The sequence below is a fragment of the Rhinatrema bivittatum genome, chromosome 16, assembly GCF_901001135.1.
Source record: "Rhinatrema bivittatum chromosome 16, aRhiBiv1.1, whole genome shotgun sequence".
Lineage (NCBI taxonomy): Eukaryota > Metazoa > Chordata > Amphibia > Gymnophiona > Rhinatrematidae > Rhinatrema > Rhinatrema bivittatum.
Window position 1 is genome coordinate 11,393,761 of NC_042630.1, and position 72,089 is coordinate 11,465,849.

Here is a 72,089-nt window from a genome sequence, read left to right on the forward strand (position 1 = left end):
CTTTACTCCATTCAATATAATCCATAAAGAGACAGACCCCTTGATACGCTGTTAGAATTTGACTTTTCTAGTTCTCCAAGATAGAGATTCCACTTGGATGTTTCTCATAACCTCCCTAGTGCTAATCTACTCAGTCAGGGACATAGGATGCTTCTTACTACCTCCATGCTGATAGCAGGCTCCTCCTCACTTTCTCTCCCCAGAATCTGTCTGAAGCATGCCCAGATCAACCTTGACCTGGACCACCAGTTGTCACTTCATGGGATTTACTGAAGCATATCAGCGAGAGGGATTACTCTACCATAATGAAATAATATATGTCAGCAAATAAGGACCGTTTGGCTAATCCAAATTTCCCAGCTGTCCTTGCCACACTACTCTAAAAATATCTCACTGATGTCTCCTGTCAAGTTAATCCCCTACACTATTCTAGCTGTGGCTTCCAAACTTCCATGCTCACCTATTCTATATCTGGTGATCGATAGACTCATGCAGCATTATTGTGATGATGACCAGTAACATTTATTTTATTTTGTTTGTAAATCTTAGTACTTGCCAAAATAGTAAGATTACAATAACAATGTAATATAAAGCAAATTATAAAAGAGAGAAAATAAAAGGCAATCTTTCAGGTTTCTTTCAGCAACCCAGGCTACAATGGTAAAAGCTGTCCAGTAAATAACCCTATCATTGGCTAAGTTACTTCCCTTAGCTAGAACACAGGGGGAGTCATGCTTCCGGGCAACGCTGTAAATCCTGACTCAGGTAAGATCCAGCATCATGCATTTTTCATTAATTTTGTTGCATGTATCCTTCTGAGCCTGCCTATTCATTCCTTCTCCGAAGACCACACTGGTTTTTGGTGTTCAATTGTGGGGGAGACTAACTGACAGTCGATAGTCCTCAAAAGGACTATCGACTGTCAGTTAGTCTCCCCCAAATGAACAGAAAACCAAAGCATAGACTATGACAGCAGGTAAAGCATTCCAAGTCCATCTACTCTACAAACTGTAAAAATGGCCAAAAATTCAACTGGCTAGCAAGATACACTCTTTGCAGGCTTACGATATGTGTTCTGCCATTTGTTATTGGAACTCTACCCCTCTATCAGGACAATAATCTTGGTGCCAGATTATGTACCTGATAAACCCAAAATGTGAACATCTGTCTCATCATTCTACTATTTGTCCTGTTGCTTTTGGGAGCCGAATCCACAGGCAACCACTTATTCATTAGCCACAGTAGGCAGCATATGTAGGGTCTCCTACATATGCTGATTTGCATTTTATGCAAGAAGGTCGGTATATAAAAATTAAAAATAAATAAATAAATAAATCTTTCAGGGTATCATGGATTAAATCTGAGGAGGCAAGCTTATATTAAAACATATAAACAAATTAATGATAATATTAAATGGGAATCAGTGATAATTTTGGAGGACCCCATGCATCGGCCATGTTGGTGTGCTCCTCTCTTCTCTTGCTTCTGACAGTAGGAAGTGGAGGGGTGAAGGCACTGATGATCTTGCATTTAAGGGCTACCAAAATGATAAGGGGAATGGAACAGCTCCCCTATGGGGAAAGACTAAAGAGGATAGGACTTTTCAGCTTGGAAAAGAGATGTCTGATGGGGGATATGATAGAGGTGTTTAAAATCATGAGAGGTCTAGAACGGATAGATGTGAATCGGTTTTTTACTCTTTTGGATAATAGAAAGACTAGGGGGTACTCCATGAAGTTAGCATGTGGCACATTTAAAACTAATTGGAGAACGTTCTATTTCACTCAACGCACAATTCAACTCTGGAATTTGTTGCCAGAAGATGTGGTTAGTGCAGTTAGTATAGCTGTGTTTAAAAAAGGATTGGATAGATTCTTGGAGGAGAAGTCCATTGTCTGCTATTAATTAAGTTGTCTTAGTTTTTGGATATTTGCCAGGTTCTTATGGACTGGATTGGCCACTGTTGGAAACAGAATGCGGCTTGATGGACCCTTGGTCTGAACCAGTATGGCATGTTCTTAAGGGCATATGAGATATAAATCCGATCCTGCATACAAAGACTGAAAGAGGAAAGTGTGAAGATCTCCTGGGAGCTAGATTCTAAACATGACAAAGCATGAGACATCAAGAAAGTGTTAAGTACACAAGAGATGAATGCTATTGATTCATGGGTGGAAGAGCCTTGGAATAACATTTTAAACCTCAGTCACAAAGAGAGAAGGAACATGGAACACTTAGGTGTAGGATTGACCTAGGGGAAGTTTCGAAAGCCAAAGATGATCTTAAATGGTGAGTTTACCATTTTTCAAGTTCAGTCTCAGGAGCTATTGGTAAGAGCAAAGAGAACTTGTAGTACATTTGTAAGGGAATAATTACACTAAAGTTATAACAAGAAAAGGTTATGAGTCTGACTCAGTGAGGGGATAGTGAAAGAGGACAAATCCTATGCAAGGACTTTTAGTGGTTGTTCCTACTTTTCCACCTGACTTGAGCCAGTGAATTCATGGCTCTATCTCAATGTCTTGCTCTTGATAATCAGTTAGTAAGATTAAATATAGCGGGATAGTTTTATAATGCTTGAGTTGGAGGAGAAAAGCACACAAGTGGAATAGATTTTTCAATTAGACATGGAACCCCAGCCACACAAATAGGGTTACAATCCACTGGCACTTTGGACTTATGTACCTTTAGCCAATTTTCAAAGTTAAAGTACCTGGATAGCACCTGTGGACTTTACCACTATGTGGCTTATGGAAATTGATTCCTATTATGTCTTGCCTAAGGTCTTGCAGAACCAGCCAATTCTACAGAGTAAAGTGGCACACTCAGTCACACAGAAGTTAGTGACAGAGGAGAGTCATGCCCAGGGATATCGCCTTACTCTGACTATTGGATGTAACCTTGTGCACTCCATTGGAACTATAAAGCTGATACATCCCTGCCCATCTTGGCTTCATCTCATTGCATTTCTTCTACCCGTTGGACCAGCAGATCCCTGGAAATGTTTCTGCATGTTATATAAAGGCGTATGATCATGAGTCATGTACTAATGAGTCTCTGAGCTTGTTACACTCATAAATATGATATTACTTCAAAACATTTTGTCAGGTACTCTAAAGAAAAACACTTGCACACTCCAGGGATCAGCACTCCACATTCTTAGTAGGGGTTATAAATGTCCCTATTGAAGCGACATTTTCTACCTTCTATAGCTCATGCTGCAACTCGTCTTTGTTCATGAGGTGCGTGAGAAAATGTTCAAAACTTATAGGACAGAGTAAACCATACTTTTTCTTCTTCCTTAGTAATGATATTATTATTATTATTATTATTATTATTATTAATAATTTAATTTCTAGGTATTTATTATCTGCACACTTCACACAAAATGTTTGTATGAGTAGCAGCAGTTTATTAAAGGTAATGGAGCACTTAATTAATATATTTAGAAAGAGTAGGAAGAATAGTTTTTAAAATTATGCAACCTACTCGCACATAAAATTACATGCATGCACGCTATGGAGTAAATTTTCACGTCTCCAGTACTTGTGGAAATATTGTTTTCTAAATGTCGAGAGTATGCTTATATTTTCCATTTCGCGCACTGGTGGATAAAAGAGCCAAGTTATTGGTATTCCGGGGAGGGGTTCAGAAGTACATGCGGTAGTTGCTATTTTGTAAGAGATATTTTTGTATCATTAATAAACCTATTTGTACGCTTTTACGATTGCTAATTGATTGGTGCAAGTGAAATGGAACTGCAGTTTTTGAGTGGGAGGTCTGGGTGAACTATTAGGGTAAAATGCTAAAGGGTCTAGGTGAACTGGAGAAGGATTGGACAAACTGGCAGGCGTGTGACTGGAGATTACAAGCATGTGAGCAAGTAAGCATTTTCAAACTGGTATATGCATGTATTTTATAAATTACCTGCCTCCAGATATATATTGGGCTTAATATGCATACAAGTTATATTTTTCCATGTACCTAGAATACATAAGAATAACTTTCAAACAACTCTACATGGCCCTATAAAGGTGTGCACATGGCCCTGTGGAGATCTACCATAACATTTTATAACCTGAGCATATCAGGTATACACACTTTATAAAATATGTCTACCCCTTAACATACATGTGTGTGTTTGGTTACATGTGAATACCTACAATGCATGGATAGTGCACACTTTTCTACTTGTTTTATAAGTGTGTATATTTTATGTTTTAATAAATATAACTTGCCCGCATGATTTTCATGTGGAAGTCAGTATATTTTAAAACATAGACACGGAACTGAAATCACCAATTTGCTGATACCTCCACCAGTTCACTCAGTCCAGTTCATCAAGGAACTCCTAGTTCTTCACCATGATCTTCTCTTAGTTCACCCAAATATCCCAGTCAACTAGTACCAGGCAACTGATGAGTCTGAAGTATGAGATAATTATTGTGTGTAAAATTGCACAAATACGTTGCCAAATGTACTCATGTAAATCTCTTATAAAATATAAACTTAGGTGTGTTCTTCTTAGTCCCACCCTGGAACACCCCTATACTTCCCCTATTTTGCTTGTGTAATTGTGTGCATGAAACAAAAAATATGTACACATTTTTGATGTTTATAAAATAGAATGTTCACAAGTACAAGTTTCTTACTTGCGTGTATGCTAATTTTTTGCTCGTAACTCCTTTGGAAATTCATTCCATGCATATATGTTCACAAAATAGGAAGAGAAAGTATGTGATTTCTTGTATTGGAGATATTCACACTGAAACATATGCACGTCAACTTATGTGTGTGAAGGCTGTACCTTGAATAGGTTTGAAAGTTAGGCTCCCTACATGTATACTTTTACACACATGGCAAGATGTATTCCAGGGTGTGCAGTCAAGGTACCTAATTTTTTTTATTTTAAAATGTATGCACATAAATTCTCTCAGCAAAACTACAGGCACCATATATTAAGTGTAATTGTGTGCACGTAGTTCTGCTGGAATAATTTTCACTTAAATTCACTTTGAAAATTAGAGTAATTTGAGCACATGATTGTGATAAAATTACCCCAGAAAATTTATGATAAAGAGTACTATTATTGAGGATGGAAATATTTAGATTTATATGAAAATTGTTTCAGCTAAAATGAATTTTTATAGTCAGAAGACACAGATGATGAGCAAATATAAATTTACCTGAAAATCAAGATACCTCATGAAGAAAGACGAGCTGCAGTATGAGCTATAGAAGGTAGAAATGTTGCTTCAATAGGGACATTTACAGGCTGGGGAGGGAGAATATTCTACTAGTTAACCTATCTGATGCAACTTTGATAGACTTTTATGTTTATTTTCCATAACATTTTATTGTAACATCTCACAATGGACATTGGCATGGTGTCTGAAGAAAATGGTACACATGTTCCCATGTATTTTTCTGAGAAAACCAGAAATACAAATCCACGCATGCACTGGTGGAAAATCTGGATTGGCTCAGTCAGTTTGGTTGACCTGAGGTGAGGAACGAACCAACCGTATCCTGCTCTGCCAGAGAAAATGCTTAAAATCTCAGACACATATTGCTGAGTGTACAGTATAAGGCACATTTTTATCTTCTGAGATCAAAATATTACAACAGTTGCCCTTCCTTGTTTTAGTATAATTTTGAAAGGGTAAATATCTATCATAATCCCTCTCAGTCTCCTCTTTCCCAAACTGAGAAAGCCAAACCTGTTTGTTCTTTCTTCATAAGGAACCATCCCATCCCCGTTACCATTTCTCTTGACCTTTTATGAATAATCTAAAGATGATTATTGTTGTTGTATTTGGGCTTTTAAGGGTACCATCTTTTTTTTTTTTTTTCTTGTTCAGACCTTTATAGTATTGAAAGTTCATGCACATCAGTTGTACAAGTTTTTCTTCCTGTAGGCAAAATATCCTGAGCAAATGGAAAACCAGACCGTAGTGACTGAATTCATCCTGCTTGGATTCTCAGACCTGTCTGTGTCACTGCAGATTCTCCTCTTCTGTCTGTTCCTGGTTATCTACCTCTTCACCCTGATGGGGAACCTCATTATCATAGCAATGGTGACACTGGACCCTGTCCTTCACACTCCCATGTACTTCTTCCTCAAAAATGTGTCGATCATTGAAACCTTCGTCACCACCGTCACTGTTCCCAAGATGCTGGCAAACCTTCTGGCTGAAGAAAAGGGTATATCCTTCTTGGGTTGTGCCACACAATTGTTTTTCTTTCTGTTTTTAGGGATAACAGAATGTTTTCTGTTGGCAGTGATGTCATATGATAGATATGTGGCCATTTGCGATCCCCTACACTATTCCGCCATCATGTACAAGGAGAAGTGCGCCTGGCTGGCAGCCATCTCCTGGACTGGCAGTATGCTGCTGGCACTCAGGCAGACTAGTTTAATGTTCACATTACCATACTGTGGGCCAAACCAAATCAACCATTTCTTTTGTGATATCCCCCCACTGTTGAAGCTGGCCTGCACAGACACCTCCATGAGGGAGCTGGAGATTTCTATATACGGTTTGTGCGAACTGATGACACCCTGCATATTGATCCTCATTTCTTACACCCGTATCCTGTCCACCATCCTGAGGATTGCGTCAGCAAAGGGAAGGCAGAAGGCCTTCTCCACCTGTGCCTCTCACCTGATCTCCGTTACCTTGTTGTATGGCTCGGCCACTGTTGCCTACTTGATCCCCAGGTCCTGGCACTCCCAGGCTCTGCACAGTGACAAGGTGGTGGCCCTCTTCTATGCAGTGATGATCCCTCTCCTCAACCCTATAGTGTACAGCCTGAGGAACAAGGAGTTAAAGGAAGCACTGAGTAAATGGTCAGGCACTGGAAAGTTATTTCCACAAATATTTTGAAGAATAAGAGTAAGATTGAAATTGTCTTTATTGGGATTGACCTTAAAATAATTCTCCACAGTTCTTTTTCTCTCTCCATCACTCTCCTATTTCTCTCTTTCTGTTCATTCTTTACTTTGTCTCCTATATCTCTTGCCTTTCTGCCTTTCTACCTCTCTTTCCCTCTGTTCTCTCAATCTTTATGTCTTTGTAATGGTCTTTAACGCTCTCTCTCCCTTCTGTCTCCGCATCTCTTTCTGACTTTGTCTTTTTAATGTGTGCCACGTGTGTCTGTTCTTTTCCCTCTTTCTCTCCTTCTCGCAAGTCTATTTTGCCATCTTTAGAAATTTGTTTAAAAAATACCATTACACCAAAATTGTATAACTTTGGCGCCTTTCACCAGTGCAGCCAGCACTATACATTTATATGGCCATTTGTCAAAATAGCACCGGCCACGCTTAAGGAAGGCGCCAAAGTGATGTCTCTTCAGCCCCAACCTCCAGGCAGATATTCCATTTTTAAAGTGCCAGGACCTGGGCAGGATTGATGGGGCCTTGCTCCTGACAATTCATGCCAAGATCCAGGAAGAGGCAAATAGGGAGCTGGCATAGAAGTATCCCAGACCCGTCAGTTTTACAAAGTGGAAAAACTTTAGCACTAGGCCTGGGAAGTTTTCGGGCCCAGAAAGGCAAAGCCAGGACCATCAGAGGTCCATTTTTTTTTTTTTTTTACAGGATTGGGGTTTTTGGGCAGGTTTCTTGTTTAATTTTATTTTTCAGTTTGGCAAATGAATCACATTGAAAAAAATATATATATTAAAAAAAACAAACAAATAAAAACAAAATATATAGCAAACAAACTCCAAAACAAGAAAATGAACCAAACCAAAATTTTTGGAGCTGCATGTCTGTAATATTTGTACCATATTTCTCCATTCTCTTCCTTCTTGGAGAGTGTATACATCTTTAGGTCTTCCAGTCTCTCTGTGTATGCAACATAGTGCAGGCCATGCACCATTGTATTGTCCCTTTTTTGAACTGTTGCTACTTTGTTGATGTGCTTTTGTAGTTGTGGTCTCTAGAACTGAATATAATTTTCAAGATAGGGACCTGTAACAAAAAAATATTATGTCCCTCTTCCTACTAATGATACATCCAAATATATGATTCACGTTCCTAACTACTTTGACACATTGACTGACTACCTTGAGGTTATCAGAGATAATGACCCCAAGTCTCTTTCTTGTTTAAGGACTACTAGATCTTCACCTTCAAAAAAGGTTTTTGTCCCTTGGTTACTAAATGGGGAGAAGGAATGTAGTATTGATTATGTGTTACAATTGTCATGATGTGTTTTTTTTTTTTTATGTAATAGGGCCAGTGCAAGAGGATTTGACCCTCTAGGTGAACCTTCAGCCATGCTCCCCTCTCTCTCCCTTCAACTTACCTATTGGTGGTAAAATTCAGCACAGCATTTCCTGCATTTCCTCCTACAGGCGACGGTGGCTCCATCACTGTGCTCCCTGTTTTGGTTGCATTTATTTGGCACTGCTCCTCTCTGGTCCTCATTCTGATTGTTTATTGCCACCCCCAAACCTTTGGCACTCTAAGTCACTGCCTACTGCAGTGATGGCAAACTCCAGTCCTTGAGTGCCACAAACAGGCCAGGTTTTCAGGAAATCTACCATGAATATGCACGAGATCGATTTACGTGCACTGCCTCCATTGTATGCACATTTATCTCATGCATATTCATGGTGGATATCCTGAAAACCTGAGCTGTTTGTGTACTCAAGGACTGGAGTTAAGTCATCACTGGCCTAATGGAAGCACTGGCCCTGTACTGTAACCCACTTTGATGTTAGAAGGAATAGATGTAATAAATAAAAATACATTGCAAATGTTTTTGGATTAAAGCACAGTTGATAATTCTTTCAGTTTTGTTGAAATCATCATTTATATTATCTGTACCTTCCACCAGGTTTACTGTGTTGTAGACTTTCATACCATCTGTAAACAGGTGCATTTTAGCCTTCAGCAATATGATGTATAAATACCATGCAGAGGACTGGATTTGAATAGCTGAGAATCTCAGCCAGCATGGAAAAACTTCAGATTAATTTAGGAGCCCACATAAGCTTTGTAAGCCATGATAGCGTTTGATTTCGGTCCTTTCCTGTACTGATGTGCTGATCTCGTATAATAATCACTAATATTATTAATAATAATGCTTATTATTAATGCTTCTTACCTCTATGCTGCTTTGCCATCAGAATGCAGTTCATATGGTCATACTCTGTGTACAGGAAGAGGTGTCGGTGGAGGAATCTGGGATCTGTGACTCTTATGCTGAGGAACAAACTCCCAGGTATTTCACACACACACATGGTCCTGCTGATATCAAACCTTAACAATACATCCCCAGTAAGGACAGCAAGCCAAGCAGTGTGCTCTGCATTGCACGGGGCCACTCGGTCTGTTCAATCATAAATGGGGACCTTTGGTCTTTTTTTGTGAATAGCAAACAAAAACTGTTAGCAACAGTGTTAAATAATGTTCAGTAAGGCAGGTCACACTGCCTGGCTTTCTGACCTTACTGGGGATGTGGTCTTAAGGTCTGCTAACGGTAGGACCCTGTGTGTGTGTTAAATTACTGCATTTTATTTCCCTGTGTATTGTATTGATTCTTTTGGGATTCAAGGCTCTTTTCTGGCTTTCGCTCTTATGTCTGAGCCACGCCGTGCAGCACATTATCCAAGGCCCCCTTAAACTAGTGGAAGAAATAGAAAGGAACGGAGGAAAAAAAAAAAAAATCCATGCTCGTCCATTAGAGTTGCTAAATGAATTTTTTTAAGGTCACCTGGAAAGTTTGCCAGACTTTTAATTGCTTCGCTTTGACATTCCGAGGAAAGTGCCCGGAGGCCACGGGGGAGAGGCCTAGGACTCTATAAATCCCCTGGCAAGATCAGCACAGCGCCCTGGCAGGGGACTGGCAAGGAGGAGGACACCGGCATTCGTTCCGTGAGAGGCGGTGCCATCCACAGCTTCGGGCGGCGCAGTCATCCATCACTGCCGCACGTCTGAATACCCGCCCCCCCCCCCCCCCCGTGTGCCCTCCACCTTAGGAACAGGGGGCGGCTTCACCTTACGGAGCTTGCGAGCCGGAAAAACTCGATGATCCTTGTGTGTGGACAGGTAGCATGTTATTAACAAAAAAGCTAATATTAAAATCTAATTATTTTAATTCTCTATGTACATACCCTCAATGTCATTCATACCACTTCTTGACCAGCAATGAATAGATAGATGGATAGGTAGACAGATAGACAGACAGACATAGGAATAGATAATATAGTCTATTAAATATTGATTCTCAGCTCTTACGATAGTGTGAAAAGAGTTATAAGGACTTGCTCAGAATGCTGCATATTTTTCTGTGCTAGGACTTGCATTCTAATATCCACTTGCTTTGGGTTTGTTTTTTTTGTTTGTTTGTTTTACCTGTTGGGCTCTTCCTTCTCTGCTGTCCCTCTCCTGAGATGGGGCAGGGTATGTGTGTGTTTGTGGTTGAGGGGAAACCAGCTCTGCTGCTATATCTGCTCTTTGCAAAATTGGATGACCTTGGTTTGCAAATGCTCTCAGACTGACACCTTCAATTACCACTAAAATTCACTTGAAATGTTAAAAGACTATACAACATTTACCTAGTGTTCTGGTATTTTTTATTCATGGACTTTGTCCCAAGTTTCAAAGTGAAAACACATTAAAGGTGTGTAATGGATCAGTCTTTATAATCAGGTCAGTGAAAGGACTTTAATGTTGTATTTACTGTGGCTCTACCTTCTGGGTATTCCAAATATTTTTTGTAGATTTTCTAACTATGTAAACATATTTATACATACAGATACATAGACAAAGTTTTTATTTATTTTTTTCTGTGAACATCTGTGTAGGAATGTGCAGAGAAATAACTTTCATTTTGTTATTTGTTTCACTTTGTTTTTTGGGGGGTTTTTTTTGGTTTGTTTAAGAATTTTGTTTTTGTTTTAGCATGTTCTAAAATGGAAAAAAAACAAAATTAAAATTTGTTGCTTTATTCATTTCATTTCAGTTTGGAAATGAAATGAAACCAAAGTCATTGATGTTTTCATGTTAGTTCAGAATGAAAGCTCATCTGTAATCTCTATTATTTGATATTTTTTATAATAGCCTTACTAAAGAAGCCTTTTTTTTTTGTTTGGATGAGCTGATCACAAACTGGGCAACCGGGTAGCCATCAACTGGGCAACCAGGGTTGATCTAGCCATGAAATGTGAACATTTGCCACGTGACCCCTATGGGCTGCTTTTCGACATCACCCACATTTTTAGATCATCTACATTAAGCTACCCATATATTTACTTATTTATTGGAATTTTAAAATATACACCAAATGGTAAAAAATCTATAAGAAACAAATTAAATTCTGATATTAATTAACCAAATGCAACAGCCGCTAATGATAGGGCAACAAGAAAAACGCATGTATATTAGAATTCAAAATACTGTAACAACAACAATTTTGGAAGGGGTCCAGATCACAAGAAATAAAAGAAAAAAACTGAAAAGGGTGTCAGACCCTAACCTTACTTCAGAGGGAAAAATAATAAAGAAACATGGATAGAAGGATGAGGTCATATTAATAATGAAGTTTGATACCAGATAAGGAAAATCTAAATGGGATTTATTTCTGGGGCTTGTTTGTCACTCAGTAATAATTAGGGATGTACAGTCATTTATCACTGATGTTTTAGATCCTCCAATAAATTGTTTTTGTAAAGATTTTGACCTTCATAATAGGCACTTCCAGTAATAACCTTTGTTTGCCTTATTCATTACTATAAGCTTGTATCTATCTCTCGCAAATCGATTGTGAGTCAGTTGTATATGTACTTTTTTTGGATTTTGTATTGCACTTAAAAGATTGTTCAAAATTTGCCTTGTAGTGTGGTCCAGCAAATAGTCAATGTTTAGAGAGTGTCCAGGTCCCAAGATAGCCCTTCATATCTTCTCTAAGTTAAAGACTTGAGGTTTTGCCAAGTTGAATCTATGAGACAATGAGGATGGTCTCCCCCCTGGCAAATGCACTCGCCACCATTCCTGAAAATCCCAGAGAAAAGCCCCCAGCTCTGGTCCTGTACACCGCATTAGAGGATATGGGAATTTGTCAGCTACTGTGCACCTCGTGTCTCCCTCTCCAGCGCCTGTTGGGGTAGCAGGTATACAGATAGTTCTCCCTGTTACCTCCTATACCCACACACAATCCAAAAAGTTCAGGAACGACTACGTGTTTTATCTACATAATTAGACTTTATTTGTCAGTCTTTGCCGGCTTAGCATTTAGGAAAAGATAAACATCTTATACTAGACAAAAAAACATATAATAAATCCTTAGCATAGAATATACTTTTGATATTTAACTTACTAAATAAGACTATGGAAGAAGATATATAACACATTACCTTGGCTGCAACTTGCTCATACCTTAAAACACTCCTAAGTGGTTAGCCCATAGAGAGTAAGCCAGGAATTTATTAACTACTGTTATCACCCCTTTGAAGATCCCTGGTTTCTGAACTGTGAGGGAAGTGAGAGTCTTTGCTGAATGCAGCCTCTGTCTCTGAAGCAGCTGTGAGTCTTGCTTCTGAAGGAGAGCAGGGGACTTGCCTTGTTCTTTGGGAAGATCCTGGCAAGTGGGATTCTGGATGCAATAGCAGGGCTGGAGAACTCTTCCATACAGCACTTCAGGGCACTGGATCTGGTCAGTCAGTGCAGTTGCAGGGCGGGGCAGGGAGCTGTGTCTCCATCTTCTTGCTGGTGAGTGGAATCTGGGTGTTGATGCATTCTCTACCTAGCTTGATTGAACCTAGGTAGAGCAAGCATTGTAGAAATCAACTCCTCTTGTACGTTTCATTGATTCAAACAACAGAAAATCTTCAGTGATGTCAACTCTGCTGTTTGTACCTCTGACTGTATATGTAAAGCCATCCCCCATAAATCTACCCCATCCTCAAGCCCCAGACCAAGTTAAAGGTACCCCCCTCTTACTGTGGTATAACTAGAGAGTGACATATTGAGATCTATTCAGAGATGCTCTCTCAACATGTGATAAAAATCTTTTCCCAGGTAATGCGCGGAGTGAAAAAATAGTGCAGGTGTGATAAATGTATCACGTGTTGAGGAAATTGCCAATGTGATACGGGATCAGGAAAATTAGACTAAATGCCCCTTCTTTTTATCACAGGCACATTTTGATAAATCCAGGGGTAAGTGACATGAGTCCATTTCTAATTGGGTTCTTCTTCACGTAGACTTCTTGACCCCCCGCTCCCCCAGCTTGACCATCAGGCAGGCACATGACAGAGAGCTGACCAGCCCTTGTGATAGGGCTGACCTGTCTGAAAAAAACCTTTTGTGACTGGAGGGTCCTGTCTCCAGGCAGAACTGAGCCATGATGGCAGGTTTGGATCTGTTTTTACATACACACACCTGGCCTGTAAATTGCCTTTCTGAGCCCCTTTCTGAAGGACTCAGCATGTAGGCACAGACTTGTTTGCGCTGTCTGCTGTGTTTGCTAAGACAAGACTCCTGTTAGCAGCAGCCTGTGTAAACAGTGCCTGCTTGGCAATTAGATAATTCACTTCCAACTTCAACTAGTTAGAAATTCAGCATTTCTGTGACTCTCTGAAATTCAGTTCACCTCTCCATTGAAGTCAGAGAATCCATTTTGCTGCATGTACACTACAGTAGTAAACTTGGGGATTTTATTCCTACAGTCCCTAGCATCAAGGAGACCTCTGTCACTCCAGTACTTCCATTCCCAGCATCCTTCTCTGATGCAGCTGCCATCCATGGCATTTGTCCTGTAGCAGGCTTAACTTTAGTCTCCCATCAGAACTGTTCCAGTGCCAACCAAGCAATAATTCAACTGAGCCGCTGCTGGGTCTCTGTACAAATGGGTCAGTTGTTGGAAAGTTAAACCACTGCTCTAGGCTCAGAGAAGCATCACTAGCTGAGGAGACTGAAAAAATAGCATCAACCACTGGTCCACCCAACAGCTCTGCTCTAGAGCTAGAAGTGATCTTGGATGTCGCCTTGTGTACAAAAAATCCATCAAACCAGACACAGGGGCAAATCTGACTTCAAATGGGTAGATACAAGGCTTCCGGCCTGCTTCATCATTATAGAGCAGGTTAAAAAGGTAATAAACAAAAAGACCAGCAGAAGCAGCGACCTTCTCCTGTCCACCATTTTATCTTTCTTAAAAATTTCTTAATCACAAGTGCCTCCTTAGCTCTAAGCAATTCACATATGACAAAAAATACAGGATCATTTTTCAAACTGCGTTAGGGTCCTAGTGCCATAACACATGCATTATTTTTTGCATCGTGAGATGCGTATGCAAATTTTGAAAATGTAGTCAAAGGGGAGGAGTTTATGAAAATGAGGGTTGTCTAATGTTGTGTGGGATAGTGTAACGCATGTTATAACTACACCTTTTTTCCTGCATGGAATTTGTAATGTTTATTACAAATGCTGTTTGGGGGAGGGGAAGAGAGAGAGAGGGAAAGGGAGAGGGAGAGCCTCTAGGGTGGCGCGCACATATATTTGTCATCTATTTATATCACTGTAGGAGGGTCAACTAGTAGCGTGAAGTGAGGTTTGGGGACAGTTTTACATGCACAGTCAGAGGTACGAGCAGCACAGTACACATCAGTGAAGACTTGATGTGAATTGGAATGAGGAAAGGCATACAAAGATGAGATTTGTACAATGTACTCTCACCCAAAACATGGAAACCCTAACCACACCCCTTTTTTATCATAGGCACTATTCATGTGAAATTTATAGCAAAATGATTAATCTAGGCCAATCTGGGCCATAATTTGTAAGTTGCATAAAACAGATATTTTGACAAACAGACTAATACAGCCTTATATCGGATCAGTGACATTTACTCATGGTGAAGAATCAGGGGTTGTGCAAAAAAACACGAAGCCATCAAAACAGTGCGGCCTGAGGTGTAAGATTTCTCTCATAGGTAAACCTGTTTGAAGAAAAATGTTTTCAACGTTGTTTTGAATGATTTCACGCAATCTGCCACGTGTAGCTCCACAGGGAGCGAATTCCATAATGTAGGAGCAATTATTGAAAAGGCGCTGTTCCTAGTATATGTTTGTTTTATGGAGGGAATGTCCAGCAAGACTTTCTGAGAGGATTTTAGAGTTTGCGTTGGGAAGTACAGATACAGCAAAGCTTGGATCATTCAAACTTTGTACTGAATTCGTTACAAAATTGGGATCGAATGGAGATCTCTGAATACTGGCGTAATGTGCTCTTGAACAGATTTGCCAGAGATAGGGACGGTAACTTTCAAATTCATGTTGACTGTTTTTTTTCCCCACAGATGAAATCCTCTGACAATGGAACAACCAATGGAGCCAACGTGAGTAAGTTCATACTTCTAGGGTTCTCCAGGCTCTCCCAGGAGCTTCAGTTCTTCCTCTTTGCCCTGTTTCTCACTGTCTACCTCTTCACCCTGATGGGCAATATCATGATAATACTCATCACCACTGTGGACTCACTTCTCCATACACCCATGTATTTCTTCCTCAAGAATCTCTCCATTTTGGAAATCTGCTACATCTCTGTCACCATCCCCAAGATGCTGAGGAACTTTGTGTCCAAGGATAAAAGTATTAGTTTCCCAGGTTGCACTGCACAGATGTATTCCTTTTTCACCCTGGGTGTCACCGAGTGCTTATTGTTGGCTGTAATGGCCTATGACCGTTACGTGGCCATTTGCAATCCTTTGCGATATGCCGCGGTGATGAGTAAGAGAATGTGCATCCAGTTAGCAGCAAGTTCCTGGGTTAGCGGTAACCTGATATCGCTAGGGCAGACAGCCTCCATCTTCAGCTTGCCCTACTGTGGCCCTAATGTCATCAACCATTACTTCTGTGACATACCTCCTGTGCTGAAATTGGCCTGCACAGACACCTCTATGAAAGAAGTCTCAGTTACTATTACTGGCTTCTTGGTGCTGCCCTTGCCTTTCACGCTGGTGCTGTACTCCTACCTACGCATCATTACTGCCATTCTGAAAGTTCACTCCACAGCTGGAAGGCAAAAGGTCTTCTCCACCTGTGCCTCTCATTTTGTGTCTGTGATCCTGTTCTTTGGAACTGGCTCTTTCACGTATCTGAAGGTGAAGAGTAGCAACTCTCCAGAGAAGGACCAGGTGCTCTCTTTGATGTACAGTGTTGTTACCCCCATGTTGAACCCTTTGATCTACAGCTTGAGGAACAAGGAAATGAAGGAGGCCCTGAAGAAATTAATAGGAAAAAGATTAGTCTCCCACACCACATGGAGTGGGTAGACTGAGGAGTATTTTCTTTACAGAATGGGTGGTGGATACATGGCACAGCCTCCCAGTGGAGGTGCTGGAGTCAAGGACAATATCTGAATTTAAGAAGCATGGGACAAGCACAGGGGATATCTGAGATATGAATTGTAGAGCTGATCAGTTGTGTAATGGGCAAATGAGATAGGCCATGTGGTCTTTTTCTGATTTCAAGTTTGTTTATATTTTTCTTTATAAAAGCTGATTGATAAATTCTAATCCCACTGGACACTGCTAACTAGAGGCCCCAAAACATTACCTTGCCAATTTTTTCTGCTATACTGCTCCTTCTTTGTGTTTTATTCCCAGGTCTAATCCACTTAGAAAGATCTCCACTATTTAATTTAATTTAATTTAATTTAAGTTTCCAAGAGAATATTAGACAAACATCTATCTGGGATGAGTTCTGTTTAGCTCATATGTTCTTCTTTACTATCTCAACCTACCTAACCAGAAAATATGGTGGATGCATACAACAATGGCCTCCTAATGCAGGTGGTGGTGGCAATAACAGTAATGGAATTAAGATAAGCCTGGGATAAGCACGGAGGATCTTTAGATATGAAGGAAAGCCAGAAATAAACTTGAGTGTAGAAGGGCTCAATGATCTTTGTCTGCCACCGTAGACCATGGTAAAGGATGACCTCTCAAGTTTCCTTCCATCTCTGTAGTTCTATGATGTCATTTCTCAGATTTTATTTTTCTTTACAATTTTGGAATAAAATGTATGCATCTTTTGTAAGATCATACTTTTTTCTTTTAAACCATGCTCTTACCCAGACATCAGTAATCATCTACAGGAAAATACGTATGGTGGGAAAAGAAAGAAGATGAAAAGTAGCAGCAACAGAACCAAAAATATAGACAGATTAAACTTTTTACAGGGGTAGGGGGTCAGCAAAATCTGATTTCATGCTTAGTAAAATGTGTTGAGATGGTAAATCCCTCCCCTGCACCTTTCCAAAGCACCCTGTATATGAATCTTAATTAAATTCTTTATTTTTCCACAATTTGTCTACTTGAACATTTTTTCGTACTTAGCTCTTGCAGATGAGAAATAGATAATAGTCTTGTGATGTTTACTAGTTAATCCTACCATTTTCATATAATATTATTTATTTATTTAAATTATGTATATGCCGTTTTAGCAATTGCATAATTGATCAAAGCGGTTTACATAGTCAAATAAAATAAAAGATAAGACAAAATAGATAAAAATCAAATAATTACACATAAAAATGTGATAATTACTTTCCATCTTTGTTTAAATGTAAGTAAAATAATAAAAATAAAAATCTAGTAATTAAGAAAAATAAAAAGATAAAACAAAAGATAGTAAAAGTTAGAGATAAATACAATTCATTTCAAATCCCTATGCAAGATGTTATGTACGTTCTTAATAAACTAAAAACTAATACTCTGAACTTAACTCAAGTAAAAGAGGGAAAAAAAATAAAATAAAATAAGGAATACAAGAAGGACTAAGAAAATTCTAAAAAAGGCAGCAAAGCAAAATGCCTATTCCAGTCTGGTTTGCAAATACCTATTGGCCTATCGATCCAAATGCCTCTATAAAGAGGTATGTTTTTAATGCTTTTTTAAATTCTTTATGATTTCTTATTAATCTTAAGGCATTTGGAAGTGCATTCCACATGATAGGACCTGCTACTGAAAAAGCCCTCTGTCTTGTAGTATGTAGTCTGGCTAGCCGAACTGAAGGGATTTCTAAAAGATTCATATTAGTGGATCTTAATTGTCTTGTGGGTTTATAAAGCCGTAAAGATGTGCACAGCCAGATATTATCCTGATTATTTAACAAGTTATGTATCAATGATAGTATTTTGAATTTGATTCTAAACTTAATCTGTAACCAAGGTAGTTTACATAAAATTGGAGAAATATGTTCTTTCATGTTCCTGTAAGCATATGGGCCGCTGTATTTTGAATCAATTGTAATGGTTTAATTGTAGCTTCAGGTAATCTTAAATAGAGATCGTTACAATAGTCTAGTCTGGAAAAGATTAGAGATTGAAGTACTGTTTGAAAATCTTTAAAAAATAATAAAGGTCGTAGTCGCTTAAGCAGATGTAATTTGAAAAAAGAGTTTTTAACAGTTTTGGCTATGTGTTGAACAAGGGATAGATTAGTGTCCATAAGTACTCCTAAGTTCCGAGCTACTTTGTTTATTTTTATTTTCTCATTACCTATAATAATGTAGGATGGAGGAGCATTACTGGGGTCTTCAATTATGCTTAGAAACAGTAATTCAGGGTTTTTTTAAATTTAATTTTAATCGACTATGGGCAAGCCATCGGTCAATTGTTCTGATATAAATCTTGATTAAGGCAAGTGTTTCAGTCCAGGTGGATTTATACAGAACAAATAACTGTATGTCATCCACATAGGTTTTAAATTGGATGCTTAGTGCTGAAAGAATTTGGCAAAGTGGAAAAAGGTATATATTAAACAGAATTGGTGACAAGGACGATCCTTGTGGAACACCTGTGGTTTGGATATATGATTGAGAAGAATTTGAACCAATGTTAATTTGATAAGGTCGATCTGAAAGATAGCTACTAAACCAGTTTAGTACTTTGTTTTGTAGACCAATAGATTGTAACCTAGATATTAATATTTTATGATCTAGCGTATCAAACACTGCAGAGATATCTAGAAGCACTAAAATGAAATCCGTATTGGAGTCAAAGCCTCTGAAATAAGAATCAAATGAAGAGAGGTGGAGAGTCTCAGTAAAAAAAACATTAGCAGTGCCACCTCATTACTTGACTAAGTTAATGCATTTGTGAATAGTGTTGGAGACTTATATTTCCTTTGTCGGGTCTGTGAGCAATGAGAGTTGGTTGTTGGTACATTCAAAGCCCATATGGTTTGGGAGATTTTCTGGGGTGAGGGAAGGGGAATTTCTGACATCACATAACAGACTTGAGGAGCATAACTACTGAATCAAAAAGCCATGGCCTGTGGCTCCTGGTTGACAACAATCACTGCGATGGCTGTGCTATATGGGAGCAAGGAGATTTACAAAATGAGATAAAATCCCTGGGTAGTTGAGGATGAAAGCTAATGGTACCATAGCTTCTGTAGAAAAACCAGTTCCTATTGATCCAGAAGCCCAAAGAATCAGCAGAAAAACTGCTGGGCTGATCAATTTAAATTTAAAAGAGTAGGTGGTTGGATTCCTTAATATAGTAAATAATGGCACATAACAGCTCATTTGTGCAATCCAGTCTGCTAAATTGAGATTCTTCCTCTCTGTTCTCTACCACCCTGGGCACATTAACAAATACAATTTCCATATCCAGACCAACATCAGCTCCCTTCCTACCCATGTCTCCCAACCAGCTTCCCTAGTGCTGCTCCCCTACCTCTCCCCGCTGCACCACCACCTCCACCAGCAGGCCACCCCAGGCATTGTCATCTTCTTTGATTTCCATAAGAGCAATACCCAATCCAACACACAAGCACCCAGCCCCTCTTCGAGTCCCAATGCCTCTCCCTGAAATGATCTACTCACTCACCAAAACCTGTGAGGCAACTGTGCTAAGCTTCCAGCCTGCTCATGCTCGTTGATGTTTGGGTTTTAAACTATGGTTGCTCTGTGTAAGTTTCCCCAGTCTCTTCCAAATCTGATGCAGCCATACCACAGCTCTAATCACCACTTATATACAGGCTACTCCAAGTCCAGTGTAGTCATATCACTTATGTTTAGGGCTGCAATCATGTTTGTTCTAAAAGACATGAATAAAGTTAGAAAAGGCTGAAAAAAATAAAGCAGGATCCATGAACTAGATGTGCTTATGTGTCCTTGAAGTTATGGGGCCTTATTCATATAGCATTTTCCCTTATTCTTTGCCTGTGAAAAATAATCCTATATTGAATAAAGTCCATTATATTTGCTAAAATGTATTTGTCTTCTTTAATGTGTACTCTGCAGGCCTTGGAGCCTTTCATTGGCCCAACAGTAGAGCTATACAAAGATGTTGCTGTCTGTATGATTTTCAAACCGCATATGTCTTTCCTTCAGAGATGAGAGCACTATGCAAGCTGGGAGAAAGCCAATCAATGAATACACTATTCTTATGTACACACAACATTCCCCTCTGTTCATATTGCTCTGATCTGATGATTAGCATAATGCATTAAATTAATCCTGTAAGCATGTAGCTCCAACAGCATATTTGTTGAATACAATACATATATTGCAAGAGTCTGAAATCTCACATATTTTCCACTGTTCAAGATGTTTGAAGCAGGCAAGAAAGCCATTTGTGGAGCAGTGGTGACATCTGCTGGGCAAAGCTAGCACTTTGAACATTCATTACTATATCTGCATAATTTTTCCTTTTGGCTTTTATTCAATGAGACAACATGAACTTAAAGTCGATTGTTTGTTCATCTCCACTGTCTCAAAAACAACCCCCAGAGCAATGCTAACTGATGAAGACATTCTGACACTTTTGGGCACTGGTCGATTCCCAGTGAGAATGGTGCCAAATTATTTGCGATGTTATTAGCATATGTCCATGTTTCCTTTTGTTAAATCAAATGAGTAGCACCATAAGAACCTAAGCCCATAGCAAAGGTCCAATGAGCCCAGCACCCTGTGTCTGACAGTGGCCAGTCAGGGTAATTAATAGGGATGTGCAGACCAAAAGTTTAAGTTCATAAGTCGAAAGGGGGGGTCATTTGTGGTCAATATGGACATATGGAGAATTCCATAAGTTGAGTCTATGTCCATATGTGCAAATAAAAATTTAAACCCCTCACCCGCCTTAATCCCCCCCCCCCCAAAAAAAAAACTTACCAAAACTCCCTGGTGGTCCAGCGGGGTCAGGACGCCATTTCTGAACTCCTTTGCAAGGAGCACGTGAGGTCGGCGTCATGTCGGAGTGACGCGGCGTCACGTGATTCCCCTCGGGTCCGCTCCTGGACCCTCGTTGGGCCCAAAAGGCACTTTTGGCCAGCTTGGGGGGGTCAGGAGGCCCCATCAAGCTGGCCAAAAGTTCCTTTTGGGCCCAACGAGGGTCCGGGAACGAACCCGAGGGGAATCACGTGGCGTCGGCGCCACGTCGGAGTGACGCGGCGTCACGTGATTCCCCGCGGATCCGCTCCCGGAACCCTCGTTGGGCCCAAAAGGCACTTTTGGCCAGCTTGGGGGGGTCAGGAGGCCCCCCCAAGCTGGCCAAATGCCCTGGAGTTCTCTTCCCCCTTCTAATGTCATCTTTTGGCCAGCTTGGGGAGTTTTGGTAAGTCTTGGGGGGGGGATTAAGGAGGGTGAGGGGGTTTAAATTTTTATTTAGATCAACAATCGCGATTTCCAACGTATTCAACATAGCTATGTTGAATGAGTTGGAAATCTGATCGTTTACGCCTCATCACTTTTTTAAGTTAAAAAAAAAAAAAAGTTGCGTTTTCCATTTAAGTTCAAAACGAATGCACACCCCTAGTAATTAATAAGAACTCAGCAGATCCAGTTTCTTGTTGCTTGCTCTTAGGGATAAGCAGTGGTTTTCCATAAGTTCACCTGGCTAAACGTTGTTTATGGACTTTTCCTCTGCAATCTTGTCCCACACCCACCCACCCCCTTTTAAACCCAGATGCCTTGACCACATCCCCCAATGAGAAATTCCTCATATTAATTATGCATTGAGTGAAAAGATGCTTTAAATCTGCAACATATTTTTTTTTATGGCATGTCGCCTTGACCCAGTATTATTTGAAAGGGCAATTGATAATTTCTTATTTACATGTTTTACCCGGTCGTGATTTTATAAATCTCTATCATATCCTTTCTCAGTCATCTGTTCTTCAAGCTGAAGATCCCTAATTTGTTTAACCTTTCCTCTCAAGGAAGCCTTTCCTTCCCCTTTATCATTTTTTTTGCCCTTTTAGTTCCACTTTTTCTTTCTTGAGCTGGGGTAACTGGAACTGGACACAATACTCAAGGTGTGGTTGCATCTAAGATCTAAACAGAGGCATTAATCTCTAGAGATGTGCATTGTTGTTGTTTTTTTTTCAGTTCGGGCTTCGTTTTCGGGCCCCCGCAGGAAATTTTGTTTTTCCCACGATTTGTTTTGGTTTTTTTTTTGTAGGCCTCTGATTTTCGTGTTAGCGCTATGGTTAGCGTGCACTAATGGGAGTTAGCGAGCGAGCGAGCTCTTCCCGCAGCCCCTTATGCTACAAGAGGATTAGTGCATCCAAAACACGTGTTCATCCTCATGTGAAGCTAATAGCGCTCATCATTTGCAAATGCATGTTGATGAGGCTATTAATTATTCACCCCAGATCTAAAAAAAAATGCACGTATGACCTGCAAATTTTTACGCTCAGAAATTAACGCCTGCCCAGGCGTTAATTTCTGAACAGTCCCAAAAGTTGTACAGAAAAGCAGATAATACTGCTTTTCTGTACATCCTTTGACTTAATATGGTGAGATGCCTGGGTGCGCATTAGGGAAGTGGGTGCTCAACACTGAGAGCCCATTTTCCATGCTCATTTATTGCATCTGAGCTTCCTCTTTCATTGCCGCTCTGTAGAGACTGAGTGACACAATGACATGTAAGCAATCACACTGAGGAAATCTGAGGGGAGGGGTGTGGGGGATGGGGGCTGTCAAGTACCTGAGGTACACAAAAGTATCACAAAAAGGGAAAGTTTATTTATTTATAGAAGTTATAGAATTTATATTCCACCCATATCAGACTAGTTGTACTGGGCGGATTACATAAGAACATATAGCAATTTTTAAAATACCCAGCAATAATAACAGATATCACGTAGAGAAACAAATGTTTTAACCACTCAAAATGGGGCAATTTTGAAGTGTTTGGTGAGAGGAAACGGGAAATGCTTTGACCACTCCTTGAAATGTGCAGAAAGAAGGGGAAATTCACCCGTAAAATGGACACTGCTTTAAAAGCAGGGAAATGTAAACCGAACTGTTGGGCTTCACCGTTGTGTATTCTCATTACATTTCTTGCAAATGAAGTCTTGTATCTGGCAGTTTTCCAGAAAGCTGGAATGGTCCTGCACGAGTCCTTTAGGGAATACAGGAGCGTCGCGGTAGATTCAGGGGGACGGTGGGGAGGCTCCACCATGTTGTAATGATGTCACCACTGGGGCTCAGTGGCAGTGCTGTGCCCTGCCAAGCAGAGAAACTTGGATTTGATTCCCTCCCTGGATCAGCTCTTCTGCTCCCCAGTTTGGCCAGGGCCGGGAATGCCACGTTCGCAGCGCTTGGGAGGGGTGGGTGGGAGAGAGTCTCCCTCATCATCATCATGCAGAGATGATACAGATTGCCTGGATTTAAGACCTGAGATTGTAAGGCTCCGGAGAGAGCCATGGAGCGTGGTTCCCAGCCACGGACTGTCGTTGTGAGGGCTTAAGCTAAGGGAGTTGGGGGGTAAAAAAAAATCCCCGGGTAGTTGCAAAGAAGGCTTACGGTGCCAGATCCTAGTCCAAGTTCCAAATGGGCTGGAAGTCCAAAGGAGTAGTAGGAAACTTTCAGGTGTGAAATGTGCCCAAAATAATTGGGTGTCAACTCAGACCATCCACTGTAAATCCCAGAAATAGCATCTCATGGACTCAATGACAAACGATGACACCCAGTGACAATTTTCTAAAAAAAAAAAAAAAATACTCGGTCAGGACATGTGGGTTGGGAAAGGGGGGGGGGGGAGGGGGCCATTACCTTCCACTCCAGCTGCAATGGGGAAAAGGAAGAAATTCAGAAAGGTTCCCGGTCAATGTCCTGGCAGAAAATCACCACCAGCGGCACCCATCCTGTGTCTGTCACAGGCTCTACGTTCCATGGCACTGGAATCAGCCATGTCACCGGCAGCATCAGCAGTGCACTGGCCTTTGATTGTGACATCAAGTGTGACGCATGTCAGTACAAGCCAAATGTATCCAAGCGACTTAACAAAATTGTACTACAAAACACCACATATGTCAACCATAACCAGAGAAAAAGGAAGATCTCTTTTAACATTAAACATGACAATTTCCAGCCTGGGGAAAGGCGGGTCCCCTTTTAACACCACATATTAACTACTTCCAATAAAGGATACTGTTTATCAGTCATTGAGTTGAAATGATTTGCAGTTTTACAGCTCCTGGGATTAAATTCTTGTTTTTCTGCCTCTCAAACAACCTGGCAAAAGAGTAATTGCCAAATGATTGTGAAGAATTCCCACCCAACATCGTCTCGGGAGCCTGCCAGGTTGCTTTGGTGACCCAATCCCCAACGGTCTCCAAGAAGACTTTAAGCATGAACCTTTGATAAATCCATTCACGCCCTTAGCCGGCAGAGGAGTCGGGACCCGTTCCAAAGTTGGGATGATGTGCTCCTTGTTGGGTGACGATCCATTCTGTCAGTCTGCTGACGCACATTGAGGACTTTTCCGGTCTCCTCTCATCTAGGCATGGGAGAGCCTCAAACGTCGCTGTAAGCAGAGACAGGGGATAGCCAGCCTTGCCTGATTCTCATTCAGGTTTGGTAAAGCTCATCCTGGCTCTGGATGTTTTGGCCAGGTTTTGCAGCTGTGACCTAGCTAACACCAAAATCCCAATTCCAATTTTTTTTCTCCCCTTGTTTGGTTTTCTTTTTGTGAGTGTCAGCTGATTCAGATTTTTGATACAAGCTGCCTGTTAAAAGTCTCATCTCATTGAGTTTAGGATGAGCAGGAAGATTTCTGGAGATTCCATTCAGCAACGTGATTTCCCCCCTACTTGACCTTTTTGGAACCAACTCTCGAAGCAGTTCAGCATCAAGTGACTGTTTAAAGCCATGGCCATGCATCTCTGAGTTCAGACTGAGTCAGTGCTGCCCTCTGTAGCTAAGATAAAATTTGCCTGCACTCAGTCTCTCCTATCCCTTTGGTTCAGCAGTGATTAGAAAAGAATTGGTTATGCCTATCCTATTGGCTAAATAAAACTATGAAGAACTTAAATTCGGATTTGGATTCCATTACTTGCCTTTCCTAACCTGAACTCAAGGTGAGTTGTAATTCAGATTGAGTAAGTAGTTTTAGCATCTTGATGTCTGAGAGTTGCAGGGTTTTTCTTTCATTTGAAGGAACAGATTCACTGTTTAAGACTTCCTATTAATAGCTTCCGCTCAGGCTACTGGAAACGTAGAATCGATAATGGTGAGAGAAGTAGTTCTTCTAGTGAGTTTAGTGCTGAGAAAAGTTGCTGGATAGAGAAAACAAGAAACCAAAGTCCTCCATTTATCCACAGAACAGATACAGAGTGGGCAGCAGCAGTGCAAGCTTCCTTCCACACGCTTGTATCAATTTGATATCTGCATGATGACAATCAGCACCACAGCACCACCCTCCAATTTGCTTAGATTTTTAAGAGTACATTTTCAAAAGTGTAATTGGGACCTGCATCTAAAAAATAAGGCATTATGTGTAGATTGTCACTAATAACCATCTAAACGTATACACATAAGTCCAACACACACACAAATCTGATGGGAGAGAGCAGAGAAATTCCAGAGGATGTTTCGGAAGTTTGGTTGGAACCTCCAAAAAGCTCCTTATGCCCCCTAGTAACTAACTGAGAAAATCTATCCACACAGGTCAGTTATTGGCAGCCAATACCTCTTTTCTGTGTCACCAATGGGTCCAGACATGATGTTAACCTATACTGACTGCCCTATCCGAAGAATAAAATTAACCTTTAAGTTGAAATGTGCCTGGATTGGCAGAAGGTGGGGTGGGAAAGAGCTGTGGTGGAGGGGGAGGGAGTGCGCTCAGAAGTTTAACATCTAAATTGGAGCAGACCTTGGAATCGATGTTGGGGCACAATTTAGCTGTCTTGTGGTTTGAACTGTGTGGGACTAACAGTTCCAGCAAAACCATGAGACCCCCCACGCAGTTCAAACTGTAAGATGACTGGAGTACATCCGTCAGTTAAACGGGTGTCGTCTGGCCCCTGTGTGACCGAGAAGGAACATCTCCGGGAATCAAACTCAGGTCTTCAGCATGGCAGTTCACGGCATTACAAATGAACCTAACCAAAAAAAAAAAATGCAAATTCAATGGTGACAATATATGTATCAAGAAAAAAAGCCATCAAAACAAAAATGATGTGTAGGACACTCTTATTATGTGTTGATAGGTAGGTAATACCTTCATACAATGAGCTTTTATTAAAACAGAACCACATACCTGCTCTGTTGTTTTTACCTATATCAACATATCATAAGCGTGTCACGACACATCGTTTTTGTTTTGGTGGTTTTCTCCTGATAATTACAAATGAACCACCAAGCCAGTCCTATTTGAGGGAATGTTAACATTTCCTTCAAGATCATTTTAAGGGGTAGCGGCTGACTTAAACTATTCAACTACAGAAGTTAGCATAGGGATCTTGGTCCTGGAGAAAATTTTAATGGAAGAGGCCTGTGAGATCACAAAAGCTCATCCAATACAACTTCCTTTTTGGTTTGGTTCATTTGTAACAATTCCAGTCGCAGAAGTTGGTAAAACAGATGATTTCTGGGGGAACGATGCCCTGATCTGCAGCCAGCTAATTAGATAGTTCAGAATCTAACTGCATTCTGTTGAGTTTCTAATGCTTAGTGATGTCTTTCCCAAATCTGAAATTTCCAGGACTGACTGGGAAGAGAAAGGGGAGAGTTTTCTCAAAATCGTGCTTGTCATGTCCTTCACCTCCCTTAATACATTTATGGGAATTTCCACAAATTTTACAGCGGTTTTCAAACAAGCTCAGGGTTTCAGGGTAATCAAAATATACACATTTATCTGCTCCTTCAGTCAAATGGACCATGGCATATTTCATAAATATTTGTTAAAGCTACTTAAGCACAATACCCATTTATCCATTTATTAGACTCTTCTGCCCTTCCCCAGAATTAGCCCAGGACAGAGGGAATGGGCACAGAGGCCTAGATCTGATTGCAACTTGGCTAGTAAGAGGTTAACTTTACGGCCCACGCATCCCTCGCATCCAGACTTCTGCGTTCCTGCACCACGACAAATCTGTTCACATTTTTTGCTGGATGTGCTGAGGGGAAATTTCAGCAAATTTACAGCCAACAGATCTAGAGGAAAATCTGAAAATTCTGTCAAACTCAAAATAGCTGGAATTCATCCAGCTGAACCTTGAATTCTCCAGACATTTGTACTTTCAAGCGTGCATGGGAGAAACAAATGGTAGCGATAGGAGCCAGGGAAGGAGATGAACAGAACTTGAGTAAGGTCTGCAGTGTCACAGTAGTCAGCAGGCAACAAGGCAGACTGCGTGGACCAAGACATCTTCATCTGTTGACAGCCACCATGTTCCCAGGTATCACAGGGAAATTGGGGCAGCCTTGCATTTTGATGACAATGCTCTAGCAGTCCTAGATCTCATATCAGTGTCTGGGGAATAATGTTGTTGACTATGACTTGGATTATCCAAACCACAGTGACTGCCCCCATTCTCGTCTAAACAGACCATCCTTGATTATCATGATTAATTTTATTCATTACAAATTGTTTTCACTGCAGCCTTTGCTGAGCCTGTGGTGGGATTCTGACAGTAACTGATGACTCAGGAAAACAAGACCTCTGTGACTGAATTCCTGCTGGTGGGATTCTCGGACCTGTCTCCACCACTGCAGCATCTCCTCTTCGTTTTGTTCCAGATTATCTATGCTATCACCCTGCTGGGGAATGTCACCATCATTCTGACAGTTACCCTGGACCACCGCCTCCATACTCCTATGTACTTCTTTCTGTGGAACCTCTCCTTCCTGGAAATATGTTACATATCTGTGACTATCCCCAAGGTTTTGGGAGACTTCCTGTCAAAGGAGAGAAGTATTTCTTACATAGGCTGTGGTACACAGATGTACTTCTTTATTTTTTTTGCAACCTCTGAGTGCTTTCTGCTGGCAGTGATGGCGTACGATCGCCATGCGGCCATCTGCAACCCCCTGCGTTATTCCACCATCATGAGTGGCAGAGTTTGCATCCACATGGTGGCTGGCTCCTGGATCACTGCTCTTCTCCTTTCCATGGGGCAAACCAGATTCATATTTAGCCTGCCCTACTGTGGACCCAATGTAATCAACCACTATTTCTGTGATATTCCTCCGGTTATAAGTCTAGCTTGCCAGGACACCTCTAAGAATGAAATCGCAATCTTTATGTATAGTGTGGCTGTCATTCTCATCCCTTTCCTACTCATCCTGATCTCCTATGCCCGTGTCCTCATGGCCATCCTGAGGATTCGCTCAGTTGAGGGGAGGCGCAAGGCCTTCTCCACCTGTGCCTCCCACCTGGTTTCTGTCTCTTTGTTTTACAGCACTGGGACCATCACCTATCTGAGACCCAAATCTAGCTACTCCCTTAATAATGACCGACTGCTTGCCCTGTTCTACACTATTATGACTCCCATGTTAAATCCATTGATCTATAGCCTCCGGAATAAAGAAGTTAAAGGAGCACTTAGAAGGATTTTAGGGTCTCAGAGAATATAGTTATATTCTCACATACAAAATGTTACATTCTTGAGTCATTTCATAGACACAGTTTTATAAAGAATATGCAAACCTCTTCCAGTCACTTTCTACTTGAGGTTTAGATCTGAGAATCTTGCAACTGATGTATTACATGACACCTTTCACTGGATCAACATGGAAATTTTCTCAAGATGTTGAATATGATATTTTGAGACTCCATTGGTCCCCTTTTTCCGGTGTGACTTTCAGATGTGGTGTTAGATATCAAAAGCTCACACACTGCAACATCTTTGGGTAGATCCTATGTCCCATTCAGGTAAAGGTATCATTGACTGCGAAGAAACAGTTTTCAACAGGAGCAGTAAGATCATTATGATCTTTTCACATTTTCCCAGTGCTTGAAGGGTTACGATTTAAACCAGACTGGCTCAACCATTTTCATGGACACAATGTTAATGATTTACAGTAATGTCATTATACTCTTACATTTTTTCATGGATTACAGGTCCTGCAGTCTGGTTCTTCAGGACCACCAGCTGGTCTGGTTTTCAGAACAATTAAAATGATGCCAATTTCCTTAATATGGAAAATGTGTTCCCCTTGAATGGATGGAGAACATCCCATCTAACCTTGCCTACCTATAAAGAGTTTTCACCCCCTTTCGAATTACAATGGTACCACAGTAAAGAAATTAAATTCTATTCCTCTGTGTGTGTGGTTATTCTCCTGTTACATTCCCCTCTTCTCATATTTTTCAACTCTCCTGATCAAAATCAATAGAGGATACTAATAAAACTCTTGATCATCCTCCATGAGTTTCCTGTCATTCCTCTACCCCTTTTCCCTTGCATTCATGCTGTGTGGCACTCGTTGACTTAGATTAGTAATACTGGGAGTGGTTTAGCAGGATGCATTTTTCATACAGTGAAATTCCTGGTATTCCCTTAAGAATGAAATACAATAGTTCTCCTCAGGGAGAGTTCCCATTTATTTCCTAGGATGAGTACTGAGGATCTAGAGTCAATCTGGGAGGATGTTGAAATGTATTGTACCTGATGAAATGCATTAAATCCTTTGTCCTTTGACCAGTCAATTCACTCAGAACACAGGAGGATTAAGTTTCTAACAACACCTGCCTTTATAAAATCAAACAAAAAAAAAGTGAAATCACAGTCCCTACTCATTTCATTGAACTTAATAATGCAAACAGAATCTCTTGAAATATCTTGATTCCCAATGTGGCTACTTGGGAGCAACAAATGTGACATCTTCAGTTGTGAAATGACATAAAAGGATATCCATCAGCTGGATGAGATCCCTGAGGAAGAGGTTGTTTTGTATTTCTTACAAAACCTCCAAACGTTCTTGAAGTATGAGGCTAAGACCTGGAACAGGGCATTCTAACATGGGCCTTACCAACGTTGAATGCAGCAGTAGAATAAATGATGTCTTCCATGTATGTCTCCTTTTAATACATATCAGTATGTTGTAGGGATGTGAATCGTTTTTCAACGATTAAAATTATCGTCCGATAATGTTTATATCGTCTTAAATCGTTATAGAACACGATACAATAGAAATTCTAACGATTTATCGTTAAAAATCGTTAAATCGTGTTAGTGCGCACTAACTCGAGTTAGTGCGCACTAACTCCCCGTTAGTGCGCACTAACTCGATTTAGTGCGCACTAACTGAAAATGATACAACTAAACACTTTCCAGGTCACTGAAGGTCAGTTAGGAATGAATATGTGTTCCTATTGGCTGGCTGCCCTCTTATCTATTGATGTTACCAAGGTTACCACTGAGGTGATGGTTGGGGGGATGGGAAATGGAACTGGAAACTAACGAACACCAACAGAAAATGAAACAAAGTGTTCACACTTCCCAGGTCAGTAAAGGTCACTTAGGAATGAATATGTATGTATGTATTCCTATTGGCTGGCTGTGCTCTTATCTACTGATGTTACCAATATGGTTGGGGGGATGTGAAATGGAAACAGTTGGAAGCTTGACAAAAAAAGTAATGTAATGATCAGCACTCATGTGACTAGAACTTGTTTGTTTATTATTTTTGTTAGCAGGCACCTGAAATGCTAGTGCATGTTGAATTTGCCAATCACTGTGCATTTTAGAAAGGTGGTCCTGGCTGGAACTGTACACAGTTCAAATATATGTAATTGATTGTTGGTAAGTGTATTTTTTAAGTAGCCACACTGGCACCAGTATGTTTACTTTTCCTCCTACTTAACTCACTAGCTCAGCTTTGTAAGAAGGGCTTCTCTGCTTGTGTGTTGTTTTTGTTTGGTGTGAGGAGAGCAGAAATATCAGATCTTTATTCAATCTACTACAGTCATCTCTTACAGTGCCCTATCCCTATTAATACCAGGAGTGTTGTGATCTTCCTGCACACAGTGCCCTAACCCTGATACCAGTCTGAGACAGCTCCCTCCCTGCATTACTAGTGAGAGGCTGGCTTCGCAGACAGGGGGGAGCTGCCTGACCCTCACTCCTGACTTCCCCCATGTCCCAGCTAGTGAATGGTGTGTGGGTGAGGGGGGGGGGGGGGGAGGATGGTGAAGTCTGAGACAGCTCCCTCCCTGCATTACTAGTGAGAGGCTGGCTTCACAGACAGGGGGGAGCTGCCTGACCCTCACTCCTGACTTCCCCCATGTCCCAGCTAGTGAATGGTGTGTGGGTAAGGGGGGGGGGGGGGAGGATGGTGAAGTCTGAGACAGCTTCCTCCCTGCATTACTAGTGAGAGGCTGGCTTCACAGACAGGGGGGAGCTGCCTGACCCTCACTCCTCCGGGGTATTGTGATCTTCCTGCACACAGTGCCCTATCCCTGATACCAGGGGTGTTGTGATCTTCCTGCATGCAGTGCCCTATCCCTATTAATACCAGGAGTGTTGTGATCTTCCTGCATGCAGTGCCCTATCCCTATTAATACCAGGAGTGTTGTGATCTTCCTGCATGCAGTGCCCTATCCCTGATATCGGGATGTGTGCAAGAAGATCACAACACCCCCGGTATCAGGAATAGGGCACTGTGTGCAGGAAGATCACAACACCCCCAGTATCAGGAATAGGGCACTGTGTGCAGGAAGATCACAACACCCCTGGTATTAGGGATAGGGCACTGTGTGCAGGAAGATCACAACACTCCTGGTATTAATAGGGATAGGGCACTGTGTGCAGGAAGATCACAATACCCCTGGTATCAGGGTTAGGGCACAAGTTCTAGTCACATTGACTGATCACATTACTTGTTTTGTCAAGCTACCAACTGTTTCCATTTCCCATCCCCCATATACTGTCAGTAGGAAACTTGGTAACATGAATAAATAAGAGGGCAGCCAATAGGAATACATATTCATTCCTAAACTGACCTTAACTGACCTGAAAAGTGTCAAATTGTATCATTTTCAGTTAGTGCGCACTAACTCCCAGTTAGTGCGCACTAACTCCCGTTAGTGCGCACTAATCGGAAAAAACGATTTTTAACGATTTTTTAACTAAAAAATCGTGCCTAAGACGATTTTCTTGCCCTGCCACACGATTTCTATCGTTAAGACGATATGGAAAACGATTCACATCCCTAGTATGTTGCTAGTTTTTATACTAGCAGTGCTACAACATTGACTTATGCCTAACTTATTTCCTCCTCACATATTCTGTTAATTACTTCCAGAAGTCAGTGTTAAGGTGTACAGAGATTCTGCATGGTTTTGCTTCCTTCATGTCTATCCATGAAACATAGAAATGAGATGACAAAAAAAAAAAAAAAGACCATTTGGCCTATCTGATCTGCCAAAACATGCAAACTGCTCAGCTCTATAATCCCTACCAGAGATCCCCTATGCTTGTCCCATGCCTTCTTGAATTCAGATACTTTCCTTGTCCTTCCACTTCCATGCATCCACCAACCTCATAGAGAAAAATGTAATTTGATTGATCTTGTCTGCACCCTTTCACTACCATCCCATGACCTCTTGTTCCAGAGCTTCCTTTCTGTTGAAAAGACTCCCAACTCCTGTGCATTGAATACCTTGGAATAATATCATACTCTCTTATCCTGCCCTGGAAGCTTGAAAAGTATCAGCTAATTACAAGGCATAAACTGGCCTATTGGTATTTATTTGCTATCACATTCTCTGCTTCTTGTTTCAAGATTCAGTTCATGTAGTTCTGATTCCTTTCTGCAGTTTAAAAAAAAAAATCTTTACTTGTTGCTTCGGTTTATATATGAAGTTAATATATGTACATTTAAGGGGTACACTCATAACAAAAAGTATGCCCCAAAGCATGCAGATAATTGAACATCAACCTATTTATTTATTTATTGATTGATTTATTGATCGATTATATATACCGTTGTTTGGGGCTACCATCACAACGGTTTACATAGATATATTATAATACAGAATAGGGATGTGAATCGTTTTAGGACGATTAAAATTATCGTCCGATAATTTTAATATCGTCTTAAACCGTTATGGAACACAATACAATACAGATTCTAACGATTTATCGTTATAAATCGTTAGAATCATGAGCCGGCACACTAAAACCCCCTAAAACCCACCCCCGACCCTTTAAATTAAATCCCCCACCCTCCCGAACCCCCCCCCAAATAACTTAAATAACCTGCGGGTCCAGCGGCGGTCCGGAACGGCAGCGGTCCGGAACGGGCTCCTGCTCCTGCATCTTGTCGTCTTCGGCCGGCGCCATTTTCCAAAATGGCGCCGAAAAATGGCGGCGGCCATAGACGAAAAAGATTGGACGGCAGGAGGTCCTTCCGGACCCCCGCTGGACTTTTGGCAAGTCTCGTGGGGGTCAGGAGGCCCCCCACAAGCTGGCCAAAAGTTCCTGGAGGTCCAGCGGGGGTCAGGGAGCGATTTCCCGCCGCGAATCGTTTTCGTACGGAAAATGGCGCCGGCCATACGCGTATGGCCGGCGCCATTTTCCGTACGGAAAATGGCGCCGGCAGGAGATCGACTGCAGGAGGTCGTTCAGCGAGGGTTCCGGCGCCTCGCTGAACGACCTCCTGCAGTCGATCTCCTGCCGGCGCCATTTTCCGTACGGAAAATGGCGCCGGCCATACGCGTATGGCCGGCGCCATTTTCCGTACGAAAACGATTCGCGGCGGGAAATCGCTCCCTGACCCCCGCTGGACCTCCAGGAACTTTTGGCCAGCTTGTGGGGGGCCTCCTGACCCCCACGAGACTTGCCAAAAGTCCAGCGGGGGTCCGGAAGGACCTCCTGCCGTCCAATCTTTTTCGTCTATGGCCGCCGCCATTTTTCGGCGCCATTTTGGAAAATGGCGCCGGCCGAAGACGACAAGATGCAGGAGCAGGAGCCCGTTCCGGACCGCTGCCGTTCCGGACCGCCGCTGGACCCGCAGGTTATTTAAGTTATTTGGGGGGGGGTTCGGGAGGGTGGGGGATTTAATTTAAAGGGTCGGGGGTGGGTTTTAGGGGGTTTTAATGTGCCGGTTTTTCGATTTTTCGATTTTTTAACGATTTTTCACGATTTTTCACGATATTTTACCCCCCCAAACGGCAACAATACGATTCCCTCCCCCTCCCAGCCGAAATCGATCGTTAAGACGATCGAGGACACGATTCACATCCCTAATACAGAATAGAATAAAAGTACAATATAAAGTACAATTATTAGTAGATATAAAATAGTTTTGGAACAAGCAATGGAAATAATATTGCGTAATGAAATTGCCTAATGAAAAACGTGTAATGGATCTCAGAAATCAAATGATCTGTTGAGGGACATGAAACTTGCCATCAAAATAAATTATAGATGTGTTTTTAATTGCTCTGATGATTATCTCAGTGAGATACTCTCACTCCTAAAGGTGCCCAAGTGCATTTAAGTCCTTCCACTTCTTCAATATGTTCCTCTCGGCAGGGCTGAAAAGAACAGGACCTGGCGCATCCTTCAGTGGTCTGATTGGCATTTCTAAACTTCATGTTAAGCTACAAATAGTCACTTCTGGATGAAAATATTATTTGAGGAGGGAGGGATTGTATTCTATGTTAGGGCCTGGGGTCTTATAAACAAATTTGGCTTTTTGCAAGATAGAATATTTTTAAACACTTTAAAGTATTGAACATTATATAAAAATATATATGATAGAGAAGGCAAAGAGTAGCATTCATTAGATTAAATGGAGGCTCTAAGAAGGGGAGAGAGAGACTCTCCCTCCCCTTCCCTCCCCCTCCAATTTTTATGTATACATTCCAAGTCTCTTAGTCCAACTATCGCAGCAACTGTTCCCGGTCAGAGGGCCACAAGCCAGAACCTGCAGCTCTCACTTTCTGTTTCTTTGTTTTATGGCACGGACACCATCACATCCCTCAGGACCAAGTCCAGTCCCTCACAAGAAAGTGACAGAGCCCTGGCCCTGCTGTCTAGTGTCCTGACCCCAAATGCTAAACCCTATCATCTATAGTCTGAGGAGCAAGGAGATCAGGAGAACCCTGAAGAAATTCATGGGGATGGAAAAGAAGCTTTCAAACAATCTGAAATATGAGCTTACATTCAGACAATGGCAACCAATGTTTCAGAATGGCTCAGTCGCAGAGTGGTAATTTCAGTGGACAATTACCCATTCAGTTATATAAAACACTGAGCAAGTGAGTGACCCTTCCTTGCAAAAGTATCTTCTAACTATGTGGATTATTTTGGAGGGTTTAATACTCTGATAGCATACAAATAATATAAATGCAAAGCTGTTCTAGTCTAATTGTATTATTATTTTTATTATTATTTCTTTATTTTAAAAGATTTATATCCTGCTTAATTCTGAGCTCTAAGCAGATTTTCAGTTGTTTAAAAGTCTGCCTGTATTTTCACAACGTGCATTCTTTCAGCGGTCTCCCAAAGAGGCTTCCTGGGGAACATTTCAGGTTCATGAAAAGTCCATGCTTACTTTTGAAATTAGGTGCCCTATTAATAATTTACCCTTTTGTGATTATGGAAGAAAAAAAGATGTCATGTCTGATTTACTATGGGAGAAAAGTGTATTGTGCCCTTACAGACACATTTCCAATAGGGCTCCCTAACTTGAAATGTAGATGAGTTCACCCACAGTACAAATTATCATCCTGAAACCTCCTATTATCCCTCACCCTATGTCCTCCTCTACATGCACAGTAATAATCATCAACCTGACACCTTCTATCACCTTTCAACCCATGTACTCTATCTCCCGAGTTATAACGATCAACCTGTCTTCATAATTCCTCATCCCAGATCCCATATCCTTTACATCCAATGTAATAAACCTCTTCTAGATGCCCAGTTATAACCATCAGTTTACCCCCCGTCAATCCTCACTCCATGTCCTCTATATGCACAGCAATAACCATCAACATGCAACCTTCTAGTAGACCTCAAACCATGCACTCTTTAAGCCACAGTTATAACCATCAATCTACCCCATCAGTTCTCACTCCTTATCCTCTACACCCACAATAATATTCATCAAACAAATTCAGAAAAAATTGAATTTGTTCATCAGTTTTCCTGTAATTATGTCAGAGACATTGTTGCATTCTTTCCTAGTAGCCTCTTTTTGGAGATAAGTGAGACATGTAGGACACAATAGAGTCATAAATGTTCTTTGTGTCTACTACATAAATTATATTCTTGTTTTTCTCTTGAAATCTTTCCATTTTATGTCAGCTGTTTCTGTCTTTACATGTTACTCATTTTCCCTTATCCTCATTTTTCAGAGTTGAATTAGTTTAGCCACTGAGTACCTATTTGCTTGGCGCTTGAACTGCCTGGGATCACAAGCTCCCCTCTGTCCTCTTCTAGATGAGGTGTGGCAAATTAGTAACATAGTTCTAAGTGCCTATGGGGAATGCTCTTCCACATGAATCGTCTTTTCCCTACCTTTTCACTGCGGTCCTCCCCAAGCTTCCTTGTTAACCTATGCAGAAAAATGATCACTTAAATAAAATGCAACAAACTACACTATTGCTGCTTGTGTTCTACTTGCTCTGAGCTAGAGATGGAGGTTCATTCACTCTTGTTACCACCACGGAGTCCTATCCAGTCCTGGTTTTACCCCCACTGCATGGATGGAACTTAAGGTGCGATTTCCCCTGAGAAAGATAGAACTACATCTACATGCATGAAAAGAGGTAAAGCCAAGACTGGGTCAGCCTGCTACACAGATTTGGGTGCAGTGGTGAACTCACTCATAGTTGGCGTACTACTACTTCTTCTACTACAGATCATTACTGCTGTGAACCCCCTAAACTATACCTATTTCAGGGATGTGATAGGACTCACTTTCCATAGGAAGACTAAACCAGTCATGACTTTTTGACATATCCTTTTGTTGCACTGTGGTGCTTGTAGTATTAATTGAAAATGAAAGTCTATGAATTCCACAATAAGTTTAATAAAACCAAGACTGGCAAAAAAAATGTTCCTCCTAAAACTGGGTAATATTCTTTGACCCCATTCCCTGCCAGTTCCTCAGCTCCATCTCCACTGCAGTCATTGCTTCCATCTGTCACATCCTCACTCTAACACTTTCCACTGCTATCTATGCCTTTTAACTTCAATTCCTGACTCTGTACTCTTCACCCAGCTGCACCCTATGCTCGGAAAAGACTTCCTGAGTTGGTGTGTTATGCTCCCTTTCATGCCTTTTTTATGTTTTATCTAAAAGCCCACATTTTTTAGGCTGCTTTTAAATCTTAAACCCTGATTGTCTTGCTTACAGCCTCATTAAATTTTTGACCATTGTCTTAACTAAAGTTACTTTTTCCCTGTATGCTTATCTTGATTGGATTGTAAGCTCTACTGAGCATGGACTATCTCTTGTACGTGCACATGGAGTAGCGTTATAGACATTTTAAGTAGTAGTAGTAGTAGTAGTAGTAGTAGTAACATCACAGCCCTACTTGCTTGGTGCCACAGTTACTAGAGGCTATTCAGAATCTTTCTTATCTCATAGCTCACTGTCGACTGAGGTGATAGAGATGCACAGTGTCCTATCCCATCCTTTAAAACAACCTGTTCTTCCTCACAACATCTACTAGGGCCTCCTTCACCTGCTTGTTCCTTAAAGTATAAACAAAAGGGTTTATCAAGGGTGTTACCACCGTGGTGAGCAATGACATGGCTTTGTTTACATTTAAGGAACCCGTCTCTGCTGGTTTGACATACAGGAAAATGGCTGTTCCATAGGCAATGGTAACAACAATAATGTGGGAGGTGCAGGTGGAGAAGGATTTTCTCCTGTCTTGGGCAGAAGATATTTTGAGAATGGTAGATATGATGTAAATGTAAGAAACCATCGTCAGCAGCAAGGAGCTGAGTAACACAGCAGATGCAGAAATGTACACCACTAGGACAAGGAGGGTGGTGTCTGTACATGACAAGTGGATCAAGGGTGAGGAATCACAGAAGAAATGGTTGATGATGTTGGAACTGCAGAAGGATAGTCTAAGTATCATAATAAATGGTGAGATAATGTTCAGGAAACCCCCTACCCATGAAGCCAGGACTAGTCCAAGGCAGACACGACCACTCATGATGACTGTATAACGCAGTGGGTTACAGATGGCCATGTAGCGATCAAAGGACATGACTGCCAGAAGAATGTACTCAGTGGTCCCCAGCAGAAAATAAAAATAACATTGCAGCATACATCCTGTGAAGGAGATGGTCCTCTTGCCCAGCAGAATCCTGGAGAGCAGTTTGGGGACAATAGTCGAGGTGAACCAGATCCCCAGGAAGGAGAGGTTGCTGAGGAAGAAGTACATGGGGGAGTGAAGGCGGTGATCTATCCAGATCAAGAGTATGATGATGAGATTGGAGGAGAGTGTGGAGAGATACATCAGCAGGAGGAGAAGGAAGATTATGATTTCAAAGTCCTGTGGGATATGAAAACCCAGGAGGATAAATTCTATAACCAGAACTTGAGTCCTGTTCTCCATCTATCCTTTAGAAGCTACTGCAGTAGAAAGATAATATGTGTTGGGTTTTGTCATTGAAAAACAGAAGCATTCTCACATGCTATATTTTTGTAACATTAATTTTAAATAAGAAAATGGATAAGGATGAGGGATAATACTGAATATTCAATGTGAGCTTTCATTTAAAATTATTAGGGATGTGCTGGCAAAAAGATGTTGAGGCCAATATTGAAAGCTCTCCAGCTTCATCAGTTAGCCTTATAAGATTTATCTGGCAAACTTACACGATATATAAAGCACTGAATATAGCTGGATAACTATTATTTGGCAAACTTTAGACCTGCTATGGGCCATGTATAACTTATCCGGTGAATTTGACCAGATAAGGTGCAATATTGCTACTCATCCAGCTAAGTTAACTAGATAGGAAACTGTACACCATCCAGTTATGCCCACTGCCTGCCCACTGACTATATGGCTATTTACCTAGATAAGGGATTTAAGGCCTTATTTTCTAAAGCCATCGCACGCTTGTACTACCAGCGCAAGCATGCGATAGTTAGAAAGGTTAGCGCACCCGAGCGCTAGCTACATCGGGGCGGAGTCGGCCCCGGAAGAGGAGGAGTCGGGGCGTCACCGGGGCCAACTCTCTGATGACAGCGCAGACAGCGAAAAGGTAAGGAGCCCTTTCGCTGTCTATTTTGGCACCGAATAACTACACCTTTTATGGTGTAGTTATTCGGCGCGACGCTGGCAGCGGAGGTGTGGTCGCTGCCTGCTAGCGCAGGACTGCCCCCCGCTTCGCCCCCCCCCCCGCCCATCGTTATTGCCGGGATTCACTATGCCTTGCGGCATTAGTGAATCCAGGCCTTAACTGGCTAACTGATAAAGCAGGATGTTCAGGGCTAGCCGGATAAGTACCACTCACTTATCCAGCTAAGCAACGTTTGAATACTTCGTTGATGTTTTTTTTAATTTCATTTTGAGTCATTTCATTTGACTTTAGAATCAATTAAAACAAATCAATGTGCGCTGAAATGGGTTTAGTGCATGATTAAAAGCGAATTACAGCACTAATCAATTTAGTGCACACTTGGGGGGTAATTTTCAAAAGGGTTTCCATGTGTAAAAGTGGCATATTTAGTTGCGATTTTCAAAAGCCCACCTATACAGGCAAAGTGCATTCACATTTAAACAACTCGTGTTAAAGCACATAAATGCTTTTGAAAATTACCCTCTAAGCATTTTAGTGCATGGAAAATGAGACAAACAATAGCACATCCCTAATTATCATATGGAAACCAGTTGCAGTTGTGGTCGATATTTCTGCCTGTAATAAGAAACTGATATTTTTCTATGGTCTCAAGCCACACTTAATAAATGATAGGAGAGATTCTTCCTAGAAATACATATTTGGTGGAATATAGTGTGTTCGATATACAAATCTGAAGATGTTGCAGACAGAATAGATCATTTGAAAGCCCAGGTGCTGTAATCGCAGCACTTATTGTTAGATATGCTATGTTCTCCACTATGGAAATAGCATCCTCTCTGACAAAGTAATATACATTCAATAAAAATATATGAAAAACAAACAATAAGATGCTACAGTAAAAGTAAGGCTGAAAGTAATAATAATAATAATAATAATAACAATAATAATGGGTTGAATTTTCTAAATCTTTCAGCACATAAAATTGGAAGTTACATGTATAAGTAGCATGTCCATGCATTAAGTAGTAATTTGCAAAAGCCTGAAGTATATACAATTACTAGCAGTGTCGCATATACATGAGAAAGAAATAAAAGGAAGCAGCTTAGGCTTAATCTGAGACAGGGTTCGGAGGTCCGTGCACAAGTTACTGTTTCATAAGTGCTATGCGTGCAATACCAAAATTATCTGTATGGTTTTGCACCTTCCAATTGAATGGGGTAAGTGAAATCCCACTTGCAATTTTTGGATGGGAGCTGTGGGTTAAGGGGGATTCAGGCTGACGTGCTGGACGATCCAGATGAACTGGTGGAGGAGCCAGTGAACTCATGACTCACCATGGAAGCATTTTCATAAGTGGAATGCGTGCAAACTTTCTAAAATACACGACACCCACGCATAACTGAGGGTTATTACGCATACACGTTACAATAATTACACATGTAAGATATGCAGCTTCCAGCACATTTTATAAAATACTGCTGGAGACGTGTCCAGAAATTGAGTAGTAAATATCTCTCATTCATTTCCTTTTAATTTTATTTTTGTCTTCTAAAATTTAGAGCATTAGAACTAAAAGGGAACATTATGTTATTTTTAGGATCTCGGTGATAGAAAACACTTTTATCAGCAAGAATCTTCTATGAAATACCTAGAAGCTTTTCAGGGATTGCCCCGGGCTGGTAGTGCTCTCTGACACTCCACTGACTTCAGGTGACTCTTCTGTTTTAGTTACCAAAAGATTCTTGACAATTGTTATTTCTACAAAACAAAAGTAGGGAATTTGTGACATATGTTTAGCTGACTGCCCTCAAAAGGAGACAGTATCAGGGAGGTGTTTCATCAAAGATCAAAAGCATAGTGGGTATTTAAATGTGCCTGCTGGTATGGAAACCTAATCCTCTGATACAGAATATATCTCCTTTCAAAAAAATAGATCAGTGGATATAGCCTTAATAAAAGTTCTCCATTACTTGAAAAACTGTGGAACTAAGCATCTTTGTTTAATACATTGGGAAGGTAATACATTGGGAAGGTAATTTTTTAAATAGGCACGCAGGCGCACATGTGCGCGCATTCATCGGCTCGCACCAAGGGATGCGGCCATTTTATAACGTAAGCGCGTATATGCGTGCACATTATAAAATAGCCTGACTGCACAAATCCCACTTCTACCATGTAAGGGGGGAATTTTGAAAGACGTGTGTGCCGACGTCATTGCCCATTTTCTCAGTTCATTCCCGGTTTGCCAAGTTAAGGGATGGGACTTCCAAACCCCCCCCTTAATTTAATAATCCTGCCGATCTGTTTAGTTGGTTTTTTTTTGTTTGTTTTATGACTTACATGCCATCCATAGCAGAAATAAAGTTACGTGGCAGGGGTCCTGGCATGTGCCTGTGCGTACAAGTATTTACGTGCAGATTTCAATGTGAAATCCAGCTACACTCATGCCCTACCTAGCCCACTTCCCTATTTGGGAACTTTTCATTTGTGCGCACAGCAAGAGATACATGCGAACTCGGGCGGCTTTTAAAATCCATTCGCCGTGCACCAGCCCAACATTTTCACGTATCTTCTGGTTTTGGTGCGCATTGGGCTTTTAAAATTCACCTTAAAGATGGGGCTATTTCTACAACAAAAAACAAGACTGAATCACTTTCTAGATACAGTACTTGGAATCTATTTGTTAAGCAGTTATCATAACATCTGTATTGATGTTTTCTAAAACAGTTAGCAATATAAAACAATTGAATAATTGTTTTATATTTTTCATTTTTGTTAAAAATTGAGTGGCTTAATTTCTACTTTTGCATTTTGTTCTTTTAAAAATCAATAAAGAAAAAATGTATACATTTGAATAATGTCTTGGACAGTTGGGTATATGAAAGAATGATTATTTAGCATATTATCAAATACAGATTTATTATTCAAAGGTATTTAAGAAAGGGGTCTCTGGTTATTGCTCTGGTTCTTTTCAAAGATTGATGAATTTATTACATATGAAGACGGTATCTATATCTATGATGCACAAACATTTAGATTCCCTCACCAAATATGACTTCTTACAATCTGTCGCTGAAATACGATGGAATGATTTGGAAATGCTAATACAGGTAGAAGATATAGATATGAGGGTCAGGTAACAATTAAGATAAACACAGAGTTTAATACTACAAGAAATGCAATATAAGATTGTGAATAGATTAATGTATTGGCCTAAAAAAACCAATGTAACCACATCTGATGCATGTTTAAAATATGAAAAAGCTGGAATTAATGAGCTACAGTAATGCACTGACTCTGGGAATGCTCTGAAATTCAACAATACTGGCATGAGAGAGATATATCTGTTTCTGAATAAGCTTGTTCCTATTCCATTCACATGGTCGACATCTTTCTGTTTGCGGGGGGTTCTTGGATGAGGAGCCAGTTGTGGATAAACCACATGAAGAATTCTTAGTTAAAATTTGTTGTAAAGAAGGGCATTTTGAACGAGTGGTTGGAGGTTAATGGCCCAACAATATGTATCTGGAAGACAACTATGACAGAGGTAATGTTGCTGGAATATAAGCTCGTGGATTCAGTATCTCCAAAAAGTAGAGCACGATCCAAGGATACGTGGGTTCCATTCATTGGAGTAGTACATGTAGCCGTGGAAATAAGAAATAGAGTTAAGATGTGATGGAATGAGGAGATGGAAAATCGCAGACTCTAGACAGATGGGGGAATGCCTGTGAAACAGAATCGATTTGTAAGTGCTCAAGAAAAGAATGGAGGGTATCTCTCTGGATATGTAAGGGTGGGATGGGAGGGGGAGAGGGGAAGAGGGATTCATGGTACGCGATTCTTCAGTGATTTCAGTCTAATCTGACAATTGATGAAATGCATACTTTTATACTATTTAGTGCATAGACTATCAGTGGAAAGTTGATTGCCTTTTGTGCACTGAAAATTATAATTAAGATACTTGAAAAAATTAAATGAAAAATTAGAACTTTAAAATAAAAGATGGTAAACATTTTAGGCTGGGAGTCTACATGGAAGTACATGTATGATTTCACAGATCACAAAAAAATAATAGGACACTGTTCATGCAAACTTGTACTTTTTAGAAGCCACTTACTTCCACAATCCTTTTTTATAGAGGATTAGCTTGATTTTGTACCTTTCTTGGGGGGAAAAAACAAAGTATGTCTGGGTTGACATTAACTCTCGATCTGTCTGCATGCTGTCAAACACTGAGGGGTAACCACTGGAATTAACAATGATGGATTTAGCAATGGACAAGAGAGGATGTGCATTCAGTCCCTGTTTTATAAATCCACCCATATATGACTCGACATGTATATTATTTAGCAGGGCTCATTTATAGACTGGCGTAGCCATCAGTTACTCAACTCCGAGAGACATGACTCGTCCTAGACAACTGCATTTCAGACAAGTCAAGCTGCTCCGCAGAAACTCTAAAGTTTTAATACTGTTCCAAAATCTCAGAGGGGAAGTGTTTGCAAGCCTCCCCATCCCCATTGCTGATCATGTATAGGAAGTCAAGGGACTCAACCATGAGAATGCCTCAGGAGGGCTTTTATGCTCTTGGGTCTAGACTGTGGATTCAAACTATGCCTGTGGACATAGATCTCATAGTAAAGATGAGAGATGTGCAAGAAAAGATAAAATCAGCCATGCGCATGGTTCAGACATATATATATATATATATATATATATATATATATATTTTTTTTTTTTTAGCAGGAATCTCCACCCTAAATCAGAAATACAATACTTGTAAGTAATCTGCTTTGAAGTGTCTGAAAGCAGAATGTAAATCAAATAAATAAATAAAAAAATACATTGCTGCTTACATTCCACATATACACAGGAAGGATAATGTTATAATATCCCATGTAGAGCTGAAATGCTTATAATGAAGAAAGTAAATGCAAACTTTAGGATTACATTTTAAAAAATCATCTCATGCATATTTTTCAAGTATTTTTTGAATAATTTCAGTGGTGGGCCATTTTGGGTCCACCCATGGATCGTTGGTTTTGTTTTTGTTTTCATTTAAAAAAAAATTTAAAAAATGCCCAAGAACCCACCCCAGCTCTTCCCATTTATTAAAATATGGAGCCCTCCCACCAAAGGAACCCTGCTGCTCACCCTACCCCACTCTCCTGACCACCTCAGGACTCACCAAAAATCCACATTGAAGTGATTTATCATCATCATCATCATCATAATAATTTTATTATTATATCATGCTTTTCACACGTTGCACCCAAGGCATGTTTTACAGCACTACAAATGTTTTTACAAATAGAATCACATAGTAGTTTATACATACTGAAACTGCCTACCACCTCCATCAACCTCTAAAACCATAAACAAAAGTATATCATGTACTTATATAGGGATCAGTGATATGTACACCTTCCTACCCAGTGACATGAGCTCTATATTCTACAAGGAATAAATGGACTGGAGGGAGCAGCTGGTCTTAACCTGCTGTCATCTACTATGTTATGCCCCTACTAGAGCAGTGTTTCCTAACCCTCTCCTGGAGGCACACCTATCCAGTTAGGTTTTCAGAATTGCCACATGAATATGCATGAGATGGATTGGTATAGCCTGGGTCTTCAAAGTATGGAAATCTTTCTTTTGCCTATTCTCATTATGGATATCCTGAAAACCCGATTGGTTAGGTGTGCCTCCAAGAGAGGGTTGGGGAACACTGTGCTAGAGCACAGGCCTATCCTGGAACCTTACATGGGCACAGAACAGGGCATAATATGGCAAGGTGCACATGCCCAGCTAGTTCATACTGATATGGGCACAACATTGAGCAGGGAAAACACCCAGGTGACTTAGGCACAGCATAAATAAATAAAATAAATAAATAACCCAGGATGCAAAACCAGGAAAGGTTCCAGGTGGCAGGTGGGGATTAATACAGAGCACACATCTTGGAAGATTTTAATATCATGCGTACATTATAGTACAGGACACACATCCACTGTCCTGGATTCCATGTAGTATGGGACACATTCCTTGGCTGGATGTTGGCCACCTTCCCCATTGCATTTTAAAATGCAGTCCCAGGCAGGGTAAAGGGGTGTAGGTAAGGGATTTTAAAGAGCATATTATGGCCCAGTGCAAAGAACTCTGCCTGGACTGAATGCCATTGGCACAGCAAGGTACTGAATGAACACCACCTAGGCAGGGCTCACTGGTGTGGGTATGGGAAGCTGTAGAGCAAAAGTCTAGGCTGGGCTCAGTGGCATGGGCATAACAGTGGCACTGTGTATGTACCAGGGAAGAGCTAATTAACAGAGGAAAAGTATGGTGTAGGGGACACATGCTGTCAGGGTTCAGCATGAAAGAGGCACAGAATGGCACACAACTGCTCCACAGAGGTTCAAATTGGGGTGAGCATGGTATGGTATGGTATGAGTATGGTATGGTATGGTATGAGTGCCCCGACACAGGCCGCTGTGTCGGGGCACTCAGCCATGCCCCCGGACCGCCCACATGCCCCCTGGCCACACCCCTGACCACCCCTTTTTGCAAGCCCCGGGACTTACACATGTCCCAGGGCTTGCGCGCACCGCCAAGCCTATGCAAAATAGGCTCAGCGCGCGTAACCCTTTTAAAATCTGGCCCATAGTTTATATCCATTGCACAGAGGTGTTAAATATGTATTAAATAGCATAGCTCAAACTGCTGAGCCTTGAGGCAGTCCAGTAGTAGTTTCAGGCCCTTGAGAATAATTATTAAACTCAATGCACTGATAATGGTTCACGCAAGAGGTAAACCACTAACACAGTTCCAGAGCTACCACATTCATGAAGGTGATGTAATAAAAGCCTTCACAGTCCTCCCCTATTTAATTTCCTTGCTTTTCGCCCAAGTTGTACAAACCCTATTCTCTATACTTGCTTCACCCATTTTATGTTTTCCAGGTTATTTCTTCCCTGTTCTTTGTTTTATCCAGGTTATTATTCCCTGTTCATTGTAAAACAAGACTTTGTCTATGTTATTTTGCTGGTTGTAATGTAAACCGAAGTGATAATTAATCTTGTTAATTGAACCTCGGTATATAAAAGTTATAAATAAATAAATGGTACAGTGCATAAACTCAGAGTGCAAACTCCCCAGCACTCCATTAGATGAGTACAGCACAGCACAGGACTCATACACAAAAGGCCATGTTCATTGACATGGGCACATCATAGTACATGGCAGATACCTAATCATGCCAAAGTGACATAAGATCAGTATTTTATGACTGAACAAGTAGGACTTTTTGACTCATACTGAAGCAAAGCTCAAGTGTCTTGGATATAGCATGGTTCAGTACACAGACTCAAACAGAATTCAGTGATGTAGATGCAAGTATAGAAAAGGGCAGAGATCCAGGCATGGCATAGTTCCACCAGTCACAGAGTTTATAGCCAATGTCATAAATGCAGAATGATACAGGCCTCATACCCAGCCAGTGCTCAGTGACTTGAGTAGGGCATGGTCGAGGTCATAGATCCTGGCAGGTCACCGTTACCTATGCATGGTATTATATAGGGCATATACCCAGGAAGGGGGTCAGTGATATGTGCATAGGATTGTACAGATTGTGGGTGCAGACCTTGACTTGGGTACAGTATGGTGCAGGACAAACATGCCATAGGCCAGGGGTGGTTAACTCTGGTCCTCAAGCACCACAAACAGGCCTTGTTTTCAGGAAATCCATAATGAAAATGCATGGAATATATCTGCATACAATGGAGGCAGTGCATGCAAATCTATCTCATCCATATTCATTAGGGATATCTTGAAAACCAGGCTTGTTTTTGTTTTTTGAGGACTGGAATTGGCCACCCCTGCCATAAGTTATGCTTCATAGGTAGAGCGTGCATCATTATTATACGAATTTACGCTCTGAATATGATGTCATCTGCCACATGATTGTTAACATAAACCATCGGGTGAAACATGCATCATGTTATTTGTTTTGCTCTCAGTGCTTCAGGGAAGGCAGAAAAGGACCAGCCTAGACACGTTCAAGATGACTAATTCTGAAGAAAACTTGATTTGATATGGAATGGTCATTACTAAGATACTTTTCCCTATGTATCTTGGGAACATTGCAGAGTGCTGCGAATAGTGATAAGAGAGATTCATTGTATCTGAGGGGTTGAAACCATATCCTGAAGCACTGAATGATGCATATCCTGAAAACCTACTTATGCCAAGGGAAAGTCGGCTTCCTTGTAAAGAAGTACAGTGGCGATAGGATTAACGAATTAGGTCAAGCCAAACTAAGGTCATCTCTTTGATCTTGGACAGTGTTTCTATGATCTGAAATAAAAGCCGTTGATTTATCTTGTCTTCCCAAAGGCATTTTGTTGCCTGTCCAGTGCAGTCTTTTGGGTTGGTGTGGAGAGTTTGACAGATCTCCACTCCAGTCTTAGAAGTGGCTGAAAGCATAGCCATAAGCCTTGTGAGAACAACTTATAGGAAACTATAACTTTTAGACAAATGCTTTTGAAATGCTAAATATAGTGGAACATGATGACTTTAGCTGACCCTTTCAAAAGTAAAAAGTACCATAATTAAAGCGACCATATTGCTAAGCCAGTTCTGATTGTATTTATAGTCTTCTTGAGAACTGCAGAAACCATAAGCCTATAGATGCAATTTCCTGGCGCTGTAGTGGTTATCCTACTCCTAATGTGCAAATAGTTGCAGGTCAGTGGTGCAGAGAATGTTAGCAATTCTGAAATCCCCTCAGTATTCTTCTTTATCTGGCTACTGCCTGATGTGGTAGTGCGTTTCTATAATTTTATCAGAGTTCATAAAAAGGAACGGGGGGGGGGGGGGGGGGGGCTTGAGAATAGCTCCCCCGGGCTTTGGGTTTCTTAATCTGGCCTTTTATTCCGACAGAACTCCCGATGGGATGGATTGCTAAATTGGTGCTAATGAGACTGGAGTGAACGAGAGTCCTTGGAGAAAGCTAAACACCCACCAGGCTGACAGAGCAAATATAATACATGGGCATGCTGTCTTTTGCCTGGATTTTGACATGAGAAGAATGTCATGATGGAAGGCTGCAGACATTCACATGCCCCACTGATGAAGAAGAAACCAAAAAGTGGCTGGATACTAGAATAATTCATTACTAACCATTGTGACGTACTGAAAATGAACACAAAAGAAGTACACCAGTGCTTAAGTATTCATGAAAAACAGGGACTATATATTTTTTAAAAGCTAATACAGTACTTCTTGATTATGGCTTCAGGATTTACAGCTCTTTCTGAGTTTCTCATATTTCACTAAAACCATGCTTGAATACTTTGGAAGGCAAAAAAGTGAGTGTTTCTGTGCTGCTCATTTTGATCGCCCAAATCATGATAAAAAGTTGGAAAGAGGAAACACAGAAGAGGCATGGGGGGAAATGCTTCTTTACTATGAGGGTAGGAGGTGCCTGAAATTGCCTCCCAACAGAGGGGGTAATAAACCAGACAGGGAGAGAATCCACGCATGCTTGGGGCAGATACCGAGGGTGGGAGCAAAGGCAAAGGAGGGAGATGATAGAAGCAGAGAAGGGTCTCAGTAGGGCAGAGATATGTACTCTCATGCCTGATGGAGCAGCCGCGTAAGATGAGATATTGAAGCAAGAAAGCCATGGTATGGAAGCAGGGGGCATCAGTAGGTGTGAAGGCATCCCTGGCGCGCCACACAGTATTTTGAAAGAGAGTGTTTGAAAGTGATACAGGTATTTTCTGTGTTTGGAGTCTGGTATGCCTGAGGCAGGATATTCCTAAACTATCTTTTCCATAGTGGCAGCTAATTCTTCACCCTCCTTCCCCCAGTATAATATTGTGTCCTATAGTAAAATGAATAGTGATCTGGACTTGTAGTGTGAGGTGACTGTGCGGTTTCTCTTTGAAAACTAACTGTAAATAAAATACAAAGAAAAAAAAAACTTTTTTATTTGAGAAGGGTCAGTTCATTTTTATGTTTTTAGATTCTGCCCAGCAAGCTTCCCATGGGGCAGGAACTTCCGCTCCGTGCCTTAGGTTAAAATAATTGTATCGCTTTGAATGCTGATGTGCACTGTATTAAATTCCATTGTACCCTGCTTAGGCTGTTACTGTATAAACTAAGCGGGTTATAGGTCAAATAAATTAATAAATAATATGAGGTCACCCATGGACTATGCTGCCTCCATTGAGTTTAGCAAATAGTCCATCCAGCCCAGCACTCTGTCGCTTACAGTGGCCAGCAGAGGGTACTTAGAGGTCATGTGTGGTGCTCTCCATCCCCTCTCCCAGAGCACAATGATCGTAGTAGTAATAATAATACTTTATTTTTCTTACATATTCACAAACAAATCACTCAAAGCATGTTATGGCAAATATTATAAATCTAATCAGACAAAAAAAACCAAAACTTTAATAACATGGTCAGAATCAAACATAAAATCATAAATCAGCAATTAAAATATACATCATTAAATATGCCGTGTTGTCGCTCCGCATCAGTGACCTATGTGCCAGACCACATGACCTATGACGATTTACACTTCTGCTGCATAAAACCAGCAGAACTCCCTCCCCCCACACCCCAATTCATGGGAAACCTCATCATCTGGCATGCCTGTCCATCAGTCCCATGGCAATTCCACAGCTTTGTATAAATATTCATAAAGCACCCTCCCATTTTCTGGGGAGATCACCTTCGAAATAACAAATCAAAGAACCAGGACACTGACTTTTACTTTCTTCCTTTAAACTTATTTAAAGCTCAGCTACTTCACTGGATGAGCCACATCTAATAAAGGAAGACTGAATGAGTGTTGTGGAGTAAATCAAGTTAAAAAAACAAAACATCGTGAAACTGATTTTATTGTCCTAAAATGTAATTGAACTGGCTACACGTTTTTCATACTTAACTTTTGTCTTAATTGCAATCGCTATTAATTCTTTCTGCAGGTAATGATATAGAACATGAACGAGGGAAATCAAACGGCTGTGACCGAGTTCATTCTTCTAGGACTCTGGGACCTTCCAGAGCTACAAGGTGTGTTTTTTGGATTTTTTGTAGTCCTCTACAGCATCACAGTTTTGGGGAATCTTATCATTATGGTAATAATAAAAGTAGACCCTTGCCTTCATACGCCAATGTACTATTTCCTCATTAACTTGGCTGGCCTGGAAATCTGCTATATATCTGTCACTGTACCCCAGATGTTGGCCAACATCCTGGCCGAAAGAAAAATTATTTCCTTCACAGCTTGCATAGCACAGTTGTATTTTTTTGGTTCTTTTGGTTCAACAGAGTGCTTCCTCCTGGCAATAATGGCGTATGACCGATACTTGGCCATATGTTATCCATTGCATTATGGCATGCTCATGAATGCCAGGGTTTGCACTAATCTCATCGTTTGCTCATGGCTTGGTGGCTTCAGCTCTACTTTGCTGTCAATCCTGTTAATTTCCAGATTATGTTTCTGTGGCCCCAACAAGATCAAGCACTACTTCTGTGACATTGCCCCGCTCTTAAGGCTGGCCTGCTCGGACACCTCTTTCACTGAAACTGTGATTTTCCTGCTAGCGTCTGCTATCTTACTGATGTGCTGCCTCCTCACAGTCCTTTCCTACGTTAAAATCATAGCCACCATTGTGAGAATCCCATCCTCCCTGGGCCGGGAAAAGGCCTTTTCAACCTGCGCCTCACACATCACTGTGGTTTTGGTATATTACGGGACCATGATATTCGTGTATGTCCGACCGACGACAGCCAGTGCCTTCGATTTCAACAAAGTGGCCTCTGTGCTGTATACCATGGTGACTCCACTGATCAATCCATTCATCTACACCTTACGAAACAAAGATGTAAAAAGGTCCCTGAGAAGAAATGCTGACAGGGCAGTTTTTCTTCTGGAGACCACCGTCTTTTTTGGTGCTAATAAAACCAGAGAAAATTAAGATGAATATATATACACAGATGATAGTACTAAGTACGGGTAGTGTTTATTCTGAAATGTGAGTTTTTTCAATGAAAATAAAAAATTCTAAAACAATATTCCAACATTTTTGGAATACGGGTACAATTTTATAGACCCCATCCATTTTTTTGGAATTTCCATTTTAAAAGACAGAATAGGGCTTCGGATACAAACAGAATGTATCCATTGCTTTTAGTTCTGATTGTGCCATTGTTTTCCTTAAGAGTGGGCTTCCCAAGCCTGTGCTGGGGACCCCGCAGCCAGATGGGTTTTCAGGATACCACAATGAATAGGCAGGAGATAAATTGGAGACAATGTATATGCAGATTGTTTTCATGCCTGTTCACTGTGGATATCCTGAAAACTCACTGACTGGTGGATCCCCAGGACAGATTTGGGATGCTCTGACCTAAGAAAATCAGAACTACAAATCCATACATGCTTTGGGGTTAAGCCTGCTACTTATGAAAAGGAGCCAAGTATTGACCTCGTCCGTTGATGTGGTGCCTGAGCTATTATCTGAAATTTATAAAAAACCTCTGGAGACCAACATGGTGTCAGAAGATGGGAGAACAATATACTTTATCACTGTTTGAAATCAATTCAAATATTGCATGCCTGGTTAAAAATGGTATATACGGTATTATAATACTACAAAAGATACCTTTGGTGATCCCCCTGGAATCCAACGAAAGTGAGAACTAAGAATAATAACCAAGCAAGAAAGCAACAATCTCACCAAAAGTTCTATAAAGAGCTACAGACTGTTTTTCAGTTTTGAGGGGATCTCTCTCTGTGTGTTTTTAAGATATTTTTATATGTGAAATTCACAGACAACAATAATTACATTTGATATTCTTCTTCCCTGTTCACAGGCCTATTTAGGATAGAAAAGAACTTAGTGTGCTTAAAATTATATGTTATGATTTCTCAGCACAGCTCTGTTAAAAAATCTCTTATCTTATAACATTTAGATGGTGTTATATCAGCTGTAATAGCACCCCAAGTCAAAACCACTTACCCTTTAGAGTTAAAAAAATGTTATGTTCAAAAGTAAATCCAGTTGAGAAAACTTTATTTTTTTTATTTTCCCTACTGAAATAGTGAATAACAGTCAAGTGCTCTGGTGAGCAGTAGATGGTTGAGTGTTAGTGGATACATCAAAGCTGGCTAGATTGACAGTCAGTGAATATGGGCAGGTTGAGTGAGTTTGTTCCTGGCATGTGAATGTGAATGGAAAATTATAAATGAATGGAGATGTGGATGGGCAGGATAGATGGGCCACATGATCTTTATTTGTCATCCTGTTCTATGTTTCTATGAATGCGTACTGTAGAGTTAAGACTGAGTGTCTACTGACTGGATTGGGTGAATGCACAAATACTGGGCAAATAAAACATAGCAACATAGTAGATGGCAACAGAACTGACCACCACACTATATAATGCACGCTTCCAGTGTATACCACACTATCAAGCACATTGGTCAATAAATCCCCTTCAATGTGATTATTTATTTTAATTTTATTAATTTTAATTCTTTTATTAATTTTTCTTTTTTTTTTTTTGTAAAAAATGTTTTCTCATCAATAAGTAATGTTGGGTCAACGTAATGGTTGTTATTTTTGGAAAAAGGAAATTACAGCTTGGTTCTCCTACCCTGATGATGTTAATTACACTGGGATGGTTTTGTCCAAGAAAAGCTCTCATTCAAAGGAAGAAATACTGGCACAAGACAAAAGATGCGCAAGACAACCATTTCCTGAACTGAACGTCATAAGAGGTTAAGGGTTGTAAGAGGGAACTCATGCAAAACCATTAGATCAGGAAATGCAACAGATAGAGTTCAGCTACAGTATAGGGGATTTTTTTTCCATAAAAAAACCCAACTCTCACAAATTACTATAAACCCCGGTGCCTATCAGTATGAAATCATTTCCATATGCTAAATGTGATGTCAGTCTCATTTGGAAAGCCCATTTCATAAGAAAATCCAAATTCCACCCTGCACCTTGAGATTTTTGTGTCAGTCACCTTGCTTCCATGCCCAGACTAGGGATGCACATTCATTTACAGCAAATGGCCAGTCCCAACAAATATGTTGTATTTGTTTTGTTCATTTGACCCCAAAAATGAATGAGCCAGTCCCACTAATGAAACATGTCATTGTGAATCAAATTTGTAGATGACAAAATTAATCAGAGTAGTTAAATCACAAGTGGATTGTGATAAATTACAGAAGGACCTTGTGAGACTGGAAGACTGGGCATCCAAATGGCAGATGAAATTTAATGTGGACAAGTGCAAGGTGTTGCATATAGGGAAAAATAACCCATGCTATAGTTACACAATGTTAGGTTCTATATTAGGAGCTACCACCCAAGAAAAAGATCTATGCGTCATTGTGGATAATACATTGAAATCGTCAGATCAATGTGCTGCAGTAGTCAAAAAAGCAAACAGAATATTAAGCATTATTAGGAAGGGAATGGTGAATAAAATGGAAAATGTCATAATGTCTCTGTATCGCTCCATGGCGAGATCACACCTAGAATACTGTGTGCAATTCTCAAACAAATTATAGTTGCACTGGAGAAGGTACAGAGAATGGTGACCAAAATTATAAAGGGGATAGAACAGCTCCCCTATAAGGAAAGGCTGAAGAGGTTAGGACTGTTCAGCTTGGAGACAGCTGAGAGGGGATATGATAGAGGTCTTTAAAATCATGAAAGGACTAGAATGGATAAATGTGAATTGATGTTTTTGTCTTTCAGATAATATAAGGAATAGGAGGCACTGCATGAAGTTAGAAAGAAGTACATTAAAAATATATATTTTTCACTCAATGCACAATTAAAGTTCTGGAATTCATTGCCAGAGGATGTGGTTAGTGCAGTTAGTTTAGCTATGTTTAAAAAAGGTTTGGATAAGTTCCTGGAGGAGACGTTCATAAACTGCTGTTAATCAAGTTGATTTAAGGAATAGCCACTGCTATTACTGGCATCAGTAGTATGGGATCTACTTAGTGTTTGGGCTCTTGCCAGGATCTTGTGACTTGGATTGGCTACTGTTGTAAACAGGATGTTAGACTTGATGGACCCTTGGTCTGACCCAGTATGGCAACTTCTTATGTTCTTATGTTTCATTTCTTTACATTTCACATCGAAAAGCATTGGCTGTATTGGCAAAAAATAGAGCCTGAGGCTAGGCAGGTCATGTGGGAGTTTCCATAGCAACCAGCCCTGATGCCTATGACTCATGAGTAAGGTCTGAAATGAACCGGGATCTGTTGTCAGGGGAACATATCAGAGGGAAGCATTTTTCTAAACCAGCAAATCACTGCTTTGCCTATTCTTCTTACAGTATTCCTAGACTATACAGCTTTCATTTGGATCTCTCTCTCTCATGGAGGATACATGGGGTAGGTTTTCAGAGGGTTACGCGCGTAACCCCCAAAAGCCTACCCCAAACCCCCCCCCCTGCGTGCGCCGAGCCTATCTTGCATAGGCTTCCGGTTTGCGCAAAGCCCCGGGACGGTGTCGGGGGACGTGACGCGGCCAGCGCGTCATCCGGGGGCGGGGCCGTGGGCGTGGTTCCGGCCCGTGGGCATTCCGGGGGTGTGGCCGTGGCCTCCAGACCAGCCCCTGGACCGGAACATGGTGCGCCGGCAGCCAGCCTGGCGTGCGCATGTTAAGCCTGCCTCGAGCAGGTGTAACTTTTGCGAGAAAGGTAGGGGGGTATAGATAGGGCTGGGGGGGTGGGTTAGGTAGGGGAAGGTGGGGGGAGGACGAAAGAAATTTCTCTCCGAGGCCGCTCTGATTTCGGAGCGGCCTCGGAGGGAACGGAGGCAGGCTGCGTGGCTCGGCGCGCGCAGGCTGCCGATTTTGGGCAGCCTTGTGCGCGCCGACCCCAGATTTTAATGGATACGCACGGCTATGCGCATATCTATTGAAATCCCATGTACTCTTGTTCGCGCCTGCGCAACTTTATAAAATCTACCCCATAGTGTTTTGCTGTTGTGTGTGAATTCTGTATGTTACTACAGTCTTCCATAGCAACAGTCCTCTTGTTCAACATTAGAAACATTCCATCTTTTTAAAAACATTTAGCTGCTGTCAAACTGTGTTAATTTGCACAGTTTTTAATGTTTTCTTTTTTTTTTTAACAACTGACTGTCACTGCCACTGACCTAGAGAATGGTTAGTTTTTTTACATCTCCTTCTCCCTTCCTGGGGGAAGGTAGGCTTCTGCCAGATAGTGGCTGTGTTTGCAGTAACTTATTAAATTTTAAGCTTATTGCGGTATCAACCAGTATAGTACCAGCACTACTAGAGAGGCTGTTTTAACTCTATGTCTGGGTCTATGTGTACTGTGTATAAGAGTCAGTGCATCCACAAAGAGAGTAGTTTGGGCCAGTCACCACCACAGGTACAGTCAGCCATTTTGTGGATTATTTTAGTTTGTTACTGCATTTATTACTAGTGTAGTGCATGATACCATGCTTAGCTTTTTCTGTGTGTGGGTATGCATGCGCGTTCAGTGCACTAGTCAGCAGAGCAAAATATTAAAATAGTTTTACTGTAGTGCATTCTCTCTGTGTGTTCAATGTTACATAAGACGGATCATTGTCATCAAACTAGTATCAGTATGTCACACACACATCCACTTCATTTAAAAAAATAAAGATTAAAACATTTATCCATCATTTTAATCCCAGTAAGGCTCTGCAGCAGATAAAATCCCATCATGTCAGGCAAAGGTAATAGAGGCCATGGTATGCCTGCAGTAGATGATAGGGGGTTTGTTAGCAAGACAACAGTGAGTCCCTCAACCAAAATAAAGAGAGATTTTTTCAAATCAAAACATCAGAAGGCAGGCATATCAAGCCACAATCAAATTGAAATTTGTGGAGGATATGTCATTTCCTCAGCCAGATTCTGTTGTGTTAGAGAGAGGGAAAAGAGAGGGTTTAGTAGCAGCTGCAGAGTACATCCATCAGTGCCTTTGGAAGGACAAGTACAAGTGGTGAAACCTAAAGAACCAGCAGCACAATCCCTTAGTGCAGCAGAGGCCATAAAAGCAGTTTTGCAATCCTCTTCCTCTGAATCAGAGCTTGAAGAATCTCCCTTCAAAGGATTTCCTAAAGCAGAGATGAGAGAAGCATTAGACAAAGACCCAGTATTAGGAAGTTTAGTCTGTACCATGCTAGCTTCCACTTCACTGACAGAGGAGAGACAGTGCAGGAAGAGAGGATGAGTGAATCCTCTGTCCCATTTCCTCAGGCTCCATCTGTCTGCACCGCCACTTCAGAGTCAGCAGCATCATCCACCCCCAAGGATGCAGACAGAGGCAAGGGATCCCAAAAGAAATCTGTGATCTGGTGCCATTTTCAAATCAGAGAGGACCCACGCTTTGTGCTTTGTAACTATTGTGCAAAGAAGATAGTCAAGGGAAGCAACTGGGCCACTTAAGTAATTCTGGGATGGAGCATTACCTGAAGAAGCAGCATCCCCTTCAGAATGCATCTGGGGATTGTGGTAGCAGTAGTCATAGGGTCCCTTCTGCAAGACAGAGGACCCTAGTATTTGAAAAGGTTACGAGTGTTCCTCAAGCTGCTTCCAAGACTTTGGCTCCTTCTACGAGTGAGGTGGCAGACTGGTGGCAGCAACAGTCCCCAGTTATAGCTAAGAAGTGATAGTCCACAATGGAAGAAATGGGGTGGTGTTCGGTGGCACTGTCGTGGGAAAAAAGGAAGGCAGCATCCAAAGTGGTGACTAGGACTATTGGTGAGATGATCGATTTAACAATCAGTCTCTGCAGGTTGTAGAGAATGTGGGTCTCAGGATGCAGCTCTCAGCTCTCAGCTCCAAACTATAAAGTGCCCTCTAGATTCACTTTCAGCAGAAAATTCATCCCCAGTTTGTACAGAAATTGCCGTAGCCATCTACAGGCACTGCTGGCAAAGGCCCAGGAGAGCAGAGTGCATTTCATAAGCGAGATCTAGACATCCACCAATGCCTCACACTTCTTCCTGTCTCTGACAGCACACCGGTGGGACCTGGCTGAGGTTAGGGGCAGGCAGCCGATCCAAGGGAACCAGAGCAATAGAAAGCAGGTGGGCTTTGCTGCACACTCACCTGTCGGGCGGTTCCCATACTTCTGCCAATTTTTTTAACAGATATTAGAGAAATGCTGGAAGGCTGGCAGATGGATCAGAGAGCTAGAAGTGTAAATGCAGGGTCCTTTATTACTGACAATGGCTCTAACATGGTAAAGTCAGTATCTGACGGGGAATAGCAGGGTGTGCTGCTTTGCTCACACCCTGCACCTAGCAGTGGAGGAGGCCCCGGGGCTGGGGTCTACGGACCCAGATCATGTCTACCTGCAGTTTACTAGAGAAGTGCAGAAAAATAGTTGGGCGCTTTCACCGAAGTGTGATGGTGGGGGACATTCCCCGTGAAAAGCAGGAGGGATTAGAGATGCCTCACAAGCGTCTCATTATAGAAGTGGTTACCTGCTGGAATCAAACCTACATGATGCTACAGAGGCTAGTGGAGCAGCAGATACCCCTGCATGATCTGTCTTGGGAAATGGAGATAGGTGTGCAGGCTCCCCTAGGGCATCATAACTGGTCAGTCATGAGAAAGCTTGTGAAAATCCTGAAGCCCTTTAAGGATGTCACAGAGGAGCTGCTCCGTGCACAAGCACCACTTTGGGAGACGTCATCCCAATAGTAAACATCTGGTTAGAAAAGTTGGAGGGCTTTAAACAGGAAGAGGGAATGAGAGGCGAGGTGCAGCGCTGTTTGGTGTCCTTAGAAAAGCAGGTGCCAGGGAGACCGGGACCTCTGACCAGAAACCCCACGTGCATGCTCGCTACATTATGTGATCCACGTGTGAAAGGGAGACTCGCACTACCGGCCAACAATCTGACACATATGAAGAGTATGCTGAGAGAGGGGGTCTGTCAACTAGAGCGCCAGAGGCTGAGACAGAGGAGGGATGTAGCACAGGAGGAAACACCATCATTGCTCAGGTCAGACAATAGTGCAACTCAGAGCAGCATTTCTGTCATTGCCACCCAGCACTCCCTCCAGCACAGTAAAAAAGGAGCAATCCTCACTTCTGTCCCAGGCGAAAGCAGCTGGGAAGAACGACACACGTCCGAAACTAGCGAAGGAGATGGCAGCTCAAACCTCAGTGACACGCTATCTCTCAGAGACTATCGAGGACATGCACGCAGATGAGCTGGCATGCTGGTCCCACAAGTACAGCATCTGGCTAGACCTAACGAGAATGGCTCCACGCTGTCTTGCCCAACAAGTGTCCCCAGCGAAAAGTGTTTTCGATGACAGAAGACATCATAAGCCCTCATTGTTTCAGGTTGTCACCACACTTGATGGAGAAGCTAGTATTAATCTGCCTTTGCTTGGCTTTCCAGATTTCCCATGTGAGTGGCAAGATGAGTAAAAGGAAATTGAAGGTCCTGTAGCTGGCTGCTCCACCTATCTCACTGCTATGCCTGCCAGCAATGGGGCCTGCATCCAGCAACATCCAGTAACTGACTGACTGACTGACTATATCTGCCTGCTGTGTCCCAGACACGTCTAGTTGGGAAACACTTTAACAAACACATTGCTGTTGCTTCCTAGGCCCGAAAAGCCATTCCCAGGGCCACCAGACACCCATGCTGAGTCCTGCTGTGTCCCCAGCCCTGCCAGATGGGCCATACTTCAAAAAACACACTGCTGCTGCCTCGTAGGCCCAAAAGGCCATTCCCAGGGCCAGAAAGCACAAATGCTGAGTCCTGCTGTGTCCCCAACTGTGCCTGCCTTGACCTCACTAATATCCCAGGGGCCAACATGCACTGATACAATCTGCCTGCCTTGACCTCACTAATATCACAGGGGACAACATGCAGTGACACAATCTGCCTGCCTTGACCTCATTAATATCACAGGGGCCAACATGCAGTGACACAATCTGCCTGCCTTGACCTCATTAATATCACAGGGGCCAACATGCACTGACACAATCTGCCTGCCTTGACCTCATTAATATCACAGGGGCCAACATGCACTGACACAATCTGCCTGCCTTGACCTCATTAATATCACAGGGGCCAACATGCACTGACACAATCTGCCTGCCTTGACCTCATTAATATCACAGGGGCCAACATGCACTGACACAATCTGCCTGCCTTGCCTGTTAGTGTCTACCAGTACTAGGGTCTGACCAATCCTGCTACCTTCTGACATCCCCATCCAGAGAACTGGTGACAGACTCAGCTTACTTCCTCATGACTTGTCCCTATCCACAAAATTAAGGTCTGTCGCACCCTTCTGCCTCCTGCCTTTTCCCATTCACAAAACTGGGGCCTGTTTTACCCTGCTACCTCCTGACTTGTCCCCATCCAAAAAAAAAACTGGGGCCTGTCACCAGAGTTATGGATTTAGGAGTTTGTAACCCTAGGTACTGCTGCTGCTGTTGTGCCCCCTGTTCCACCCCTCCAACTCCTGGGGTAAGGTCAGACAATAGGGAGCAGGAGGCATGTGCGGCAGCTCAGGCATAGATTCTGTGGTAAAACCTGGAAAAATCTGACTACACTGCCTGGAAGCAGAGAGAGAAATTCAGCCAAACTGGGAAGCAATAAATCTCCAGCCAGCTTGCTGTGCCCCCCCCCCCGATTTTTGCTGCCCTAGGCACAGGCCTAGTGTACCTACTGACAAATCCAAGTCTGCCTGTCACACCCTGCTGCCTCCTCCCATCCGCAAAACGGGGGCTGTCACACCCTGCTGCCTCCTGACTTCTCCCATCCGCAAAACTGGGGCTTGTCACACCCTGCTGCCTCCTGATTTCTCCCATCCACAAAACGGGGGCTGTCACACCCTGCTGCCTCCTGACTTCTCCCATCCGCAAAACTGGGGCTTGTCACACCCTGCTGCCTCCTGATTTCTCCCATCCACAAAACGGGGGCTGTCACACCCTGCTGCCTCCTGACTTCTCCCATCCGCAAAACTGGGGCCTATCACACCCTGCTGCCTCCTGATTTCTCCCATCCACAAAACTGGGGCTTGTCACACCCTGCTGCCTTCTGACTTCTCCCATCCACAAAACTGGGGCCTGTCACACCCTGCTGCCTCCTGACTTCTCCCATCCACAAAACTGGGGCCTGTCACACCCTGCTGCCTCCTGACGTCTCCCATCCACAAAACTGGGGCCTATCACACCCTGCTGCCTCCTGACGTCTCCCATCCGCAAAACTGGGGCCTGTCACACCCTGCTGCCTCCTGACTTCTCTCATCCACAAAACTGGGGCTTGTCACACCCTGCTGCCTCCTGACTTCTCCCATCCGCAAAACTGGGGCCTATCACACCCTGCTGCCTCCTGACTTCTCCCATCCGCAAAACTGGGGCCTGTCACACCCTGCTGCCTCCTGACGTCTCCCATCCACAAAACTGGGGCCTGTCACACCCTGCTGCCTCCTGACTTCTCCCATCCACAAAACTGGGGCCTGTCACACCCTGCTGCCTCCTGTCTTCTCCCATCCACAAAGCTGGGGCTTGTCACACCCTGCTGCCTCCTGACTTCTCCCATCCATAAAACTGGGGCCTGTCACACCCTGCTGCCTCCTGACGTCTCCCATCCACAAAACTGGGGCCTATCACACCCTGCTGCCTCCTGACGTCTCCCATCCACAAAGCTGGGGCTTGTCACACCCTGCTGCCTCCTGACTTCTCCCATCCACAAAACTGGGGCCTGTCACACCCTGCTGCCTCCTGACGTCTCCCATCCGCAAAACTGGGGCCTGTCACACCCTGCTGCCTCCTGACGTCTCCCATCCACAAAACTGGGGCCTGTCACACCCTGCTGCCTCCTGACTTCTCCCATCCACAAAACTGGGGCCTGTCACACCCTGCTGCCTCCTGACTTCTCCCATCCGCAAAACTGGGGCCTGTCACACCCTGCTGCCTCCTGACTTCTCCCATCTGCAAAATTGGGGTCTGACTTCTCTTATTCCTCCTACTTTGTCCCCATCCTCAAAACTGGGGCCTATCACACCCTGCTGCCTCCTGACTTCTCCCATCCACAAAACTGGGGCCTGTCACACCCTGCTGCCTCCTGACTTCTCCCATCCACAAAGCTGGGGCTTGTCACACCCTGCTGCCTCCTGACTTCTCCCATCTGCAAAATTGGGGTCTGACTTCTCTTATTCCTCCTACTTTGTCCCCATCCTCAAAACTGGGGCCTGTCACACCCTGGTGCCTCTTGAATTATGATGAAAACTGAGGTCTGACTCAGCTTACTTCCTCCTGTCTTGTCCTCATCCATAAAATTGGGGCCTGCTACACCCTGCTGCCTTCTGACTTGTCCGCATCCACAAAACTAAGACCTGTCACATCTTCTCTATTCACTTGCTAAAGCCTTTTTTAAACTCAGTAATACTACTAGCCTTAAACATATTTTCTGGCAACAATCTGTACAGTTCCTTGGTGAGGCCTTACCTGGAGTACTGTGTTCAGTTCTAGAGACTGTATCTCAAAAGGGACAGAGACAGGATGGAGGCGGTCCAGAGAAGAGTGACCACAATGGTGTGGATTCAGTACCGGAAGACTTATGAGGATAGGCTGCAGGACCTGAATATGTATCCCCTGGAAAAGAGGAGGTAAAGGGGAGACATGATACAGACCTTCAGATACCTGAAAGATTTTAATGATGCATGATCCTCGAACCTTTTCTATTGGAAAGTAAACAGTAGAACTAGTTGTCACTATATGAAACTCCAGGGGGGACATCTCAGAACCAATATCAGGATGTATTTCTTCACAGAGATGGTGGTGGATGCCTGGAATTCCCTGCTGGAAGAAGTTGTAAAGATGAAAACAGTAAACAAATTCAAAAAAGGCATGGGGTAAACATTGTTGATCCATAAAGGCTGGAGGTGGAATGAAGAAATGGAGACAAGGAGTGGCCGCTACTACCTCTAAGAGAAGGCATGGGGATAATTACGGCCCACCAGATGTCACTGTCCCTGATTAGAACACAGTTCTAAGGAGCAATCCCTCCCACTCAGTCCCTCCCACCTGGAGGGTCTGGATTGGATGCCTAACACTATTTAGCCCGGCCATTTTAGAATACTTTGGATCAGTTTGAGAAATCCTTTGAAAACTAAGGATGTTTTACACTCTGGTGAGGCCTCCCAGCTTTATCCTGAAGGTCCTCCTCCTACTACTAATTTACAGAGAGAGAGATTTTTATGCCTGATACCCTTTTGGGGTGAAAGGGCTCATGCCAGGGGACCAAAGACCTGTGGGCCCACAATAAACCCTAGGTGGGCAAGCGCCAGTGATGGATCTTTCTGTGAGAGACAGTGAGGGCAGAAGATGTATCCAAGTAGAACTTTGTTTTTTGGACCTGAAGGGTATGGGGAGGGTTTTGCATCCCCCTCCCCACTGGGACCCAGTGCTGCGGTATAGCCTGATCCCATTTGACTTTTCCCCAGGAGAAGCCCCTCCAGAAAAGACACCGAAGGATGAAAGAACAAGATCGGGAGACCCCCAACCGAATATGCTCGCTCTGGGACCAGGACAAGGTAGGTGTGCAAGGAGAAGATGACTTATGGTAGGATTTTTACTCTGAAGTTGGGGACCCCTCCTCTCCCCATTAAGGTTGATCTTTTTGATTTTTTTTTTCTGTAGGTGACTGCCTTGCTTCAGGCCAACATGGAAGAGAGTTCCCAGACCCATCTTTCCAGAACATGTCCGGGGACATGTTCTGGGAGTGTTTGCCTACGCATGCTAAGAAACTGGAATTGAATACTAAAGCTTTACATGCCAGTCCCTTAAATTCAGACCTTGAGTCAGTCATCAGTTTTACTTCCTCTCCACCCCCAACCAGGGATGGAGGGGAAGCTTCAGAAAACCCAGGTGAGCTTCAGAAAACCCTATTTCTTTTTTTTTTTTTCTCTTTTATATCCCCATTGAACTTCTGCAACTGACAGTTCCAACTTTACTTTGAAAAGCACAACAGCAAGCCCATAGGATGCACCAGGGACCATGTCAGGACTGGCTCATGACAAGCAGCTAATAACAGGTCATCGTGACATTTCAGCCCAGCACTGCATTCATGTGCCTGTACAATTCACGTTCACATAAGGACCATAAGAACATAAGAACATGCCATACTGGGTCAGACCAAGGGTCCATCAACTGTCTCCAGGTCATAAGTACTTGGCAAGTACCCAAACATTAAATACTATTGGTGTCAGCAAATACCACTTTCTGAATGTATGTTAGGAATGTCTTTTTTTTTTTTTTTTTGCAAGTAAAACAAACTATCATGATTGCAAATTCTTGCCCCTGGAGTTGTAACATTGCATCATATAGCACATTCTTTGAATTAAGACGTACAAATTGGATTACATTGGCATTAAACCAAATTAATCAATTTATTTTAAAAGTGAATCTAATTGTCCTTGTCCTGCTTGCCATATACTTCAATCAAGCTAATTGGGAAGGAGCCTGTGCTGTGTCTAAGCCCCTGGTGGGTTTAATTAACTGCTTGCTAACAACTCAGGAGTCATTGCCAGAAGATTAATTAGTATTTGTTTCATCCATACTCTGACAAAGTTTCCCCAAATCCCCCTGATACTAATTAGGCTTAGAAAGAAATCTCGGCAGCCAGACTCTTAATGAGGAACTGCTAAAGTTAACTTTGTAATTGAGCCTAGCAGTGACTGCTTAGCAGCACTAATGTGTTGCCTGGTTGCACTGTCCCCGGCAGGCCTTCCTTGACAATACTGCATGTTTATAGTACTGGTCACTGATGCAAAGAGAACCTTGCATTCTTCAGCACATTAATTATAAAGTCAACCCAATCCAGGTGAATTTCAGGTCGCAAGAGATTGACTGCATCTCTCCCAGCTTCAATAGCCTATCTTATTACAATGCATGGGCATCTTAGGATAGCAGACAGTTCCTGGTCATAAGGGACGGGCTAATCCAGTCCTGGGTTTTACCCTTCCTCCCCCTCAATTATAAAGCTGATTTTCCTAAAATGAGCAGTAGTACATCTTCATACATGCAACAGAGTAAAACCAGGGCTGGTTCAGTCTGTCCCTCATGACATGGACGTGTTGGTGGTCCTAGGGAACACTGTCTTGCTTTACTTTTTTGGGAGAGGAATGGAAACTACAACTCAGTACTTACCAGGGCTGATGCTGGTATTGCTTCACTCTGTTTCCAACGGATTGGAGTTATCCAGTAACTTTGATTACCACAGGCCAACCTTGCTCTAAGTCTTAATAAGAAGCTGGCATTGCTCTAAGATAGCAAGCACCAGGCTGTTAAGCTATAGTAGTACAGCCCTTGAAATAGGTTTCACCTGCCCAAGCAGTCTGTACATTTTTAAATTAAAATGAAATATTCTGGAATTGGTAGAAATCCCTTGGAAACAGCATCACTTTGTCCATAATAGATATCATATACAGCATCTGCTGACAGGCACTAGGCCAGGCTCTGCAATTCTACCCCCAATGCTGTTTTCTTTCCACCATCTCTGGGAGTTCTATGACCCAGAATCCTCCTCTTCCTACAACAAAATCAATGCTAGGGCTGGTCCAATGATCTCCTTCCATTTATGGCCCATTGTTTTTTATATTCATACAGTTTGGACCCAATATTCATTAAGCTGGTGAGTGGACAAGCTTTTCGGCTACATGTTGCCAGATAACTTTAAAACCTAACCGGCTATGTTTGAACATTACTGGTTAGGTTTTGAAGTTACCTGGCCTGTGTGGCTGGATAAAGTGCCTCTTAACCAGATATTGTCAAAGGATATCCAGTTAAGTGGCACTGTTTAAATAAAAAAAAAGAAGGTAAGAGTGAGCCTGGGGCTTGATTTCTCCCATCTCCACCCCCAATATTAAATAAATGGCCCTGCTGGGCAGAGAGAATTCACCCCAGAACTGCTCCAGCGTACCTTAAAATCAGTGTTGCAGGGTCACAGGTTGGGCTCGCCCCCTTCCCTGATTTTGTTTTAGTTTTTTTAAAAATCCGGCTCCCTCCTGCCACCCCTCATACCCTCTACCCACTCACAACCTCTTTAAAGCTGGCCACCTCCATCCCACAGCCCGCTGCCTCCCCCCGGATCTTAAGATACCCTTCTGGGAGCTAGATGCTTTTTCTTACTTGCTGCAGGTGTTTCCAGCGAACTGACGGCAGCCGCGCTGGAAGTGCAAAAGCTTCCAGCCCTGTTGTGAACAGACAGCAATTTTACATCTGCTCCAGGACACGGCTACAGTTAGCTAAAAATCTTCTTTGGCTACCTCCCAATATTGGAGTTAGCTGCATAAGTTGCCTGGCTAATCAGTTATCCGGTTATCCGGTTAAGTGCCCCAATAAATAAAAAGATGCCATATAGCTGGATAACTTCTGAGTTATCCCATTAAATTACTTTGAATGTTGACCTCATAATGGTAAGCACCTTTTAGTTATGGTACCCCCCCCCCCCCCCCCCTCCTACCTGCTACCCTAGCTCAATAGTTTATAAATCAGGGAATGACAAGACGTAGCAATAGGGGTCATGACTTGCAAAGGAATTTGCCCGGCTAGCCAGGCCATGACCTGGATATTTTCTCCCAACTTAAAACTTTGCCTCGGTGGCCAAGAGCATAGGCGCTGCTTCACAGCCCACATACTTTAGACTAAGGGAGCAGGGCTAGGGATGAAGTGAAGACAGGGAAGGGAGAGTAAACTGTTTTGGTTTAACTAAAATAAAGACAGGAGGTTCATTTTGAAATTCCCAGTGCAAAGTTTATTGAACAGTACTTTACACCCACTGTAAAAGCAGGAGTAAAGTCTGTGAGTGTAGAACTACCGGTAAGTACCCTGGACCTGCAAGCTCCCCATGAAGTTTGAAAATTGAGCCAAAGTGCGTCTAATAGGTCTGGTTTTCCGGACAAGCACAGTGGGGGTGGAGAATATGAGAGACATATTCAAATATTTTAAAGGTATAAAGAATTCACAAGAAGCATTTTTCAGTAGGACTGAAGCTCTAGAACACAAGGTCCTAACGTGAGGCTCGATGAGGGGAGACTCAGGAGTAAGACAAGGAATTATTTCTTCAATTAAAAAAAAAAGAGCGACAGATGCAAGGACCAGCCTTCCAGGGGAGGCGGAGGAGGTCAGAACAGTAACAGAATTCAGCAAATCCTGGGGATAAGCTCAAAGGATCTTCAGTTGGAAAGGAAAAGTCCAAGATCAATTAAGCCCTGTGATATTGCAGAAGGAACAGATGCACTAGATGGGCTGTGCGGCCTCGACGTGGCCGGCTAAACACTTTCAGTGACCCCCTCCATCTCTCAACCCCTGCACCTGTGAATACATATCAATGCTTTATACCATCTTCATTCCAAAAGAGACGTTTGATTGAGATGCCTAGTTGCGGCATATTTATCATGAATTATCATTAAATCCATTAACCCACATTAACATAACTACAGCAAATTATGTATTAAGGTACACAACCACATCGTCTAAACACCCATTGACATGCTCTACTTATATAAGGACTTTTGTCCTTTTTCCATTGTAGGGCTAACCGTAGAAGTCAACCCTCCAATGAAGAGGAGTGTACAGGCAAAACATGTTGTTCATTTTTTTCCATTTCATTTTTTATGTTTCATTTTATGTCACAGGCCCATTACATTTCATGAACTACAATTACACTGAATCTTTGTTTCACTGCATGTTGAGCATGAATAGACAACTTAGGAACACATCTTTCTGCATTTAACTACACATAACTTCTCTGATTTTGTCCACTTTAAATTCACGTAGTCCGTGCTACAGACTGACCATTCTCGGGCAGGGCCCAACAATCATCTTGACCTGCCTTACAGGGGCTGACAGGGCTCAGCCATCATCTTTCTTACCTCCTAGGATCTGATTACCTTACTTTGTTGGCTTCCATGAAGAACGTGGCATAATAATTTAATTCAAAGTATTAAATCTTATTGAGATCTAAGACTTGCTAGCAACGCCACTATTTCTTCATTGAAATAAATACAATTACTGTAAACCTTTGCCTTATAAATCTCAATCTTGCCAGCAATATCCATTCTTTTCCTTATGAGGAAAATGTATTTTAGCTTGCTCAGGTCTGTTATGCTGCAGCAGCCAGGATACGAGTGCATCCTATTTGCCTCCATGCTCCCTGCAGTTTCCATCTAAAAGGCCCAGGCTCAGTCCCTTGACCCACTCTCTCAACTGTTCTCTTTGTGGGCCTGAGTATTAGTATTAGGCTTCCTTTTTATCTTGTCTGGAGATTACCTATTATTTGCTCTTAGAATAATATTGTACTATTGGGGTATTTTGGTGTTAGATATGTTTATGACAGTATAAGGTACCCATTGATTCTTTATCAAGTCTTTCCCACTGGATGACATGTTGAAATGCAGTGGATCATATCATTTCCTATGACACTCCCCCATAGGCATGGCCCCAGTTGTTTAGTCTGGGGGTTTAGTGTAGTGGTCTGAGAGAAGATTCCATAGAGGAATTGTTTGGCGTCTGGAGAAGCAGGACATCCTCCTTCTGACTCTCTGTATTTATTGGTTGACAGTGGGCTTCACAGCCAGGCATACTGTATTATTGACTCTGGCTGATTGTTGTAACACATTGATTCCTGTGACCAACAACTGGGATTAGAGTTTCCTCATTCTGAAGGAGTAAATCTCTATACCTTGGGGTTAGTGTCAGGGGAAAGAACCCCAGTCATAGTTCTTTGAATGAAATATGACCTGTTGCAGTGAACAATGACTTAGCAGACCAGTGTTTGGAAGGGGAAAGAGGCTTCAGCAACCATTCCAGTTGCTGATTCCAATGCCATTTGGATACCATAGATTTTGGAAACAGAAATAAGATGAAGAGTGTGCCTTTACCCATTAACCATGTGGAAGAGAGTAGAGGAGCCTGAATTAAAAAAAGAAACAGGTACTAAGCGAAGGCCAAGGAAATCAAGGATAGATCGCAGTGGTAGCCTGGAGAGAATGCTAGAGTTAAGGAATGCCCATGCATGTGTCCAGTTTGACAGATTTGGTTTTGTAGAAGTTTTCAATGGCTTCATTCAAAAGAAAACGCACATTGTCAATTATCACCATTCTCCAAGTTTTGCACCAGGAATAAGAATTTCATTTTGGAACAAACATTTTGTGATTTTGGTGATTATTTTCTGAAAAAGAAGTAGGTCACAATAATCCTAATGGACCTGAAGCAATGCGTCTCCACTGTCAAAGGAACCTCATGAGGTGCACCATGTTCCCAGAAGTGTCCCCTGTCCTGTGAGATATTAGAAGGGTAATTACAACTGTTATCGTTTGAAGAGATTCACTTTGATTTTGGAGACAATAAAAGAAGTTCTTGTCAATGATTGCAAACTATTGGATCCACTTTTTAGATCTTTCTATCAAAGTTATTGTGGTGAGTTTCTTCCCTGGGTTTTATAATATTATAGGGGTGAGAAAATTCTGCCATATTTTCATTTATTAAATTATTTGGTTAATAAAAAGAATAACTTATTTCTCCTATTTGGGATAACGACCGAAAAGGGTAATAGGGTAATGGTCAGGAAAAATGAGACTGGACGACGGGCAAAGGAGCAAGTGGCAGCTGCCAACGTTATAACTTATTTCTCCTATTCTTTCAATTATTTGGTGCTACACTGGATCATACAGTAACTGCTGTCATTTGCAGAAGTTTTCTTTGACCCTGGAGGCAACAGAAGTTAGATTCCTTGGTAGGTTTTCAGTGCAGCAATAAGAATCCGATGATGTACTCTAGGGGGCTGTTGGATGTTCTTATAAGAAGCTGACTGCATCATGGTGAGCTTCCAAACAGCAAGCAACGTTTTCTTCCTTAAATGCACCAAAGGTGTAATCGTTTGTCATGAAGAATCCAGAATGCTGATATTAAACCAACATTTTTTTCTTTTTACGTATTTTTAAAAATATTGCAGTTTTGTATCACAGAAATAGCAGACATCAAGATTATGTTATGTGTGAAATTGTCCTGCATAATTGCAGTGAGAGTTCTTTATTTATTTGTAATTGATAATCCATTTTTTCCTTAAAAAAGGCCCAAGGCAGGTTACACAAGTAGCCATTTTCTTAGGTATGTTATATATGTGACTTCTCAGAAGTGTTTTATTTCCTTCATACTTGGAAAATACAAAGGTTGTGCCAGTCCATCAATCTAATTCCCCCAAAAAATCCAGCAGAAACAGTATTTGCAGCAAAAGAAAGCTTTAGCTAGGGTAACTGAATAAACTAGTGTGGTTGTAAGCTAGTCAAAAATATACTGTATCCAATAAAAAATAATGGTGTAGATGAAAACCTTTCTTGACCCTTATTCCAAGGATCATTAAATTTGACTCAATTTGCTGCCTGCTGACATTAAGTCTAGGTTGAAAACAAGCATGCTGTGGTCAGGAATTAGTTATGACCTAGTTTCCTGAGGGAGATGCTTGGCCTATCCGTGTTGGTAAGCTTCGATTGCACTACATAGGCCTTTCCTGTCCTGATTTTACTCAGCACTTCATGGATTGGACCATAGTGGATTAGGAAGGATGTCAAAGAGTTAGGAATGACCCAGGTCCTCCTTCCAGAAACTGCACCACACAGATATCCCTGCATGGAAGAGTTTTCTGTTACAAACGTAGTGCCCTCTAATCAATCTCATTCCAACAGCAAAAGGGACTCTGTAAAGGACAGGCAGGAACCATAGTATTTCAATTCTCCATTATTTTGACAATTTAGATGTAAACAATCATGAGCTGTTTCATTTTGTATAAATGTTTAGAATATGATCAGCAGAAACACCTTAGGGTATTTATTTTGGGGAGTGGAGGTTGGGAGGGGAGAAGGTATTCATCAAATGCCTAAATGAAGGTACTGGATCATTTGTAGGTTGTGATGCCTTTTGTTGACACAATATAAGAATTACCCAAATATGTCACTGTACATGAGTTTTGGAGCTTATGGAGATCCCTTCTTGAGAAATCAGAAGTGGTCAGGGTGGTCTTAAAGCACATGCACAACAGCATTTGTTGACCAAAATTAAAATGATCACAACTTGCAGTTAAAAAAAAAAATCTAATTTCCTCTGGGATCAGTACAGTTATGGGAACACTGCCTGCAGATAAAGGCTACTTGAAGAAGGTAGGACTCCTTAATTTGAACAATACTGTCAACCCAGCTGACCATGGCTATACCATTAAGAGGGATCACCTCCAGGCTACCAAGGATATATTTAACTTTTGTTTAAGCTGAATTCAATGAAACTATGCACAAGCATAGTGGTCGGTATATATAGAATTCAGTTTTATGGTCATTTCTTCCAGGAAAACATAAAGACAGAAATTGACTTTCTACTAATGTCTCCAAACGTGTTTATTTTTATCTATCTATCTATCTATCTATCTATCTATCTATCTATCATCTATCTATCTATCTAGTTTATGCTTGTGTTTATTTGGTTATTTATAGATTTCTACATTAATATGCATATGATCTTATTATTTGCTTTAATATATACACAAATTAGGAAAGGTGATATAAAGAAGCCTTGGGAAGTTCCTGAAATTTTCTGAACCATCATAGTAAGTATTTTAACTGTTCTTCAAAGAGCACATAGAGAATCATTGGATTTCTTTCTGGGGATATGACTAGCACTCCCCACTACCACTTTGCCTATCTGGGACACACAGTCTAAGGGAAGTAACATAAGCTGAGATCAAAATTATTTATTTATTTATTTGAAACTTGTATATACTGACATTCGACAGACATGACATTGGTTTACATGGAACACATTATAAAACTAAAATCTGAATTGACCTCTACTGTTTTGATACATAAAATAAGCCATGTGTGTCATCAGTGCAAACTAAAATGGTTTTCTCCAAACTAACTTGATTGTATGCTAACGCACTGTATAAAATCTTGACAATGAATAGCAGTTCTGTAAGTATTTTGTTTTGAGTCTGCTGAATTTTATGTTGAATCTAAAATGTAATATTTTGTATGATTAAATCTGTATTGTTTCTTATTTTCTTAATCATGTGTGTATATCTATTTCATTTTCTTTGTATGTGAAACAAAAAAAAAAAAGGAGTAATGTGGAATAGAACCCTGGTCACTGAATTCATTATTCAAGGATTCTCAGATATTCGGGATTTGCAAATTCTTTACTTTGTTGCTTTTCTTGTTGTCTACATAATAACAGTGGTAGGAAATCTGGTGATCATCATCCTCACAAGGGCTGATTCAGGCCTATCTACACCTATGTACTTTTTCCTGGGGAACCTCTCCTTCTTGGATGTGTTTTATGTATCTACAACCGTTCCCAAGATGCTGGCAAGCTTCTTGATAAACAAGAAAGTGATTTCCTTCTATGGATGTGCTGCACAGCTGTATTTTTTCCTTTTCTTGGCATCGACTGAATCAATTGTCCTAGCCTCCATGGCTTACGATCGTTATGTGGCCATCTGTAATCCCCTGCGTTATGTCATTCTCATGAACAGAAGAGTGTGCATCCAGATGATAGTGGC

General features: G+C 41.8%; 6 protein-coding genes across 6 annotated transcripts in view; 5 read left to right on the top strand and 1 right to left on the bottom strand.

The window, feature by feature from the left end:
* The first annotated feature begins 5,936 nt into the window (after window positions 1-5,936).
* Window positions 5,937-6,887, top strand: LOC115077265 (olfactory receptor 10A7-like). The gene has a single exon (XM_029579550.1). The coding sequence runs from the start codon at window positions 5,937-5,939 to the stop codon at window positions 6,885-6,887; it is 951 nt and encodes a 316-aa protein (XP_029435410.1).
* Window positions 6,888-9,150: 2,263 nt separating this feature from the next.
* LOC115077266 (olfactory receptor 10A7-like) lies at window positions 9,151-16,283 on the top strand. The gene is made up of 3 exons (XM_029579551.1): window positions 9,151-9,233; window positions 13,149-13,170; window positions 15,312-16,283. The coding sequence occupies exons 1-3, from the start codon at window positions 9,151-9,153 to the stop codon at window positions 16,281-16,283; spliced, it is 1,077 nt and encodes a 358-aa protein (XP_029435411.1).
* Window positions 16,284-27,888: 11,605 nt separating this feature from the next.
* On the top strand, window positions 27,889-28,824 carry LOC115078082 (olfactory receptor 10A7-like). Its single transcript, XM_029580716.1, has one exon. It carries the CDS (start codon window positions 27,889-27,891, stop codon window positions 28,822-28,824), a length of 936 nt encoding a protein of 311 aa, XP_029436576.1.
* A 9,022-nt stretch (window positions 28,825-37,846) lies between these two features.
* Window positions 37,847-38,782, bottom strand: LOC115077267 (olfactory receptor 6M1-like). Its single transcript, XM_029579552.1, has one exon. The coding sequence runs from the start codon at window positions 38,780-38,782 to the stop codon at window positions 37,847-37,849; it is 936 nt and encodes a 311-aa protein (XP_029435412.1).
* Window positions 38,783-50,479: 11,697 nt separating this feature from the next.
* On the top strand, window positions 50,480-51,460 carry LOC115077268 (olfactory receptor 6N1-like). The gene has a single exon (XM_029579553.1). The coding sequence runs from the start codon at window positions 50,480-50,482 to the stop codon at window positions 51,458-51,460; it is 981 nt and encodes a 326-aa protein (XP_029435413.1).
* A 20,195-nt stretch (window positions 51,461-71,655) lies between these two features.
* Window positions 71,656-72,089, top strand: part of LOC115077269 (olfactory receptor 5V1-like) — a 939-nt gene continuing 505 nt past the window's right edge. Inside the window, exon 1 of the mRNA XM_029579554.1 lies at window positions 71,656-72,089. This exon is cut by the window's right edge and continues 505 nt beyond it. Coding sequence (XP_029435414.1) covers window positions 71,656-72,089 — 434 coding nt within the window.

Bases quoted from the DNA above. Each gene is read 5' to 3' on its own strand.
- LOC115077265 (XM_029579550.1), top strand. From the start codon at position 5,937: ATGGAAAACCAGACCGTAGTGACTGAATTCATCCTGCTTGGATTCTCA.
- LOC115077266 (XM_029579551.1), top strand. From the start codon at position 9,151: ATGGTCATACTCTGTGTACAGGAAGAGGTGTCGGTGGAGGAATCTGGG. The intron at 9,234-13,148 runs GTATTTCACACA...TTTTTATCACAG, and splicing joins GCTGAGGAACAAACTCCCAG to GCACATTTTGATAAATCCAG. The intron at 13,171-15,311 runs GTAAGTGACATG...TTTTCCCCACAG, and splicing joins ACATTTTGATAAATCCAGGG to ATGAAATCCTCTGACAATGG.
- LOC115078082 (XM_029580716.1), top strand. From the start codon at position 27,889: ATGACTCAGGAAAACAAGACCTCTGTGACTGAATTCCTGCTGGTGGGA.
- LOC115077267 (XM_029579552.1), bottom strand. From the start codon at position 38,782: ATGGAGAACAGGACTCAAGTTCTGGTTATAGAATTTATCCTCCTGGGT.
- LOC115077268 (XM_029579553.1), top strand. From the start codon at position 50,480: ATGAACGAGGGAAATCAAACGGCTGTGACCGAGTTCATTCTTCTAGGA.